This window comes from Arvicanthis niloticus, chromosome 26, assembly GCF_011762505.2.
Source record: "Arvicanthis niloticus isolate mArvNil1 chromosome 26, mArvNil1.pat.X, whole genome shotgun sequence".
Lineage (NCBI taxonomy): Eukaryota > Metazoa > Chordata > Mammalia > Rodentia > Muridae > Arvicanthis > Arvicanthis niloticus.
Window position 1 is genome coordinate 29,719,519 of NC_133434.1, and position 72,089 is coordinate 29,791,607.

The 72,089-nt window shown below is 47.9% G+C and overlaps 1 long non-coding RNA gene across 2 annotated transcripts; it reads right to left on the reverse strand.

The window, feature by feature from the left end:
* Positions 1-17,002: 17,002 nt before the first annotated feature.
* On the reverse strand, positions 17,003-29,781 carry LOC143438890 (uncharacterized). Of its 2 annotated transcripts, none has more exons than XR_013107442.1 (3): positions 29,238-29,781; positions 21,685-22,806; positions 17,003-18,611 (listed from the first exon to the last, which is right to left on the reverse strand). It is a non-coding gene; the product is annotated as an uncharacterized LOC143438890 (long non-coding RNA). The 2 variants fall into 2 exon arrangements; XR_013107441.1 differs by lacking the exon at positions 17,003-18,611 and adding an exon at positions 19,969-20,058.
* Between the last annotated feature and the right edge of the window lie 42,308 nt (positions 29,782-72,089).

A 72,089-nucleotide genomic window follows, 5' to 3' on the forward strand; every position in this document is an offset into this window, starting at 1 on the left:
TTCTATGGAAATTCCTTATAGAATATTTTTTTCCTACTATTTTGCCAAAAAGCTCTTCCATGGTGCTGACTTGCATTCTTGTCAGTAAGCCCTGCAGGCCACCCTGCGCTGTAACACAGGATGCCCTCAGGACCTGGGCTGGCTGTGCTCAGAACCAGGGGCAGCTCCTGGTGGCAGAGAGCAGATCCAACATAGCTCTGTCTTGGTGTGGCTCAGACTCTGTGAACCCTTGAGTAGGCAGCGTATTAAATCACTACGGCTTGTACCTCCCTGAGCCAGTAAAGATGCAGTTCTTTGATGGTTAGCAGGTATCTTTGGTTAGAGAAGCAGTGGGGTTGGCGGAAAGGCAGGCCTTGGCTTTGGGGGCTGCCTTTGCTGCCAATAGACTCAAACCATCCAGGTGGACTGAGGTTTAGACGTTGGAAGTGGCTGCAGGTGGCCTTGAAGTGAACTCTCCTTGTCATCACTGAGAACATTCTGGAATCAGGGGAGAAGATATAAGCATATGTAAGCAGCATAAGTATGGAAAAGTCTTACATCTGATCTGGGGTCATAAGCCTCTGCTTCCATATGATGAGTTTGCCCCAGCCTTGAGTGCAAGTCCCTCTGATCTGCAGAACGGCCTGTATCTCTGTGTCTATTTTTATCCATAAAATCGTCGTCTCAAGCCGAGCGTTTGGATGGAGATGTGGGGAACATGTGCATCAAATTTGCAGATGACTCAAAGCTGCAGGAGCCGACAGATTTAGAGTCCGGGATGATCTCGACAGCGGAGAATGCTGGGTCAAAAGCAAGCAGATGAAACTCGGCATCGATAAATCTAATGTCTCGAGCATGGTTTCCAAAACGAAATTGCACAAGGGCAGTGCGAGGGAGACCTGGCTCTCCTACAGCTCTCATAAAAAAAGATCAAGAGCTAAAGTCTGTCTCAAGTTCAACATGAGCCAGCTGAATGATAGGGCAGGCTCAGGAGGCAAAAGGAACCTAACCAAACACCCTAATAAGTGCTTATTATTTACTAACCCTTGGTGACATAGAGAGGGAGGGATTATATCATTTATCACCCTATTAGGTCCAGAATTGGGGGTGGGGCAATATGAGTGATGTTTACTGACAGCTTACCATGCAACAAGAAGCACATTAGTTCACGCCTTCATCACCCTATGAGGTCATGGGCCGAGGCGCAGGATACAGCGACAGCCCCCAAGGCTACTGGTTTAGTGGATGATGCTCTAGACCTCCTTGCTGTCTTGCTGTCTGTCCGTTAGACACCTTGTCTGCTTTCTCTTCCTCATTTTACAGATGTGGTGACCGGACCGGACGTGTGAAGACAAAGCGTCTGCAGTCACAGTGGGTGAACTGCAGACTCAGGCTCTCGTGGGAGCCTCTCGTCTGCGTCCCCCTTGTCCTGTCTGCTGGCCAAAAGCCAATGCCGCAGGGTGGCCAGGTGCTAACCCAGAAGACTAAGATGCAGGGTTCCAAGCCATTTCCTGTGGCTCTGCTCAGGGTGAGTTTCACCCTGTCTGCTTCCTCGTAAGAGAAGTAAGAGACATAAGAAAGTAAGGATTAGCGCTGCCCCTGTCAAAGAAAGTCTCACCTGGAGCACCTAACTGAACCTCAATGGGGTGCTCACATGAGGGAGCCCGGAGACCCCTGCCAGGGATCTCTTTGTGTTCTTCAATGTCTTTAAAATCATTACCCACACAAACTACTCAAGCCCACTTTTTAGCCCCCTACTCCTGCATCTCTCTAACTTGCTACAGTAAACTAGGTTTTCAATTTAGTAAACTATAAACTAAGAGGCTATATATAGAGACACGTGCACATATATGTGTGTATATGCATACATGCCAGCATCGTGGCAGGTTTTGAGCATCGTCTCAGAGAAACTTCACAGAAACGCCACCATTATTCTCATTTCATAATGAGGAAATTCTTTTTAAAGGATGACCAACTAGACCCATTTGCCCAGAACTGAGTGGTCTCTGGGGACATAGGTCTCACCACTGTGAAAAGCCAAAACCCAAACCCAAACCCAAAACACCGCCCCCCCCAAAAAAAAAAAACCTCCAAAACTTAACAAGATGATTTAGGGGCTGAGGAGCTGACTTAGTCTGTGTTTGCTATGCAAGCATGAGAACCTTAGTTCAATCTTCTGTGGGCCATAAACACACATCCATCTACGATCCTGGTACCGAGGAAGTGGAGACAAGCAGATCTCTTGAACCTGCTGGGCAGGCTGCCTAACCTACTTGGTTAATTCCAGGCCAGCGAAAGATCCTGACTCCAAAAATGAGGTAGATGATACCTGAGAAATGACACTCAAGAATGTCCCCTCGAGTCACACACACACACACACACACACACACACACACATACACACACACCACAGAGGGCTAAGTCTAAGCAAACTGGGACAGGGTAGTGAGCTTAGGCTTAGAGAAGTTAATTACACAGGAAATACCTTTAAAACCAGTTTCCCTGATACCAAGTCAATAAGGGGACAGAATATAAAATAAAAGTCACTAGGACTGGAGACCCTCTTGCTTTTGTTTCTTTATTTTCTGTCCTATGTTAGAAGACCAAGTTCCCAAATGAATGGAGAAGAACGTCCCCCTATTGGTTTCAGAGAGCCAGGACCAGGGTTCAGGCATCAGAGACAAGTTTGTTCCCACCCTCTCACGCTGCATGGAGGGCAAGCTGTGCCTCAGAGACCAGGAACAATTGGCACGGGGGGGGGGGGGGGCAGAGCATGACAAGTCACTCAGCTGTAGAATGGGGATACATTTGCAAGTCATAGTTTGAGATCGACACTGACCAGCTAGGCTGTGCAGGCCTATCAAGAGAAGATGGCTGTGGGGGCGGGAACCCAAGAATAAGCGGAGATAGTGGTTTTCCAAGGTTGCTGTGAGAAAGACCACATGCTACTGTGAGGCTGCAGAGACCCAAAACGAGGACAGAGAGACAGGGTGGCCGGTGAGCGTGTACAGGGGATCCTGTGAGGGCATTCGAGTGGCTAAGGGAGACCTCAGCTCCTTTCCGATTCTGGGACCCTCTAGCAGATGTTGGCGGCCTTCCCCACAACTGTAAATATTTGTACATTCCCAAGTTATAAAGTGAGCTCTTGGCTTACGAGGGTCACAATGATGGGCCTGTTCAGGAAACAGCTTGTTCAGTGTTTCTTCAGGCTGTTTTTCTGAGACTCCTCATCATCTATGTTTGGAATGGACACAAGTTTCTCTGTCTCTCTGTCTCTCTCTCTGTCTCTGTCTCTGTCTGTCTGTCTGTCTGTCTGTCTGTCTGTCTCTCTCTCTCTCTCTCTCTGTGTGTGTGTGTGTGTGTGTGTGTGTGTGTGTAAGAAAGACTGTTGAGGAGGAAGAGACACAAATAGTCATTATTTAAGAAAGCAGAAGCCAGGCAGGCAAGGACACTTCCCTTCCATGGCCACAGATGTCAGAGAAAAGTTCTGTCTTCCCCCATCCCCACCCCCAAGGAGGAGGTCCAGCTGTAGGGTCTTTGGTTTTCTATCCTGAGGCTTTCTGAGGTGAAGGGAAGGGGAATTAGAAGCAATCTCCTGCTCCCTGCAGGAAAGCAACAGCTCTTAGTTTGGCTAATTCTCTACCGAGGGGTGGGGAAGACTAGTAGGTCCTACTGGTGAGTCATATGGGTGACCCTAGGACCTGCTATAGGGTAAAGTGGGGAGATGACACAGTGTGGAGTGAAAAGTTGGGAGGGGACTCTATTTTCCCTGCGGGTTACAGTATGCTTTATTTTACTTAAAAAAATTATTTTCAATTTTTAATGCGTGCGTTGGGGATGTTACAAGCATACGAGTGCAGGAGGTCACAAGGCACCAGGTTCCCCTTGGAGGTGAAGTTATGGGAGAAGGGTGCTGGGAACTGAACTCAGATCCTCTGGAAGACTGAACCATCGCTCCAGGCTCGGCAGATGGTTTCTGGTTAAATGCCTCTTATTTCTTCCACTCTAGCTCCTCTCCCATCCCCTCCTTCCTCCTCCCCTCCCTCCTCTCTTCCCTAGTGAACGCCTTCTGTACTCAGTGGTATGTCTTTTTCCCACACTGTTTCCTTGGGCCAGAATGCTCTGTCTCTGCATTCTCCTAGCTCCATTATCTGAAGACAAATATTACCTCACAGGGCTATGGTAAGTTTTAGACACTGAATTGGTCTGGGGCCCTTGGTACAAGACCAGGGTTTCTATTGTCATTCTATGAGGCTGGCCAACTTCTATTTGTCTCTGGGGACCCTGAGTCACCTCTGTGAAGCCTGCCTTGTCCTCCTCAGAGCTTCCGATTATTTTCTTGTTTTCCTCTCTACCTTTAGGACCGAGCAACAATTGTTTCAGCATGTTTTGTGGAAGTTAGCAGCCTGCATGATGGTAACATCTGACTAGATTTCTGAGCTCCTCAGTTCTGTCCTTAGTGGCTACCCCAGTGTCTGGCACCTGGTAAAAACTGAGGGGAGAAAGAGGTTACTCAGTGTTGCTGTCTGGCAGTCTCAGGGGGTCAACCTGAGGCTCTGACTAGGGTGGGGTTTCCTCCACCTCCAGAGCTCCACTGCTGGCCTAGCAGAGGTGACTCAGTTGGTGAGTGCTGGCCATATGCACACGAGCACCTGAGTTCGGATCCTCAACATGTACATAACACGCAAACATGGTGGCACGCCAGTTATCTCAGCACTGGGGAAACTGAGACAAGAGCATCCTTGAGGCTTGCTGGCTAGCTGGTCCATCCAAGTCCATGAGCTTCCAGTTCAGAGAGACCCTGTCTCAAAAACTAAGGTGGAAGGCAGCTGTGATGGTGCTTGTGTTTGATCCTAGTACTCGGGAGGCAGAGACCAGTAGATCTCTGTGAGTCCAAAGCCAGTCTGGTCTACATAGTGTGTTCCAAGCAAAGCAAAAACTACCTAGCGAGATGTCTGAAACAAAACAAAACAAAACAAAACCCAAAAAGAACACCAAAATGATCTTATAATAAAATAATTTACAGTGTAGAGTGACTAAGACAAGTGATGTCGACTACATGTCTCCAATGCATGCACATGAGCTCTCTCTCTCTCTCTCCCTCACTCCCTCCTTCTCTCATCCTTTCCACCAGTCTTTCCTTCCCCACATGTTGGACAGACAGCTCATTTTCTTACCCCCTCCCAAAAAACGTTTTGGGTTTGGAAAACAGCAATCACTTAGGAAAATGTGTAATTACCCAGGGCTCCATCACGGGAAACACAGGACTAGCCCAGCCTTGCTGAAATGTCAAGGACTTGACTGGTGCGAGGCCAGTCTCCTCTCCGGAGGATCTGAAGGAAGAGGTTTGGCTGTCCTAGAAGGGGCAAGAGGATCAGCCCTGTTTACAGAGCAGCCTGCCTAATCCCTCCTGACAGCTCAGAGGGAAGTCTGCCTGCTGCCTAGCTCAAGCAGTTCTGGAGGGCTCCCTTAAGGAGGACTCTCTGCCTTCTGCTCAGTTCAGGCAAGGCTGAACTCATGGTGACCTCGTCCTTCCACAGCCAGAGCAGACTCTTTCCAGGCTCTTTCCAGTAGGGTGTCTGCCAGGGCTCCATGCCGGGCCCTTTTTTGTCAGGATGTCTCAAGTGTTTATAGGGGTGAGAAATAGGGGAGTGGAAACCATCCTGGTTCTTCTCAGCCCGACCCACCCTGAGATACTGGGAAAGAAAGGGCAGGGAGGAAAATGGAGAAGGTGTCCCCCTGGTTTTATATCCCAGGGAAGAACTAGTCGGCAGAGTCCTGTAGTCCCCATCCAAGGTCTTGGACCCCACCTGTCACTCAGAAGACCAAGTTCCCTGAGCTGCCCTATGTAGGTCAGGCCTTCAACTCAACCCTGCCTTGCCAAGCCTGCCTCTGCCTGTAGCAATGAGCTGTGTGTGGATCTGATGGAGCAGAACCAGGTTGTGCAGAAGGTATGACCTCACTGGGAAAGCTCTGGCTCCTTATCCCCTCCTCGGGCTCCAACCTGCGACTCCACAGGGAAGGGAGCTCAGGCCAGGCAGACAGCACCACTGCAAAGAGCAGGGCTTGAGCTCCAAAGCTCCTCGCTACAGAGAAGTGCCGTTTCTTCCTGCTCCTCTCAATTACAAAATAATAAGATTGTTAAAAATCCAATCATATGAACGTCAATATTGGCAGGGACAGCCGCAGGAAATTTAATTGCACAACGGGTGTCAGTTAAAGATGGTATGTGTTCTTCCTGGCTTTTCTTAGTTCTAATTAGGATGAAATCTACTGCATCTTCCAGGCTTGCAAACAGGGGTTTGTCACGAGGCCAGGAGTTGGGGATGACACAGGCCTCCCCTTCCCCAGCCCCATGCCTTCCCTTCCTCTCCATAACATCGTCCCGGATTGGAGCTTAGCACTGATTTTGAACATCAACAGTCCGGTTTCTTTGGCATGTCAGAGGGCCAGATGTTTTTTATTTGAGAGCAAATTGACACATTAAATTACACTGTGCAAACATTAAAGCCAGCCGCGGGTAAACAGGCCGAGATTCATTGAATTTTACGGGTCACAATGATGTTTATGTAATTTAACAAATTCCTGCCCTGCTGCCGAGACTCTCCAAGAAGTATTAATTGAAGAAAGATGAGAACTTCCCTGAAGGGCTGTCTGTCCAGACCCCTGCACCTCAGGCTTCAGAACTCTTGGGGGGAGTATGGGGGCGTTCGGTGGCTTTGCTTTGGAGTTTCACAATGGAGGAAGCGGGGCTCATGGCTTGTTCCTTTCCACGTGGCTGTGACTAACATCTACAAGAGCAGTGTAAGGAAGGGAAGGTTCGTTGTGGCGCACAGTTCATACAGTCCATGGCCCTGGGTGCTTGAGGCCATATAGCAACCACAGTCTGGAAACCAAGGGAGATGAATGCAGGTACTCGGCCCATTATCTCCTTTTAATTCAGTTCAGCGTCCAGGCCCACAGGAATGGTGCCACCCACATCCAGAGTGGGTCTTTCTAGAATCTAGAAACTCCCTGACAGCTATCCGCAGAGGTTTGTTTCCATGGTGACTCTAAATTCCATCACGGGTGAGACTAAGAGCACCCATTGCACCTATCTTGAAGAAGGCTTTTCTATTTCTATCCCAGTGAAGTCTTAGAAAAGGATGTCAACCAGTGTGAACCTGCTTCCTTATCTGCTAATGGGGGCCGCGTGCAGGTGCCTAAGCATCCAGGCCTTTTCTCTAGTAACCCGCATCCCTGGCTTGTGTCTGTTTCCATGGTTCCTTTCAGGGTAAGACCCATTTGCTACTTTTAAAGATGGGCGGATAGTCTAGGCTTGGCCAATTAGGAGTAGTTTGTGTAGACTCAGGCCTCAGTAATTGGTTCAGCGATGGACATGTGATCAAATCTGAGCCAATGAGCATCAACCTATCAGGTTGCAGGAGCCAGCAGTGCAGCGCTCTCCTCCCTTTGGACTTAACTGGCAAGTCTAAGGTAGGAGCTACTGGAGTATTCTCTGGCTCGAGAAGGGGTGAAATGAAGTGAGACCATAGCAAGGAGAACTCTCCAGGAGGTCACTGGGAGCTCCCGAATCCTGCTGTGGTTCAAGGCTACACCTCGGGCTTTTGAGTTGTGTGAGTGAATACAGCCCCCTGATTCAGTGAACTTGACCCTTTCCTTGCCCCCCCCCTCCCCCAGACTCACCAGGAAGAGAAGATTGAATAGAAGAAAAGAGAGCATTTCAAAGCCTCTGCCTACCACATCTCGGCCTCTCGGAACCCTGTGAGTGTAGAGAGAGCTGCCAGCAGCATGAGATTATCTGGCACCTTCTGTAGAGCAGGGCCTCTGTCATCCAATGGCCAGATCAGCCCTCAAGCTGACCTCTGCCTCCTCCATTGCTCACCTCGGGACTTCTCTCCAGCCAGGCCGCTCTGTCCCTAAACATGGCCCCACCTCTCTCGCCTTCTTCTTGTTGCCCTTCTCTTATTTGCAGCACAGTGGCATTCTCTCCCGCCTGCATCCTTTAAGACAGATTTAGGGTTGCCTTCCGGGAGGCCTCCCCTCTCCCATTGTGCCCAGCAGGCGGGCCTTCTGCAGATGCAGCACTTGGCCTGTAATTACATAAATTAAGGACTGGACTGAATATTTTTGTTGCTCCTCATATTGAATGGCTGTTTCTTTTATTTCTTTATAGCTTGAATTTTTTTTCTAGTACCATACTGGGTACATAAACACATGGGTTAGTAGCATTCATGGGTTAGTAGTGTCTTAGAGAGGCCTGGAGAGTCGGCTCAGTTGGTGAGAGGGTGAGATCCTCAGAACCCATGTAAAGTACCAGACTTGGCAGTATGTGTCTATAATCCAGCTGCTAGAGAAGCGCATTGGTCAGCGGCCTGGTTTAATGGATGAAATTCACGTTCATTGAGAAGCCTTTTTTTCAAAAGATAAAGGGGGAGAGATCAATGAAAGGCACCCTACACTAACATCTTGTACCTATGCACACGCACGCCAGCATGCGAAAGTGGCAGATAAGGAGACAAACTCAGAGAGGTTGGTTAATGTTCTTGAGGTCGCACAGCTTATCATATAACATTATATCTCAGTGTCTTTCTCCATTGCATCAAGCTCTATCCATATGATTGATTTGCTTTCCAGTTAAGTACAGCTCACCTTGGCATCTTGCTATGTACTAATGTGACCCAGTCAGCACATCTGGAGAAAAGGATGACAGACTCAGTGGTTATCAAACGCTCTGGCTCAGTTCCCAGCTGAGCTGAGTGACCTTAGGTGAATCTTTTTACCTCTCTAGACCTCCATTTTCAATGCAAAAATAAGGAAGGGTCTTGTTCCAGGCATTTGGGTAAGTGAATCTGGTTTGTGCCAGTCAGGTCCCTGCCGCAGAAGTTGCCCCGGGGCTATGTAAGAAGGAGTAGAGGGTGATCCAGACCACAGGAAAGGGATTCCTCAATGGTTAGCAAGACGGGAGTTGCAATGTCAAGCATACTAGTTCTTTGTTCCACTGGTAGTATGATTGCTTAAGTCCCTCACTCAGGATCATGTAGGTGTCAGTGAAGATGCAGGCCCTGAGCTCATAGCAACCTTCAGGGCCCCAGCATGCTCTACCATGGCATTCTGGATTCCAGAATGCAAAGGTTCACATTGGCCTGATCTTAGTACCACTGAACAGCTGAAATGTAAGGTGGAAAATTTAGGAACTGGGGTTCGGGGTGGCCAGGAACTATGAAGGCTGAGAAGTCTGGTTGTAGCTCTCTTTCTTCCAATAACTAGTACAGGCTTCCCCCAGAGGACCTGGCACTAGGAAGAAGGTCACCTTGGGGAGGAGATACATAGGTGTCCAACCTCTAAAGTGTCAGAGCCTGCAAGCTCATCCCATCAGTCTCCCTCTGCCTCATTTTGCCCTACATCCCAACCAAGGTAACTGTCCTGATACCACGATGTTGGGAAGGAAGATTTCACTGAATAAATTATATCTCGTGCACGACCTTTGGGCCTGGCAGATATTCAACAGTGCCAGCTCCTCACCTACCTCAACTCTGTCTCCCCCTCTTTACCGCTTCTAAGGAAGTTTAAACATCTGTTTAACAAGCCTGTTCTGTTGCAGGTGCTTGAAACACAAAGTTGAGTGAGACATACTCTTGGCTTATGGCTATTGGTTATAGATCCCAGGAATAAAGTTCAAAATAGTTATACCCCGGCTATTATAGCCGACAGGAGTAAGCTGCCTCAAGATTGCTGAATCGAGGAACTGAAGCTATAGCACCGGAGATCAAGCACAGCCTACCCTTTCAGATGGCTTCTACAACATAGAATAAAAGCCCTGTCACTTTAACCAACACAGAGCAAAAAGACGGGATACTTGTGATTGGCCTGGCCGTGGTCATGAGTCCATGATGGACCCAATCACCAAGGCTGGTTTAAATGTGGCACTGTGATTGGATAGGCTTCGATCAGGTGTCCTTTCTTTAATTGAATGCGTGAGTGGGTGGGTATAGTTGGCACACCTGTGTGCATGCACCTGGCTGCTGAAGGACACCCTCAGTCATCCTCTCTGGGATGACATCCACCTTCGATTGATGCTGCGTCTTTCATGGTCTGAAACTCACTAATTAGGCGAGGCCAAGCCAGTGAGCCCCCAGGGATCCTCTTGTCTCTCTGCCTCCCCAGGGCTGGGATTACAACTGTGTGCTGCCATGCCTTTCACCACTTGGCATGGGTTTTGGAGATCCATCTCAGGACCCTGTATTTATTAGGCAGGCACTACCAATAGCGGTATCAAAGCGGAAGAGTCCTTCCTGACAGGCAGGTAAGGGGACCAATGGAATTCATAGAGGCAGGGACGGTAGCCAATGGAGTTCAGTGGGAGGGGTCATTGAAGTGTGGTCCTGGAGGGGAAACATCTGCTGGAATTTTAGGAGGCCCCACCGCCAAGCCACGGCAGTACAGCCTCAGCTCTCGTTAGCACTTGGTCCTCCTGCACGGAGGCAGGATGCCAATGGTGTTGGAAGCGGCAGGTCTCTGGGCTCTGCTTTTCTCCAGAGAACTTAATGACACTCTGCTGACCGCACCGGCTATGGGCCAGGCCCATGGCCAGAGACCGCCGAGGCTGTGGTCTAATTTCTGCCAAGGTCAACTCCATTCTGTCTAACTTTAGGAGTGTATGGTTGGCTTCCCAAGCTTCAAAGAAGTCAAAGTATCCGACTCCAGAGTGTGTGTATTTTTAAAGCAACAAGAACAGCAACAGAATCAAAACAAAACCAGAGAGAAAGAAAACAATGCCAAGAAAATCCAAGGATGTTTCAGTGTCCAACAGACTCCGCTCCCAGCGCCCTGGACTTCATGCAAATGCCCAGCGACTGTGGTCAAACAGAATTAGATACATGGACGCCGTTTAAAAAGGGAAAAAAAAAAAAAAAGAAATCAAAATGACCTCTAATTAGTCCTTCCCATCAATGCCAAGTGTTTCCTGCAGTTCTACATTTCCTAAAAAGGTAGGGGTGGGAGGCCAGCTTCCTCACAAGTGAGCATTAGAATACTCCACAGACAGCAGCCCTTGGGGCTCTGGAGCTGTGCTGAATCGTGTCCCATGTAAACACTCAGCAAGGCTGGAAGCTGGGGACTCTGGCTGGACTCCTCTCTGTTCTTTGATGAGTTGAGTGAGCTTGAGCAAATGCCCTGACTCCCCAGTCTCTGCTTCCTCCTCTATTAGAGAGAATCTTGGTGTGGCTGGAGAGTAGACAGAGAGGGCAGAGCAATAGCGTATGAAGAAAGCCAGTTGGTGAGAAGTCTGGAGACCCTTCCCAGCCAGGGCTACATGTCAAGGACAGACTAGAACCAGAAAAGCCTGGGACAGCCAAGTGTAGGAGATGGCGGCTACTGTGGAAATGACCCATTAGGGACCCTCAAGGCCACTGAGGTCTAATCTTTGCCCCCACCCCACCCCCTGCCGCCATCTTCCTTGCACCAAAGTGTTCTTTTTCCTAATAAAGTGTCTGTTTCTGTCACTCTCTGTGCAAGAAGCCACGGGTCCCATCTGGTGTCCTCCTGACCCAGATCCATACCTACAGCCTTGACTCCCCAGTACCCGTGGTGTACAATGTGGGCAGTGTGAAAAAAAAAAAAAAAAAAAAAAAAAAAAAAAGCTTCAAACCCTCAGCAAAGGGATAGATACATTGTTAATGTATCAAACGTCTGGAGTCTGCCTTCTTTTCTCCTCTCCCTCCTCAGCATCCTTTTCCCGGATTCTGCTTTGTTCTGTCTCCTTAGTTCTCTTCCTCCTACTCTTTGACCAGTGGGTACCTCATCTGTCTGACTCCCAGTGGCTGGAAGCTTCCAGGGAGTCAGCACAAACGTGATGCTGGCACTGGGGAGCAGCATAGGTTTCCTGAAGGACTGACTGGGAACCTTATTTTTTTTTTCCAGGTTGTCTGGCCCTCCTCCCTCCTCTTGGCCGGGGAAGTGCAGGAAACATCCATCCTTTTAGATCCAACTGGTGGTGCAGACCTCTAGGACACCTTCCTCTGTCGGCTGCCCAAGTTGGCCAGACAGCTTACCCTCTGCCTGGGGTCACACGTCACCCAGGGGAATGCTTATTTTCTCTGATGGACTCAGCCATGGAAGGAGAAAGGCTTAAAATAAACGCAGAGACTTAGAGAAGACCAGAGTGCAATAGGGCTCACATAGACTTCAAGAGTAATTTATAGATGCTTCTTAAACTGAAGCTATTCGCTCAAGCAGTCGGCCAGTCCAGGCCCCCAGGCTCTGCAGACCTTCCTGTACTCTGCAGTTGCTTGGGCAAAGAAAGCTGTTCTGAGGACAGCTGCATGTGACAAAGCCCTTGCTCCATGCCTGAAATGACAGGCTCCTTGGAATTTCTTTTAACTTCATTAATGTTTCTCTTGTAAATTTTTATTTACTTATTCTCTGTGTGTGCATGTACACAGACCTATGTGTGCCATAGCATCATGTGAAGTTCGAAGGACAACGTGTAGCTTTTATCTGCTGAGCCATCTTGCCCAGTGCAAGCTTCTGGTTTTTTTCTTTTGTTGGTTTGCTTGCTTGCTTTCTTCCTTTTTGTTTGTTTTGTTTTGACAAGGTCTTATTATGTAGCTCTGGCGGGCATGGAAATCACCCACCTGTCTTTGCATCCCAGGTGCTGAGGGTAAAGGTGTTGCCCACCATGCCCAGCCTGTGTTTTGTTATTTTTAACTGAGACTAATTTGACGTACAACAAAAATGTACGTATCTTTCTTCTGATATGCACCACATCAGCCAACACACAAGCCTTTCCAATGCCCCAGAAACGGATCGTGTGTGTGTGTGTGTGTGTGTGTGTGTGTTGTGCACACACCACTTCTGGTCATTCCCAGACTATTCTTGGGATTTCTCTCACCAGAATTGTCCTAGAGTTCTGTATGCATGGAAGCATATCATGCTAGGTTTTGGCACAGCTCTTCATACCACATACCCGCGAGGTTCATCCATTTTGTGTATACGTACAGTACGTACGTTCAGTGTTCTCTACACTCCGTGGAGCGCTGCTCCAGAGGGTGACATTCCCATCCGGAGCCTCTCTGTTCACCAGCATGTTGGCTGTTCCCAGGTTACTGGCAGTTGTGACCACTGCCTCATGGACATTTATTTTCACTTCTGTTGGGTAAATAGCTGCTAATGGAGTTGCTAGATTGCCACTAGGAAACCGTTTTCGTTTACAAGAAGTCACGGGTGCTAGAGAGAGGGCTCAGTTTCTAGTTCTATCCTCGGCGCTCAAATTTAGAACAGCTGTCACCCTAAACGAAGACGCTTCTTTCTGCAGCAGACTGTGATCAGCACAGTGACCCACAACTCGTCAAGACACAGACTGAGAGACTGCAGGGTGATCTGCCCTCAGTGGGAGACCTCCTCCGAAGACCCAGGGATCGCTATGGAAGAGAAGACAGAATGAATTCAAGAGCTAGATGCCTAAAGGGGAAAGGCTTTCTGCACACAGTAGGGCAGGTGCCCATAGACATTCACAGCCGTGGAGACAGGATGCATAAGATCTGTACAAGATCAGGCCATGCAAAATTCCAGCGGTGGGTGTTTGGTCGCTACTGGCAAACGGAAAATCAGCTTTCTTCAAGGATGCAGTCCCCGGGTAGGTTAACCACAGTGCACCGAAGGTCACAGAGGGGCAGCGGAAACTCTAAGTGATGAGTTAGTTGGGTGGGTAGGGGAGGGGTGATGAGACTGGAGGGGATAGGGAGGAGAGAGGGGAGGGGTAAAAGGGATCAAAACACATTGTACAGAATTCTCAAATAATTAATAAAAAAAGGTGGGGGGGAGGGTGTAAGAGAGAGATAAAGCATCCCTGGAGCTCACTGGGCAGCATCCTAGCCTTCTCCGAAAATTTCAGGCCAGTAAGAGTTGCTCTCTCAATAAAAGCTGGCGTGACATTTAAGGAACAGCACCCAGTGTTTTCCCCAGGCCCCCACATGCACGATTATGGACACACATACATGTGAACACTCGACAGTGTGCACAGATAGGTAAATTTAAAAGAGAATTGTTGGTTCACACCTATAATCCCATGAGTGAGCTGGCAAGCAGTGTTCCTCTGTGGTTTTGGCTTCAACCTTCTGCCCTGGCTTCACTCGATGGACTTTAGCCTGTAAGAGGAGGTAAATCCACCCCTCTTCTAAGTCACCTTTGGTCGGGGCGTTTTACTACAGGGACAGAAGTAAAGAACAAGGGAAGGGCACTAGTTACATTTTCAGACACTGAATAAAGAGGAAAGGAAGAGAGCTGTGTATATGCATGCAGGATGTTTACTATCCTGTAATAAGATCTGTTTCTTAAAAATTGGGGGAAGAGTTCCCCCTCAAAACACCCTCTCCGAGACACTCATTCCAAAGGACAGGGAAAAAGCAAGAAGCAAGACTTTAGGCGAGATGCAGAAGCTCGGGCACCTTCCTCGCTTGCTTCCTGTTACAGGGAAGGGTGATTTTAATCGCAGCCGTCAGCTCGCAAGGTCACAGCTTGTTTGAAACAAGCCTGGCGGAAGCGGAGGCCCATGGAGAAATGCATAGTGTTATGACAAAGGGAATCATTAGCCCAGACATATTTATGTTCATTTTCCCTTTTCTCCTAAGAGAAATCTGTTGCTCCAGCCTATACGGGCTGATTAATATTCCAGAAGAATCCATCAAGAGAGAGCAGCAACCTGGGAAGCAGGGGGTGCTTGATATTTCCAGCCGACAATGGCTGTTTCCAGCAGCTGGGTTTGAGGGTGTCTGGTGGCAGGTGCCAAGACAGGCCACAGGAGGTAGGAAGCCAGTGCATCTGACTTTGTCTAAGTCCAAACACACTAGAAAAGACCAGACTCCCAGATGAGAGAGGACCCTCTTGACTTGCTACATAGTGTTGGTCACATGAACCACCACACTCTTCTCAGCCTGGGTCTTTGAGGCCTCAGCCCTCTCTCCAGTCACTTTTGGAAGCTGATGGGGAAGTGGTTTTTTTGTTTTTGTTAGCTCCCAAGGACTTTAAATCAGAGGTTAAGGTCCTGGTAGCTGTTGTCATTCCCTGCATTTCCTGAGCTTTGGTGAAGAGTCGTATTGTGCAGGAAGGCCTTTGAAGGCCTCCTCCTACCAGCAATGTGCCTCCTTCAGCCTACTCTAAGCCAGTGGCAAAATGTAGTTTTTATCAGAAAAGCTGGTGGGAGGTCAGACAAGGGCACCTGCAAGCCCTTAAGACACAAGCATGGACCCTGACCCCGCCAGAGCCTTAAACTCCTGCCCTGACCATACAGCCCAGTTTCCAAGTGGCACCATGCTCTGGCACAGCCTGGGACAGTCTTTTGCACTTCTCTCTTTGTCTCTGTCTCCATCTCCGTCTCCATCTCCATCTCCATCTCTCTCCCCCTTTCCTCCCTTCTTCTCACCTCAGTAACATCTATATTCCCACCTGACACTCCAGGCTGTCCCCTTAATTGATTTTGTTTGTTTCTTTCTTTCTTTCAAGTCTTTGAAAATGTGTCAAGATCTTTTGAACCACACCAGCAGGGTGTGTGCTGGCCAACTCTCCAGTTAATGAGCTGAGACAGAAACAGAGCCTGGCTCTCCACAGCTATAGCGGGTGGTGTGAGAGTGACCCCATCACAGTAATAAAAAATATATGTTGTCAGTGCTGTGTCTGCAAACCAGGCATGATTGAAAAGTAGCTGCAACAGCTCACCCAAAGTTGTGCATTCAGCACTGGTGGGTGTGGCTTCGGCCTGGACTGGGTCTTTCTCTCCTTACAACTCTAACCTTGGCCTCCTGCTGCTCAGGCCTCTGGCCAAGCCAGTCTCCAGCCAAGCTTGCCCATATTGGATGAGCCCTTAGGGCCTGTGCATTTGGATGTTCATTCATTCAGCAAGCATTTATTAAGTCTCTTCCCTGTGTTCTTTCATTGGGTGAACCAGACAGACACTGTCTTTATACTCATAGAGTGTGTTGTCTTGAAGGGACACAGCTAATTTGTAAAGGTGACTTTGTATCAGTGATGGGCTGGGGGGTTAAGGATATGCATGGGTGGCCTAGGAATGGCCACCACCTCTACAGAAAGTCTTACTTAAAAAAAAATAAATTGGTCACCGGGCAGTGGTGGCACATGCCTTTAATCCTAGCACTTGGGAGGCAGAGGCAGGAGGATTTCTGAGTTCGAGGCCAGCCTGGTCTACAGAGTGAGTTCCAGGACAGCCAGGGCTACACAGAGAAACCCTGTCTCAAAAAACATAAATAAATAAATAAATAAATAAATAAATAGGTAATACATCTTCCATGCCAGACAAAACAATATAATGACCTTGTATAAGGTCATCCCTCAGCTAAGACACCTGCTGCCTTCCGGGAAGTTTCTTGCCTGTTTCTTTCTACTTCTCGCTATATTGTGCTGCTATTTTGAAACACATCTGAGATTTATTTATAATGTCACAGCTTCTTGGTCTGGACTTTTCATCAGCCAGAGGTCAGCGCGAAGCTGATACGCGAGTTGCCGAGGTGTCTCAGAGACACCGAGTAGTCTGATATCTGGTAAATCAAAGTTCAAATCTTGTTCTTCTACATCACAAGCTGCAGAGCATCAGGCTGGTCACTCAACCCTGTCTCACATCCCTCACAGTCTAAATAAAGGAGGGACTTAGCTCTGGAGCTGTCCCCATGGCCACACGGAGAGCTTGTAAAGTCCCCAGCCACATACCTGGCACCAAGCGAGTGTTCTGTATGTTTTCTTTCCTGGTCCTGATGTGTCCATCAAAGCAGCTGCATGCTGAGTGCCACACTTTACCTCCAGCATGCTAAGATGTAACGAGACTGGAGAGGGCTGGAGAGGTAGCTCAGTCAGTAAAGGGCTACCTCGAAAGCATAAGGACCCGAGTTCAATCCCCAGCAGCCAAAAAAAAAAAAAAAAAAAAAAAAAAAGCCATGTCTGGAGAGTTAAGAACACTTGTTGCTCCTACAGAGGACCTCGTTCAGTTCCAAGCCTCCACAACGTGGCTCACAACCATCTGTGACTCCAGTTCCAGGGGATCCAGTGCCTTTTTCTGACCTCCATGGCCCCAAGCACATATGTGTACACATACATGAAGGCAAATATTCAGCACATAAACCAAAAATAAATCCTTTTTGAAAAGCCATGTGAGGTGAATATGCTTATAATTTCAGTACTTTAGAAGCTCAGACAGGTGGATCCCTGAGATTCAATGGACAGGTAGGCTAGCCTAATGGTGATCTCCAGGCCACTGAGATATCCTGCCTCAAAAACCAAAGTGGATGATCCATGAGAAACGGCCCCCAAAGATGTCCTCTGACCTCATGCCTACACATGCATGCATTTCTATACACACATATACACCCAGACACTGCCACAGAACACAGATACCCCTGCAACACCAACATTCAGCACACACCTGTCATAACATCAATCTCCCCTGCCTACTCTTTATGTATCACAGACCACCCACTGCCACATGATGTCACTAAAAAAAAAAAACAAAAAACAAAAAAACCCAGAGGCCACATAGGTTTCATCAAGTTCAAGTCCTAACGCTGGCTTTACTTTTGTAGCCCAGGGTTCATAGCCTGGGGAGGGGGTGTGGGGGACACTTGGCAACAGGAACTGTGTATACCCAAGCCAAGCACCCTCAGCTTGCTTTTAAAAGGCTTGACCTGCTTCTGGGAAAGCTATGAACAGCAGACTCCTCTTCACTGTGGGTGGCAGCTGGAGCTAAAGCCCCAATAACTCAGACAAATGTGGCCGACGCCAGAGAGGAGTCAAGGGCCTGGCTGCGACGTCTGAGGCCAGCTTGGTCTTGGACCTCACTGTGTGTTTACAAGTTTCCCTTTGACAATTCAGTTTTGAAGATGGGCTTCATTAAAGGGCAATTATAGGTTAAGTGACTTTCTGGCTCGATGCCTAATGTGGAAAGCTCGACTGTGACAATCAGATAATTCTGAGATTAAGCAACAACACAGAGATTGCTACTGAAAGCAGCGGTTTAAGAGAGTGGAAGACGCTCCCCAGCCATGACCTCATCCCAGGAGCACCGTCTGGGCAGGAAGTCTAACACTCATGGGGCCAGCAGACTCTAGGGACCTCCAGCACTGGGGTGACCTCTTCTGGGAAAGGGGACTGGGAAAGGCAAAGGGCTCTCTGCTTAGAATGCTGAGCTGTCCCTCCTCGTTGGACTCACCCCTTCTGGAGGCTCCTCCTGGGTACCAGGAACCAACCTTTCTCGTCTGTGCTGTGACCTCCGTCTTTCCCTATTTGTCAACCCATCTTTGCCAATCTCCTCACAGATGTCTGTCTCTAAAGCTCTCTGACCTGCAAGGTACCACCACCTCCCGTTTCCTGGAGCAGTGGGTATTGTAGGAAGCCTACTGTTGTATGTGAGAAAATCCCCCTCCAAACGGTCACTAAGGCAGAAAGAGGTTAAGTATTGGTACATAGAGCTTTCAAGCAAGGAAGGTGTTGGGCACCGGCATGGCTGCATCCAGGGGCATTGACCAGCGTTTTCTCTTCAGCTTCTATCAGAGGCTCTGTAAGCACTGAGGTGAGATGATGCAATCAGAACTCGTGAAGTCACGTGCTTCCAACTGATTCCTTTCAGGGTCCTAGGATTTAATATGATTGGACCGTGAGAGCCATGTGATTGGTTGGCTAGAGGCCTAAAAGCATTCCCGATTGAACAACACATTGCTTGATTTCCGGTTGTTTGAGCTAAAATGTCACTAGGGAAAACAACCTATAGAAGGAAGAGCTTGTTTTGTCTTACTGTTCCAGAGTAACAGAGTCTGTTGATGGCATGTGAGCAGGAGCCGTGATCTAAGGAGTCACATCTCAGCCTCACACAGGGAGCAGAGAGAGCAAGCAGGAAGTGAGGGAGACTAGAAGCCATCAAAGGCAGCTTCAATAATGTACTTCCTCCAGCAATGCTCTCCACTCTCCATCCTAAAGGTTCTAGAACATTCCCCAAACAGCACTGCCACCTTAGGACCCAGTGTTCATATATCTGAGCCCATGGGGACAATTCTTACTCAAACCACCATGCCACAGATGCCCTTAGGATACATGACCAGTTCACACCACAGCCCGATGGGAGCTGAGGCTGGGAGTGATGGAGGGGTAGTACCTCAAAAGAATACCAGGGTGGGAAAGGAGAGTAGACACCAAGAAGCCAAAAGTCTCACAAGCATGCTTCTGGCCTCTATTGTGCATGCTGATTGACGCTAGTGTTGTAAAAGTCCTGTCTCCTGGATGGATGTTTGGCTCCGGAATGGCAGAAGTGATTCTGTCCAACCATTATCATGAAAAATACTTGCTAGAAGATCAGACTGCCAGCCCCTCCCCTCCAACTGAAGCAGAGACTGGAGGATGGGGGTCTGGGAATTGGCATTTTAACACACCTTCCAAGCACGTCTGATGGTCTAACGTTTTAGGGCTAGTGCTGTAGGGCAAGAACTGTGATCCCCATGCTTATGAGCCACTCGGTGTCTCTGCTTAATCCTCATCACATGTCACAAGCAAAGGAAGGAAGTCCTGGAGGGTGGCCTGAGCTACTCGTGAGACGATGGGTCTCTGCTCCTGTGAGCACTGACGGTAGGCACACTCCTGCTGTGCCCAATAGCTTGCCTTCCTTTGTCCTGCTGGCAGACAGGTAGGCGCTCTGTAAAAATTAACAGTCATGCAGGGGCTGGGGAGATAACTCAGTTACTAAAGTGCTGGCTGTACACACACAGAGTGAGTTCAATCCCCAGCACTGACAAACGGAATCTAGATGTGATGGGCATCTGTGATTCTAGCAGTGGGGAAGTGGACACAGGGGGATCCCTGGGGCTCACTGCAGAATCAGCTTAACCAGTGTGAAAACGTGTATCCATACCTACACACACACACACACACACACACAGAGAGAGAGAGAGAGAGAGAGAGAGAGAGAGAGAGAGAGAGCTTTCATAACATACTTGGGTTTCCAGCTCTGCCTTCTTTGTCTTCCAAGGTCCATACAATGACATCTGAGCATCAGAGAGACCCTCATTCATACCTAGGGACCAGCCAGTTCTGTGCAAAACAGATGCCAGGTAAGACAACACCATGCCATCTTCTTCACTATGGGTATAGGCATGAGACACAAGCGACCTGAAAACAGCCGGCCACTCTAGGGACTGTCTTAAAGAAGGGAGTCTTAGCAGGTGGTGCCATGGCAGGGTTCCCTTGAAGGAGAAGCACAAGTGCTGAGCAGAGGTATGGGAGAGGATTAGCTACAGGTCTGAAGAGTCACTGGCTCAGTCCGCCCCAGCCTGAGCCTTGCCCCCCACAACCTTATAAAGTCTGTGACTTCTGCTCCAGATAGCCACAAGCATGTTTTATCAGTGTATGTTTGGTGTCACAAACAAGTCAGGCTCAGGGATAGATGGAAAAGGGTGGCCGTGGCACCCTGATTTGATCCACCTTTGCTGGATCAAGCCCCCCAGGGTTTGGTTGTGGCATTTAACAGGAAGTTGGAACCCGAGAGTATATTAGTAAGTAGGAGAGAAACAGTCTTGGGCCAGTGGAAGGGCTGAAGAGTGGCGTCTCTCATCTACATGTTCATTTGGTTCTTTAGCAGAGACACTGCCCAGCTACTGCTCTGTGTGGTTTTGTTTGGGGACCTGAGACTTCACAGGCTCTAAAGAGTCACTACCATCAAGCGCTGGGCATTTAGACTGTCTCTACCCCTCATCCCAGAAAGGAGAATGCAGGCCAGACTCAGAGCATGCAAAGGATCGGTGGCCCGATAAGATGTGCCAAGACCAGGCCTGTGTCCATAAGAAACTGGAGGGGGAGTGGATCCAGCCCCAGCTGGCAGGATTGAAGCAAAATCTTGGTTCTTACCAAGTGTAGCTCCGGGGAACAGAAAGGTTGAGCAGTCAGAGGTCAGAGTCCACATCCCAAGTGGAGAACCAGAAATATGCAAAATTCAGCTAATTGGGCATGGGTGAGCTGGGTGGGCAGCTACCATAGCTGGAGAGGCAGGTAGGGGTGAGGAGGGCACCTCACTGTCAAACCAGAAATTTGTGGTCAAGCACGGGGTCTCAATAAGGGGCAAGGAGATACTGGGGCTGGGCCCAGTCCTGACAAGGTGGGCTCTGTGGGATGGCAGAGTGAAAGGTTAGTAAGACTGTGATCCCTTCGGTTAGAGGGCAGAAGCTAAGAACCATCCCGGGACTGAGGATGACATAGAACAAGCCAACAGCAGATGCCTGTGGTCTCATAGCTCAGCAGAGGCGGAGCCTTAGTGCCCACACCAGTCATATTGACAGCAACACAAGGATGAGCCTGCTGGGGCACCTGGTGCTGCATTAAAACCCACACTCGAGAAATCTTAGTAATGAATACATCTTCATATCACAGGCGAGGAAATGGAAGCACAGAAATCTTAGGCCCCTGCCACAGAGCTAACAAGGGGTAGAGCTGGTTTGACCAGGGGTGGCTCCCGTCTAAGGCCCAGGCTCTGATGGGCTCTTGACCTGTCCTGTGAATATTTTCAAATACATGCAAGAGGAAATAGGTGCATGGGTCCTTAGCAAAGTCCCCAGCAGCTACTTTTGAGGTCTTTTCTCTTTTAGGTTTTGAAATATCAGGGGCTCTGTAGAAGAACAGAACTGATAGAATGAATATATTAAAAGGAGATTTATTATGTCTCACCTGATAGGGGATGGCCAATCAATCAATAATGGCTCTCTGTACAATGGAGAGGCGGAGGAGCCAGAAGCCACTAAGTCTAAAAGGCTGGAGGCTTCAACAGTATTAATCCAGCAAGGAAGTCCAGAGCTTCCTGGGAAGCCACGGGACCCCAGGCCACATTGCAAGGTGGAAAAGGCTGGGTCCCAATTTCAGCGGAACACAGCAGCAACAGTCTACAGCAGAGGTTCTCACCCTTCCTCCTGCTGGGACCCTTTAATAGAGTTCTTCATGTCATGGTGACCACCAACCATACCAATATTTTCGATGCTACTTTTGTAACAGTAGTTTTGCTACTGTTGTGAATTGTAATGTAAACAACTGATATGCAGGATATCTGATATGCAGCCCCCTCTGTGAAAGGGTCCTTTGGTCCCCAAAGGGGGTCACGGCCTTTCAAGTGGTTAAGAACCACTTGTAAACAAGATCCGAGAGCAAGTAGACAAACGATTTTCACTTCCGATCCCCTTATATCTGGGCTCCAGGCAGAAGGTGTTGTCTATGCTTAGCATAGGTTTTCCCACCTGGACTAACATCTCTCGTGGGTGCGCTGAAGCCTTGCCTCCTAGCTGAGTCCTCTCAGGTAACCATCACAATGGGGACTCCGTGCGTGCCAGGCAAGCGCACTTCCAATGAGCTATGTTCCCAGCCTTCTAATCCAGCGTCAAGGTGTCCATTCTTCCTAGCCTTTCACCTGCAGACCGTTTACTTTAGGACGAGGCTGGAAACCTTAAGGTGGATGGCAGCCACCAGCAGCAGCCGTGCATTCATTCTCCAGTGTTTATGTCAAGAGATAACACTTCCTTCCCCATAACCATTACGTCCCCATCACAGTACACAAAATCACACCGTCATTTGCCTCTCAACCCGGCATTAAAGTTCTCTGGCCATCCCAGTGAAGTCTCTTGACAATTGATTTCTTCTAATTGAGAATGAAATGAGGGGACAGGAGAGATGGTTCAGCGGTTAAGAGGGCTTGCTGCTCAACCGTGAGGATCTGAGATCAGATTCATACTGGGTGGTCCTCAATGCCTGGAAACTGTAGCTCCAGGGGATCCGATGCCCTCTTCTGGCCTCTGTCCGTACCTGTACACATGTGCGTGAATACATGCACATACACATGCATGCACATACACATATAAAAGTAAAATAAATCTTAAAAAAGAATAACCAAAGGAGATATAACCCTTAGAGTGAATGCTGAATTATTTGAATCTCTCAGATTCCCGATTCCCCACCCCCACTCCGTGCTGATAGATTCTCATACCGTACATAGATGGGGAACTGAGGCATGCTTCTAGGGTTCTCCATTAACAAGGGACAAAGTCAGGACCAGGCTTGGCTGGTTCATCGGAGCTCATCAGAGCCGGCTCTTATTTATTTGTGTCTATTTTTGCACCAGCAGAGAAGTTAGTAGGATGGGCATCCTCCAGCGTGTGAGTTCTCAGGATATAATTCACTTTAATCTTTTAAGCATTTGACAGTATTTGCTCGAAAGAAGGAGCAACAAGTACATAATTATTGCACTAATTAAGCTGCCAAAAACACAGGCGTGCAGGAAGAGCACCTTTGAAACGGGAGCCCACGATGCATTAGCATCTGCTGTAAGCTTATTAATCACCTAACAGGCAATTAGCAAGCTGTTACTGTTTGAGGCTGCTATGTAAATAAATTCTTGGGTTAATTTCTTCCTCTGATAATAAAGAAAACATTATGAAAATTAGCTAAGCGACAATGTAAATGATCTTCACTGTTAATTATACGACAGTGTTACATATGCAAGGACCCCAGAGCTGATAAAGGCCCTGGTTCCCTCCCTCCCCATTGCCCTCTCCCAGCCCCCACCTTGGCTGTATTGCTTTAAAAAAAATAAAAATGTTGACACAGGTACGGAGTAAAGGGGGGAGCTTTGGGGACTGAAGTCACAGCTGTTTGCTTGCGGCTTGCCCAAAGCAACTGTCAGCTCCACAAACTGGGACGCTCCTTTGGCCTCAGCCTTAAGTGTGGCCTGGGGCTTGGCCAGAGACTCCTTCCAGGAGGGGAGCAAGGGAAAGGGCAGAGGACCAGACATAGGGTCCCCACCTCATGGCTACCAGTTCCCAGGGGCTACTCTTCAATGCATTGTCACTGTCCACCACCTGGCAGTTCCAGAACTATGTGTGGCATCTGCGAGATGGGGACCACTGGCTCTTCCGTCTGGTGAGGAATAGGAGATGATGCTTTGACATCTGTGACACCAACGTTCAAGCCTCCGCCACTCAGTGGCTGCGAGGCCTCGAAGGATTGCTTCCCTTCATCTCAGTTCTGCAAAATAGAGGTGATGGGCTAGGGGGAGAGGCGTGCACCCTCTGAACAGAGGGCATGCTGGGAAAGCTCAGATCCTCAGCGCTTATGTGGATGCCTAATGGGCATGGGGGCTCCCTGTAATTCTAGCACTCAGGAAGCAGAAGCAGAAGATCTCTGGCACAAGGTGGCTGGTTAGCCTGGCTGAGTCTGTGAGCTCTCTGTTCAGGGAAAGACCCTGCTTTGAACATAAGTAAAAGAGCAACCAAGGAGGACACCTGGCATTAACCTCAGGCCTCCACATACATGTGCATACATGCATACATACCATGTAGACGTGTGAACACAAGTACACACGCACACACATCCACTACACACACACATATGCCAGCATACACGCACACACACATGCACACACACACATGCACACACACACATGCACATGCTGCTTCACTAGAAGTGATGGTAGCCACACCTCCACGGCCTAGTCTGTGATGGACAATGACACAGGGTGTTCTCCCTAGAGTCCTCTGCTCAGAGCTGCCCACGCTCAGAGTTCAAACCAAGTTTACCGTCATCATTGGCTTTGATCTGGCCATTCAAACTGACAGCAGTTTCATGCCTGGCTCTAAGCAGTGACGGGAGCCTAGAGAGGAAGTGTGTGTGTGTGTGTGTGTGTGTGTGTGTGTGTGTCTGTGGTGAGATACTCAGTCCCACCTATCATTACAGCTAACCACAACGGGCAAACTGGGAACAAAGTCAGCACCTAGCTATTCTGAGAAGCTGGGGCCTGGACATTTTAGGGGAGGGCCTAAACAAGTCCTGCGAGACATCATATAATAGCTGAGCAAGGCTCTGGATCACATGGTAGGTTGGTCCTTGCTTATGAAGGCTCTCCGAGTGCGCCCACACGTACACACAAAATGATATTCAAACAAGCAAAAATATCATACTCCACCTTCGCATTGGCAAACATCAGAAGGGTACTGATGCTGAGGAGAAGGAGGCAGGCAGTTCTGGCATCCTGTGAGGGGGAGTAGGGTACAGCAGCCCTTAAAGGCAGCGTGGCAACCCTGCTGAAAACACCAAGTGCACAGCCCCTTCTGCCCAGCTCTCGGTTTCATGTTATTTAGCCGAGCTGATCAACTCTGGGGGCTGCAGAATGACTTATGCATGAGAATATTCACTGCCACCATAATTGCAATACCAGGAGACTAGTGACATCCCAATGTCCATTAATAGGACACTTTAATAAATTACAGCCATCAACAGGATGGAGTGCCATGCAGCTATTCAAAGGCGCTCCAGCGGCCTGTGTGCTGAGACAGACTGTTATGTTAAACAGGGTCTGTGTCACCAAAGCCCCCCATATCTATGAAAATAATCCTCTGTGTATATATCATACACATCATATGTTGGTGGGTGTACAAGCTCACCCTGTACAGAAGGTTTTGCACAAAAATAAATTTGCCTCTGATTGGCCCTGGGAGGTGGACAGCAAAGGGAAGAGGCCATACTGGTCCTGATGTATACGTTCACAGGTTGTCTTCAAGAGCCAACAGGCTTTTGTGTGCGCCAGTCTGTTTCCCTTTGCCTCCTGCTTCCCCACTTTTCCCCCATTCCAGCATCTCAGAGGACACTATCAACACAGTGTGGTATGCCCATGTATAGCCCACTGGTGGAAGAGCCTGACCAATTTGTCCACTGTACTGGTGATCTTGAAAAAGACTATTTTGTTAGTAAGGCTCCTTGGGGACTGGTGTCCTGGCTATCAGCAGCACTTTCCTGTAGTCAGCTCAGTACCAGGCCCTTGCTCTTAATAAAGGGACTTGGACAAGGATAAGCTCTTTTGTGGTTTTGGATTTTTCCATGGAGTCCATCTATTGATATATATTATATTATATTATATTATATTATATTATATTTTACATTACACACACATACACACACATATATACACATATATACATATATACACATATATACATATATATACATATATACATATATACACATATATATACACATACACATACATATACATATGCATATACATATACATGAATGGCATGCACTAGGACAAAGCTCTAAATCTCCAGGATACATTAGGGTATCACATACACACACACACACACACACACACACACACACACATACACACACACACACACACACACAAAGTCTCCTATTCTTGTTAGACTCTGCCTCCCCCATTTTAAGAACCACCACCCCTCACTGTTGGGTCTCAGCCTTGCCCACCGCAGCTACTGAACAAGCCTCTGTCTCATGACAGCACCCTCAGAAACCCAAGATGCAGCTCACACCTCTTACACTTGCCCTCTTTCCCGCGCAGAAATCTTTACCACTCTAACAGGGTCTCTGGCAGGCCCCCCCAGGTCTTCCGCAAGCCAGCCAGTCTCCTTTCTACACTCTTCAAACCTTGATATGCTTTTAAATCGGTGACACCTAGAAATAAGTGAAAATTCTGGAAAGCAGCCAACAGCACAAGCCAAAAATGAGGCTGTCACTTGCTGATGCTGGAGGTGCCGGCTCTGGCTAGGTCACTGAGAGGCAGGCCACCTTGGTTTAGCAGCTGGATCACACTATGGCCTCTATTGATCTTGCTGTTAAAACACAGACACAGACACAGACACAGACACAGACACAGACACAGACACAGACACAGACACAGACACAGACACACACACAGACACACACACACACACAGACACACACACACACACACAGAGAGAGAGAGAGAGAGAGAGAGAGAGAGAGAGAGAGAGAGAGAGAGAGAGAGAGAGAGAGAGCGCTCTTAGACAGACTATTTGCGTACTGGTGTCTGTCCCCAATCTTCTACTTAGGACTTCAAGTCCACTCACCCTCACTGAACCCCACTCTAGTGCAGACCTGCCAGGGTTGTGGAGGTCTCCATCCCAGAAGGGTGATGGATAACTTTGCTCCTATGCTGGCTTCAGCACAAACCAACAAGACTAGACGCAGTCTATGTCATTGTTAGGTAAGAGGGAGGTGACATCTGGCCTGCCATCAGAACAGCTGTTGTTACCTCCTCTCAGCTGTGTCACACAAACCTGCTATGACCTTTGCACCCACTAGAAGGAACAGCTCCCCGCCCCCCATCACCACATGTGCTCATGGGCAAAGGCAACATGGCCAGCGAGCTTTAGGTTGAAATTGGCCAGCCCTTGTTTGGCCTGGTTGGGCCATTGAGCTATGAAGGTACCAAATGTTTGTGAGCCAGCCGCCATGGGTGTCTATCCACTGCTCAGACTTCTGTCTTTTGCTCCAAGTGGCTGAGACCAGGGAAAACAGCCAGCATGGTGTGCGGAAATGTAAGGGAAGTGTGGGCCTGTTGCTTTCAGCATGGCTGGGACTATGGGCCTCATTCTATAGTGCCTCATCTTCCTCCTGTCTCTCTGTCTGTCTGTCTGTCTGTCTGTCTCTCTCTCTCTCTCTCTGTGTGTTTGCATGTGTGTGTGCATGTATGTGTGTGCACATGTGGAGGCCAAAAATTAGCACCAGATGTCTGTCTCACTCACTCTCCACTTCTCGTGTCTGAGTCAAGGACTCACATGGCCTTGCTGGCTTCTAACTCCTTCTGTAAGGAGGTAGGTATTTGAGTTTGCTTTCTATTGCCAGGACAGACACCATGACCAAAAACAGCAAGAAGAGAAAAGGTTGTTTTGTTTTGTTTTGTTTTTTTTTTGTTGTTGTTGTTTTTTCATCTTATGGTTTACAGTTCATCATGAAGGGAAATCAACGTAGGAATCTCTAGGCACAAAATGAGTCCATGGAGGGATGCTACTTCATGGCTAGCTCAGCCTGCTTTTTTACACAGCCCAAGACCACCTTTTCAGGGATGGAAATAATCAATTTTTAAAAATCAATAATCAATTTTTAAAAATGGCCCATAGACTCACCTACAGGTCAGTCTGTTTAGACATTTTCTCAATTGAACATCCTTCTTCCTGGGAGACTCTAGCTTGTGTCAAGTTGACAAAAAGACCTAGCCAAGACACTTGGCCTTGAACTCTCCATGCTCCTGACCTGCTAGGATTAGGGGCTCAAACTCTATTGTAGGCTCTTCTGTTCTCTCAAACATCTGTGTACACATATATTAGGTAAGCCTTCCTTCCAAAAGTACACGTAACAGGGATCAAGGAACAGACACAAAAGAAATGCACGTGAAATTGAAAACAGTGACTTGCCTGTGCGTGCACACGTGCATGCACGTGTGTGCAGGGGCACATGTGCAAGCCAGAGGCCAACCTTGGCTGTCATTCTTCAGGTGTCATCCACTTTTGTTTTAAAGACAGTCTCGCTGGCCTGGAACTTACCAAGTAGCCAGAGAGCCCTGTGGCTCTGCCTGTGCCTCCTCCAGCACTGGAATGTGTGCCCAGATTATTATCATGGGTCTGGGGGCTCAAACTCAGCTTCCTGTGCTTTCCTCTCATTTAATGACTGAGTCGTCTCCTCAGCCACCCAAATTGATTATTTGAAGTTAGTTATTTATGTGTGTGTGTGTGTGTATGTATGTATGTGTGTAGGTGTGTGTATGTATGTATGTGTGTATGTATATATGTGTGTGTGTGTATGTGTGAATGTATGTATGTGTATATGTATGTATGTATGTGTATGTATGTATGTATGTGTATATGTATGTGTGTATGTGTATATGTGTGTATGTGTGTATGTATGTGTGTATGTATGTATGTGTGTATGTATGTGTGTATATGTGTGTATGTGTGTGTATGTGTATGTATGTATATATGTATGTGTGTGTTTGTATGTATGTATGTGTGTGTATGTGTGTATGTATGTATGTATATATGTATGTATGTGTGTGTTTGTATGTATGTATGTGTGTATGTATGTGTGTTTGTATGTGTGTATGTATGTATGTATATATGTATGTATGTGTGTGTGTGTGTTTGTATGTATGTATGTGTGATATGGTGACAGGCTAACCATGGCTCATGTGTGGAGGTCAGTGGACAATCTGATGGGGTTGGTTCTCTCTATCTGCATTTATGTGGGTTCCAAGTATCTAAGTTAGGTCACCAGCCTTGCTCAGTGAATGTCTTCCCCCACTGAACCATCTTGCCAGCTCCCAAATTAAACTGTTTACAAAATAGTAATTTATAACTCCAAAGTATTTATCCAATAAGTTAAAAAGTATAATAGACTAACCCAAAAGAAGTGATGGTCCTCACCTGTGCAGTGAACAATATCCTCCGGCTGGAGCGTGGGAAAGATTGACAGTAGCTGCCCTCGTGGTCCCTCTGGGCACACTGGGGGTTTGCCCTTTGCTTTCCTCTTCTGTTCTGGGGTCTTGGTTCTGGCCCTCTGGGTATTAGGCTGGAGGGATCATCAGGAACTACTGGCAAATCTTCGGTCTGCTGAGGAGGACTCCAGGCCCAGAATGGGGAGGCAGATCCCTGCAGAATCTTTCCTTAGCTCCACCCACCTGCCAGAAGATGATCTCAGAGTGGAACATGGCCAACACACAGTAAGTGCTTACTGTGTCCTGCCACTGTCTGACACAGTTGTCCTCACAATAGCCTTTCCAAGCAGCTATGCCCATTTCCCCAGTCTCACAGATAAGGAAAGAATCGCAGAGAGGTCCAGTGGTTTGCTGACCATCGCACAGTACATACAGTGGGGGCCTGTCAGGCAGCAGTAGCCGCAAATCACCACCCATACCTCATGTTCACAGCCTCACGGGCTGCAGACACCCCGGGAGCCAAGGCTGTGCCTCATTGTCCCCTCTTCATGGCTGTTGTGAGTCACTTTCCACAGAGCTTCGGGGACTGTTCTTGTCACCCATTGGTCATCCATCTACCACTACTTCTCTGCTCAGCCCACAAGGCTTCCCAACAGAAGGGGCACAAAGCCAGGCACACGCTTCCCTTCTCTTGTCACGGAGGCCCTGCCTGTCTGCTTTAGCAGACCTTGAAGCAGACCAGTGTTTTCTTACCAAGTGGCCGTGGGCTGTCTGCTTGCCCTACAATTCTGCTGGCCTCCTCTGCAGAACTGAAAGCTATGAGGCTGCAATGAGGCATCGGCTCAGACCACAGCCTAGTGAGCAGAGATGCCCCTGGCCCCGCCCTGACCTCGTCCACGCCCTGGCCCCACCTTGACTCTGCCCCGCCCCCTTGTCCCGCCCTGCCCCCACTCCCTTCTACCCGACTTTAGTGCCTCTGTACCCTTGCTCTTTCCTCCTTGGTCAGCTCTCTGAGGCCTCTAAGCTGGAACCTGTAACCACAAGGGTCAAGAAGGGCCCCCGTGCCCCAAGTCACAAGCATATCAGCCAGAGTCTTTCTGGCTTCACCCCTGAGCACATGAGCTACTAGAACTGAGGTATTCCCAGCTTTGAGAGCATTCAAGGTGTGAGCACTCAAGGTGTGGAGACATTAGTATTTGTGTGTTTAAGGCACCATTCACATCTTATAAAGACGAGTCATTTTTAAGCTCGGCATCCAGTGCCAGTTCAGGACATTGTGAAACTGTTTCTATTTAGTTCCAGAACATTCTCTTCACACCTAGCCCTCCCCATTCTGTCTCCTTAGCCCTGTTGCCAGCATTATATGTCTGGGTGAGCTTTCCCAACTCAGACCTTTCATTTAGATGGGGGGGGACTGTGTAACACGTGACCTTTCTGCCCAGTTCCTTTCATTCAACATGTTTTTGAGGTTCATGCATCTTGTAACATGGACTAGTGCTTCATTCCTTTTTAGAGCTGACTGATATTCCATTTAGCCCCTATTAATAAAAAAAAAAAAAAAAAAAAAAAAAAAAAAAAGGACTGGGCAGTGGTGGTGCATGCCTTTAATCCCAGTACTTGGGAAGCAGAGGCAGGCAGATCTCTGTGAGTTCAAGGCCCGCCTGGTCTACAGAGCAAGTTCCAGGACACATGGGGCTACTTAGAGAAACCCTGTCTTTAAGATAAAAGAAAACAAACAAACAAAAAAGACAGGGGAGAAATAGTAACATTCAGGTAAAACACACTAATTTATTATCCAATACCAAACATTCAGCCCTGAAAAAAAATATATGTATGTGTACATATGTATGTATGTATACATATATACATATGTACATAGATCATATATATATATATATATATATATATATACACATATATTTACAGATTGAGCAGTTATATTTAGGTGTGTGTGTGTGTGTGTGTAACAATAATTACTGAAAAACAGGCCATGAATTTGACAGAGAGCAAGAAGGGATAGATGAGGAAGTTTGAAGGGAGGGAAGGGAAGGGAAAAATGATATAACTGTATTATAATTGCATTTTTTGGTCAAGGGCTTCCCTGTGGCCAGGTATGTAGGTCCAGGCAAATACAAATAGAGTTCAGAGAGGAAAAAGGAGGAGAAAGGGAATGGGGGAGGGGGCATTGACTCTGATGGAGGTCGAGAGTGAGGCCCTGTGTTGTGAAAAGCACAACCCCACTCCCACCAGAACTGTGGGACAAATCAGGAAACACAGGCAGAAGGCCCCATCCCGCACTGTCAGGTGATTATGTTTGAGTAGAAGGGAAGGATGTCCAGTCCTCAAGGAGTAAGGATCTGAGTGTGGGCTGGGGTCAGGGATGACCAGGGAAAGAGGGATACTGTCTTAGTTAGGGGCTATTGCTGTGATGAAATTCCATGACCAGAAATAACTGGGGGAGGAAAGGGTTTATTTGCCTTACTCTTTCACCATTACTATTCTTCATTGAAGAAAGCCAGGGCAGGAACCCAGAGGCAGGAGCTGGTGCAGACGCCATGGAAGGATGCTGCTTACTGGCTTGCTCTTCATGGCTTCCTCAGCCTGCTTTCTTATAGAGCCTGGACCACCAGCCTGGGGCCCTCTCCCGTCTATCACTAATTAAGAAAATGTCCTACAGGCTTGACTACAGCCCGATTTTATAGAGGCATTCTCTTCAGTTGCAGTTCCTTCCTCTCAGTTGACTCTAGCTTGTGTCAAGTTGACATAAATTAGCTAGTACAGAGACCACACAAGAACAAGGTTGAATCCAAGTCCTGGGGCTGGAATAGATGTGGCTTCCAGACTAGACAAACTGTTGCCATGACACCAGAAATAGGAAGCAGCAGACACCTGGGTTAGACCCACAGGGGGACAGGAAGCCCCAGGGTTTCATCCCGATTTTTCTGTATTCACTCACTTTTCTCTTACCCTCTGCTGGGGGCTACCTTCAAGTCAATGTCACTACAGTGGCCCTCCAGAAAGTCACCGGGCTCAGTTTTCTGCAGAGCCAGAGACTCCAGGCCCATTCCTGTGAGATCTAGGGAGCAGACGGCCAGATTGCATCCTGCAACCATGCCAGGGCAGTTTGAGGACCCACAGCCTGCTGTTACTGAAGACAGGGCTCCATGGGGGTCCACTCAACACAGAGACCCCCCTGTTTCCCTGGACTGCGGAGCCAGCTCCCTACACCTGGCCTTGGCTATGTCAGCCCAGGAGCCTGACCAACTGAAATATTGACCTGCGTCAGCTCAAAGGCTTTTGATGGTTTGTTTTCCCTTAAAGGTTTTGGAAAGTTTAAACTCCCTTTTGACTCGCAGCAGCCTGCTGAGGGTCTTTGCCTGGCCCCACCTGCTTTATTGGTTGGTAAGTGAGGAACAAGAGACATTCACATAGGGCCTGGCTCAAGAATCAAAAAATACATAGTGAGCTCTGGCATGGAGGGTGCAGTTGAACAGGCAGTTTGAGGCGTAGGTTCAGGAGGGAGGAAAAGAGGGGGGGTAGTGCACAGAGCAGGCTGTTCATGAGGTGGCAAGAAAGGATTCAGTCACTCCTGTGCTTCCACCCCTCCCCCACCCTACCCTAGCCCTGCTAGCCTGGCCAAGCCCGGGCCACATTTAGACCAGGAAGCCAGGCCTGAAACCCCAGGGAGTCTCCAGAGGGCAGCAGGGTGTGATTGGTTTTGAAAGTGTGACAGCCAAACAGTTAATAAAAACCCGATAGATCTGTAGAGCAGCGTTTTCTACACTGCCTAAATGAATGCTATTCATCACAGCAGGGCACATGTGCCCCAGCCCTGTGCGCAGGGGTGTGTGTGTGTGTGTGTGCATGTGAGAGCGCGCGCGCGTGTACGTGCAGGCATGCATGTGTATGAGCCTGCAGGGACCACCTTCCTGTCTTCCTGAGATGTCTAGTGAAGAATCAAAGCCTGCTGACCTGTGTGTGTGTGTGTGTGTGTGTGTGTGTGTGTGTGTGTGTTGTACATATCTGAGAAGGCATATAAGTGTGTATGGAGGACACAGGACATCACTGAGTAGTATTCTTTAGGTGCCATCCACCTTTTGTTTTGTGACAAGGTCTCTCCTTGGTCTGAGGCTTATCAGTTAGGCAAGGCTTGGCTTTAGACATGGGCTCCGAGGAGCAGCTCCGTGCTTGCATGGAGCACTTTATGGACTGAGCCAACCTCTAGTCTGCCATCTTCACAGCGGCAGTGCTCAAGGTATGGTCCTCAACCAGGATCAGCACTGCTGGGGAGCAGGTACCAAGTGCCAATGCTCCACTACTGTGCTGCTTACTGATCTGAATCCTTGCAGAGGCCCAACTGTGTGTTCTGACAATCAGTTCAGATGGAGGTCAGGTATGAACTCCTGAGCTGCAAAGCCCACAGCAAACCTCAGGTTTCTGGTGTTCTCTTCCAGAGCCAGTGAACAAATTCAAACGTGGGCAGAAGGCTTTGCCTTATATTGACAAAGGTTCGTGTCTGAGAAGAAAAGAAGATGGCAAATGCCCATGGATAGAGATCCAAATAGCAGCTGTCAAGAAAGTAGCCCTCTGGGCTTGAGATGGGAGAAAGCTAAGCCCAGGCTAGACCTACTGGCTCAAGGAATCAGGATGCGAGAGGCCAAACAGTGCAAAGGTCAAGGGTATGTGCCAGATGCCTGCATTCAGATCTGGACCCGGTCCAGGACAGCTACACCACCATGGGGAAGTGATTTGACCTGCTTCCACTGTTCAGTCTCCTTGTTGACGATCTTATCACGTAGGGTCATTCTAAGGATACACGGAGTAAATACAACGTTCTTACCACAGCCCCCTTCCCATCCACAGAAGACCAGCAGGGTACCCTGGCTTTCATTTTCCTCTAGGGCCAGAGCCATGCATCCCTGTTGACTGTGTGCTAGCTAGTGAGCCTGGGCTTTTGGGAAAAACAGAGAGCCCATGGCGGGGGCTTGGGGATGCTACCATGGCTCCTTCAATGTCAGGCTTGCCACTGTGCTTCCCACAGGTAGTGGCCCCACCCAGCCATTCTCCGGCCTGTCAGCTCCCAACGAGGATGAGCAGAGGGTATCAGAAAAGGGAAAACGGACAAGAGGATGGAAGAGAGAAGAAAGCCCAGGACGAGGTTGAATGGACAAAGGGGGGCTGGCTTCTTAGTTTTTGTCAGCTTGACACATATACTACAGTCGTCTGAGAAGATGGAGCCTCAACTGAGGAATTGCCTCCATCAGACTGGCCTGTGGGCGGGTCTATAAGGCACAATTTCCCCCCTTTGATTAAAGATTGATATGGAAGGTCCCAGTCCACTCTGGGTGGTGCCACCCCTGAGCAGGTTATCTGATCTAAGCAATTTCTCTCTCTCTCTCTCTCTCTCTCTCTCTCTCTCTCTCTCTCTCTCTCTCTCTCTCTCTCTGGTTTTTCGAGACAGGGTTTCTCTGTATAGCCCTGGCTGTCCTGGAACTCACTCTGTAGACCAGGCTGGCCTCGAACTCAGAAATCCGCCTGCCTCTGCCTCCCAAGTGCTGGGATCAAAGGCGTGAGCCACCACCGCCCGGCACAATTTCTCAATCAAAGCATTTCTTTCTTGTGACTGTAGGTGGTGTCAAGTTGGCAGTTAAAGCCAATAGGACACGGGGTCTTTCCATGGGCCTGAAGCTCACCGATTGCCTAGGCCAGTTAGCCAGCAAGCTCTAGAGATCTTCTTGTCTCTGTCCCCCAAGTGCTGGAGTACAGGTGGACATCACTGCACTGGGCATTTTTATATGAACACTGGGAGTCTGAACTCAGATCTTCAGCACTTTGCTAATCGAGACATCTCCCTGACCCCAGGGGCTGTATATTTGTAACAATATTAAGTCCTTGGGAAAGATGGCTAGATTAGCAGGAATCCGATTGACCATGGCGGAGGTGGGGCGACCCAAGAGCACATTTGTCCAGTTATTTATATACAGCAGCCCCAACCAGGGAGGTCCTGGGAATTAAAACTGAACAAGTATTTGGGAGGAGGCTCTATCTCTCCCGGGGACCTTCCCTCCTTCCCAGCACAAGAACTGAGATGACCAGACTCACGACTCCAATGGGACACACAGTCACTTCAAGTGCTATAGTGAATCCCTGAGAGAGCCCAGGCCAAGCCCTCTAAGATCCCTGCCACCTTATAAAATTTCTGCATGCTCTATCTAGGCCAGAGCCACAGGGTGGCTGAATCTGACCCAGAGAAGTGGGATCTGTAGCCTGGTTAATTCTCTCCTTTTCATCCAGTTCATCTCTTCAGAAGGGACCTGCTCTTTTGTAGGTGCACCCTTGGCCCCCTCATTCTGTTTTACCCAGAGGTCCTGGAGCGTGATTAATATCCAGCAAGGACCAGATGGCTTCAGGCAGATCCCTACCTCTGGGGACCCTTATCCCTGGGCCTCCCCACCTCCTCCATGGTCTGGGATTTGTGACCCTCTGAGTTACTGCCTTCCAGCTCTCTGATCCGCTGACAATTTTCCTATGAAGATGAGGCATCTAAACTCCAAACATGAAGGAAAACCCTGTGCACTTGGCTCCCAGGATCTAACCTAAAGTGGAACGTGGGTGCGTTCTTTATGGGGCGGTAGTGGGTGGCTTTAGTTTAAGGAAAGCAAGCTGCAGCCCCAAGAGAAAAGGGAGGCTTGTGCAGATCTCCAGACCTCCCTGTCCCGGGATGAGCAGGCTCCTGTAGACCTTTGTGAGCCCACTCTGCCGATGTAGGCCAGACTAGCAGAGCGATGGTCATGATGAGAGGCTCTGCTCTGCCTCCGGCTGGAGACAAGCCTTTCTGGGTACAACCCCACCGCCACCTGGCGCTTGCTAGATGCTTCTTATTAGCTGGATGCAGATGTTCTACATCACTTAGATTTCTTTCTTTTTTTTTTTGTTTTTTTTGTTTTTTTGATTTTTTGTTTTCCTCTGAACATTAGGAAAAAAGCAGGCAAGCTTATAATCCTAGCCCTAGGCAGACTGAGGGGAGAGGATTAGGTACTGGAAGCCATAGTCGGGCTACATAATGAGAGAGATGGGACAGAAGAGAGGAATGTGGATGTGGTTCGGTTGGCAGAGGGTTTGAATCGAAGCACCATGCAAACCAAGTATGGAGTCACATGTCTGTAATCCCAGCATTCATTGCATGGAGGCGGGAGTTCAAGGTTATCCTTAGCTACACAGGGAATTTGAAGCTAGGCTGAGCTTCATGAGACCCTGTAGAGAAGAGAAGGGGAGGGGAGGGGAGGGGAGGGGAGGGGAGGGGAGGGGAGGGAGGGGAGGGGAGGGGAGGGGAAGAGAGGGGAGGGGAGGGGAAGAGAGGGGAGGGGAGGGGAAGAGAGGGGGAGGAAAGAGTTAGAGACAGATACATAGACACAGAAAGAACATATCAAATGATGGGTTCATGGATTTATTGCCACAAACGAAGCTAAATTAAAAGGCTGGCTTAGGAAAATAAAGCAAATCATTATTCAGGTGGCACGTCAGTAGGCTTAAAAGCATGGTGGGACATAAAAGGCTAGAGCTGGGTAAACTGTTATCCAGACAGTGGTGTGTATCAGGACGCTGCCCTGCCTAGCTCTGTAACCTAGGCTCAAGCCAGCAGACACCATCAAAGTGAGTCCACACTTACGGTGAGGTAGATGTGCACTTGTGGGTTTTCGGGGGTTGGGTGCTTTTCATGTCCCATTGACAGCCTTTTCTGTGCTTTCCCTCTTTAGAGGACATGTTTGAGGTGCTGGAATCCTACCCATCTAGAGTAACTGAGCACTGAGTCAGTAACCACAGTGTTACTCCCCAAATCACCACTGTCCCAGAAGGGCCAGTGTAAAGGCTTCTGAGATGGGCTCTGTGACCGGGTTGTTAGAAGGTGGGAGGTCCCAGGCAGAGCTGGAGGAGCCGGGCATCCATGCATCCCCCAGCCCTCTGAGAGGCCCTTTCCTCCTGCACAGACCCCAGCTTACAGAGTGGGATCAAGATGACCCAGGAAGTGCTTAAGGGCCTCCTTAGTCCCTGCTGCTGTCTTCAGGTCACCAGCAGCCACTCTGCTCCATACCCCAGGTTCCCTGCAGGGAAGTCCTCCCCTGGGGGAGGAGGGCCTGGTAGGTAAGGATCTCCCCACCCCCAGCACTCTGCAGCAAGCTCGGGGCTGCAAAGGTAGCCTACCCCCAATGCATTAGCTTGTCTTTGCCTGGGAAATTACTTCAGCCCGGCATCATTTTTTATGTGCCTGTTCAATAAAATAATTATTGATGGCCTCATCCATTTAAGTCACAATCAAAATAGCAGCCGGGATGGGGCAGTCCTGTATTATATCACCCAAGTGAGAACTATTTTCTATCAATTCACAAATACATTCACATTTAAGTGAAAAATTATACTATCTGGGATCAAATATATCAGAGGCTGGGAGCCAGGAGGGAGGGAGCTGGGGTCTGAGGGCATCTTCATTATTCAGTAGGAGAGCGAGTAGGAGAAGGGAGAGTCTGAGAGGCCCTCTGCCTGTCAGTGAGCTCCATGGAGGAAGAGCAGGCTCTTCCCCACTGGATTCCACTAGGAACCAGAGAGAAGGCTATCACTGGCTTTTCCGAGGAAGAAAAAAAAACGGAACCATAGTGAATTAGACAGATGTGTGTACAAATCCTCCTGGGTGTTGGCAACCACGTGCCTGTCATCCATCAAGTGTCTTGTGTATCCAAGATGGCTGGATAGTGGGAGTGGATCTGGGCAAAGGCAGAGAAGAGGAACAAAGAGAGAAAGGAAAGACAAGATATTGGGTTAGAACAATCTCCATTCATCCTTGCTGTGAGCAGGCACCACCCAGAGGACTTATCTCCTCTGTCAGAGTGAGGGTATGAGACTCAGAGAGGGAGATTCAGTTTCCCAAATGTGCACAGCTTGTCAAGGAGCAAAACCATGATTGCCCTCAGATCTGCGGGGTGTCTAAAGGTGTCCTAGAAGCCGCCTTGCTGTGTAGCAATTGGTAGACACTGGGGTTGGGTACGCTGAGAGGGAACACAACCAGAGTTGTTTGGTTGGTTATTGGATGGTTTTTTGTTGTTGTTGTTGTTGTTTTGTCTGTGTTTTGGAGAGGAACAGGCTTTCTTTGATTCGTTTAAAGGAAGAACCTAACCGAACTGGGAACAAATGAAGCTGCCGCTGGCTAGATTCAGCAGGTGACACGGAGCTGGCTAGGCATAGGCTTTTAGGGTAGATTGCTTTTCACCTACAGAGCTTTCTTCAGAGCCCCGCCTACTTGAGGGTGGCCCAAGACCTCCCGCAACACCCAGACCAAAGACCTGGTATGTGGGTCTCTCTCACTGGCGTGTGCATGGCAAGCCAGGTCTGGACTCTAATGAGAGGTTGCAGTATTGGAGACCGGAGTACAGAGGATCTGGAAGGTCCTGATATCCACACCACCTTGCTCTCACTTTGTCATTCCCTGTGGAGCCATCATCAGGTCTGCTCAGAGCCCGCTGAAGCCTGAGGTAAAAGGTTCCTATGGTGGGGAAACACTGAGACGAGGCAACTCTCACACCACGGCAGCCTGCCTGGTATTTGACCTTTTCTTGGCTCTTTTAATTAACAGGAGTCCTTTCATTGGCATGAAGTTACCTGTCAAGGCATTTCACTGGCAAGGTTAATCTTGGGAAATCCTGACCTCATGCACACACATCATGTCTCCCCTTGGCCCCTGAGGCCTGTCTTTTCCACAAAGAAGACTGTCAGTAACTTAGTCCAGACCATCCGGACACAGCCAGCAAGATGGCCTGCTGGGTAAAAGCACTTACAGAGGAAGCTGGGTTCAAAGCCCAGAGCCCATGTGAAAATCTGAAAGCAAGGTGGAGTGTCGTAGTTTATGTCTGTAATCCCAGCACTCAGAGGCATATCTTGGTCAGTTTGAGGCCAGCCTGGTCTACATAGTGAGTTCCAGGACAGCCAGAGCTACAAAGAGAATCTATTTCCAAAAAACAAAAGCAAAAAAAAAAAAATTTAAAAAGTAGAATGAGTGAATGAATGAATAAGCAAATAAATGAGGGTGTGAATGAATGAAGGTGTGAATGAATGAGGGAGTGAATGAATAAGTGAGTAAGTGAATGAGTGAGTGAATGAGTGAATGAATGAGCAAATGAATGAGGGTGTGAATGAATGAAGGTGTGAATGAATGAGGGTGTGAATGAATAAGTGAATGAATGAATGAATAAGTGAATGAGTGAATGAATGAATGAATGAATGAATGCTAAATGCAATGGCATGTTCTTTTAATCCCAGCAACTCTAGCCTGGAGTATGCAGAGAAGAAACTGTAAGAGTGACCAACTCAGATCTCCAAACACAGTCACATTCCCTTTTGGTGGGGATAGGACTTTAATATATGAGCTAGGGACAGGAAAGGGCAGCCATTACGCCCATCCACCCAAGAAACAACAGAATTATGGCTCATATTCTATGCCTCGGAGCCATATTCCAGACAAGGATATTGTGAAGTTCGTACAGCCAAGAATAGGTACAGGTAATGTAAGCACGCACAGAGGCTACCTGCCTAGCAGGCTGCTCTTGCCCCAGAACAGCAGCACTGCCACCCCTGACCCTGGTGGGGGGAGACAGTGCTGTTGAGATGAACAAAGGAGACTAGGCAAGCCAGACACATGGGGAGAAGAAGCTGGGGAAGGGTGAGGGACAGAAGCAGTCCCACTTAAGGGAAGGTAGGTAGCAAGATGAACACAGGAGCAAGAGGGTGGACCTGGGTGCAAGGACAGGTGTAAGGGCAGGTGTAAGGAGAGGTATAAGGGCCGGTACAAGGGCAGGTGTAAGGGCAGGTGTAAAGACAGGTGTAAGGGCAGGTGTAAGGGCAGGTGTAAAGACAGGCGTAAGGGCAGGTGTAAGGACAGGTGTAAGGGCAGGTACAAGGACAGGTGTAAGGGCAGGTGTAAGGGCAGGTGTAAAGACAGGTGTAAGGGCAGGTGTAAGGACAGGTATAAGGGCAGGTACAAGGGCAGGTGTAAGGGCAGGTGTAAAGACAGGTGTAAGGGCAGGTGTAAGGGCAGGTGTAAAGGCAGGTACAAAGGCTGCCTTTGTCAGAAGGAACAAGCCAGGTGTCAGAGGTCTTGTTATTAGTGGCCATAGTTCTGGGGTATCTTTTGTTTGTTTGTATCTTGCTTTTAAGACATGGCTCATACCTTTAATCCTAGCACTCAGGAGACAGAGGCAGGCCCATCTCTGTGAGTTATAGACCAGCCTGGTCTACATTGTGAGTTCCAGGACAGCCGGGGTATGTAGAGATACCCTGTTTCAAAAAAAAAAAAAAAAATGAATGGATATTGTCTTACTTTACAGTGCAGCTGGCCTGGAACTCCTGAGCATCTAGGATTACAGGTGTTCTGCCACATTCTGCTGACTGTTTTTATCAAGTACACACAATTTATATATTGTACAACCAACCTTTCAAAAGGGTCTAATTCAAGGAATATTCGAGCGATCCTGTGGCCATTACAAAGTTCATTTAAAAACATTTCAGGGTTGGGGGAGGGGCTCACTGCCTAAAAGTACTTGCTGTACAATCCTGAGGACCTGATTTCAAATCCCCAGAACCTACATAGAAGTAGCTAGATGTATTGTGTCCTGCATATGCCTAGTATCCCAGCATTCTTAGGGAGCTCAGGGCCCAGATACCCTGGTAAATAAGAGACCCTGTCTCAAGAAGAGTGTAATTCAAAATAAACAAGATATATATATATATATATATATATATATATATATATATATATATATGCTATTGAGGGAAATAGCCACTGTCAGCCTCTGGCCCTGAATACATACACATCACATGCATGCACACACACACACACACACACACACATACACACACACATACACACACACACACACATACACACACACATACACACACACACACACACACACACACACATACACACACACACACACACACACACACACAGAGAGAGAGCATTACACAGGCACTACCAGGGTACCATTGACAAAATAGGCCGCTTGGAATGCTGGGACATAGAGAAAGGAACCACAAACAGATGTCTGAGGAACGTGATGCTTCGCCCGGCGTGTGGTGTTGTGTGGCCCCTGTCCAAGCATCAACATGCCTGGATTACAGCATGCTTCTTTGGAATGCCACCATGGCTGCATGTACCCCAAGAGTCTTCTTTTCACCACAGGAAGAAGAGAAAAAAAAAAGGTGACTGAAGTCACCTAGGAGGGTGAGTACATCTTACTTTCCACCACTTCAACATAAATACATTATCTGAAAAAAAAAAAAATTCTCTGACGAGGAGTGCTGTTCTTTCCTTTCCTCTCCTCTCTTTCTTATTTTCGAGACAGGATCTCAAAACTGGCCTCACTGTCTTCTCAGGTGCTGGTGTTACAGGTAGGCAATGCCAGACCCAGCTAGCTCTCTCTCTCTCTCTCTCTCTCTCTCTCTCTCTCTCTCTCTCTCTGTGTGTGTGTGTGTGTGTGTGTGTGTGTGTGTGTGTGTGTGTGTGTGTGAGCGCGTGTGCGCGCGCGTTGCATTTGGGTGCACATTCAGGTGAGTTTAGCTGCTCACATCCACAACATGGGTGTGGAGGTCAAAAGTCAATGTCAAGGAGTGTGTGTGTGTGTGTGTGTGTGTGTGTGTGTGTGTGTGTATGCCCCACAGCATGCATGTTGAGGTCAGAGGACAAAATCCAAGTTAGCCATCCTCTTCCACCTCGTTGTATAAGACATGGTTTGTGTCTTACATACCTCAGGCTAGCTGGCCCACAGTGCTTCTGGGGATTCTCCTGTCTCTTCTCCCATGTCACTGTAGGAGCCAGGATTACAGACACTCGTGTGGTACTGTAGAGAAGCTACCCTCAGCAAACAAAAACATCACATCACTTAACGTCCACTGTTGAATATAGGAAGGCGGTCGTTAGAGACAGTTAGAGACAGATGTGGCAGAGAGAGATCACCTGGCCCAGAGACCTCCAAGGCAGACGACAGTCAAGCCACACTGGGACAGAGTGATACTTTCCTTTCTTCTTCCATAGGAGAACCTGAGAGCGTTCTCACAGGTGGTAGGAGAGGCCAGGGTCCCAGCCTACAGAAACATGGTGGAGCACAGCACAGTGGCTCAGGTTGGCAGTGAGAGTGGGAAAAAGCACTCTGGAAGGTTCTCGGGGGCTGGGATGGAATGAGCATGAGCAGTAGTAGTCACTCCTTGGGCAGGGTTCCAAGATCCTACTGGATGCCACCCCCAGAGCCGTCAAGTCCTGGCTTGCTATAGGCCGCATGTCTCCTTTGGATGGTCTCCACCCTGCTGCGCTCAATTCAGAGCCCACAGGGTTCTCCTCAGGGCTCTATCTGCATGCTCAGGGTATCAGCCTGACCCTTGCCCACAGGCAGCCATATCCTCGCCCCCGCTCCCCATGTAGGGAAACATTTGGGGACTTGGATCATCAGTGAACACTTGGCATCTTTATCAGGGCAGAAAGAATGGATCCGTACTCTGGACATAATTCCATCTGTGAAGGAGAGGCTGTTCATTGGGGCCAAAGGTTGCCTTCTCCAGGCAGGTAACTCCTGGAGGCTTAAGGTCTGAGAGGGAAGGAGATCTACCCGATGCCACACAGTTAACTCAGAGGATAAATGGGGGCTGCAGTTCAATCCTGAGCCACTAAGCAAAGCGAGCTCTCTACTGTCCTTGAGGTGGGAGACTCTGGAAGTCACCTGCCCACCAGGCCCATAAGAGATATCTCCAGGTCAGAGATTTTTGTTGAAATCCAGACCAGAGGGCTAGAGCTACTTGGGGGTGATCATGGTGATTGCCTGCCCCTCCACAGCAGGGTCCTAATGCTCTCCACAGAGCCCTAGAGATGACTCTTTACAAAGTCCTTTTCTCACCACAAGCAGATGTCCTCAGAAGATGGGCCAAATGCTAGGATAGTTTGAGGGACAGAAAGTGGCAGGGTGGTGGGGAAGTGGGAATGGCTAACATGCACAGAGGGTCCCAAGCAGGATGAATATAGCCGTTGGAATCTGGAGGAGGATGGTGCGCCGTAGATATCTCAAGCTATGGAAGATATCTGGGGGCGGGGAGGATGGCTTAGTTAGTAAAGTTTCTGCCATGCAGAGTTCATATCCCCAGCTCCCACATAAAGGCTAGGCATGGTGGAGCCCATTGATAACCCAAGTGCTATGGAATGGAGGCAACTGAATTCTAGGGCTTCCCTGACCAGACAAGCCTGTCTAGTCAGTGTACTCTGGGTCCACCGAAAGACTATGTCTTTAAAATAAATAAATAAATAAATAAATAAATAAATAGGAAAGCAATTGAGGAAAATACCTGATAGTTGCCTATACCTGCACTCATGTGAGCACACACACACATACACACACACACACACACACACACACACACACACACACACACACACAGAGCTACCAGGTCCCTTGGCCAGCTTCCCCTGGGTCATGGTGCTTGAGGCTCCAGTAGAGATTCCAACCCAGATTCTTAATACTTCTCAAATATCCACAGTGGGGCATAATCCAATGAATGCAGCAGAGCTGACCTGCAGCCCCAGAAATGCTTCCCAAAGCGGAGAGGTGCTGGGGGGCACCAGGGAAGCATGCACACAGAGAGATTAAATAAACAGCTTATACAGTACCGTTTGAGCTCTAAATCAGCCGGCCTCCTTGAGGCCTCTGACTCCAGAACACAGCCCTGCTGTGAAAAGGGTGCTCCATCAACTGGCAGTGAGGGAGGGGTACAGTCTTAGGAGGGAAAGGCCCCGAGGGGAGAGACAGACAGGGGTGCTTTGGAAATCACCCCATTCTACTCCCAGCTTCACAAGGCAGGTTGGAAAGGGGAGGAGTCTGGCCTTAAGAGAGCTGTGCAGGCAAGTGGCCCAAGATAGGAAAAGTGGGTGATATTGATGTCTTCTCCACCCACAGCTGGAGGGGAAGAAGGAAATCCAGCGTGAAGACATGGGGCACCTGTCTGTCCATCACCTGAGTGAGTGGCAGGTCTCACTTCTCAGGCAGGAACCAGGCTCCTGTAAGTAAGACAGATCCTGGGTAGAACCCCTACTCCTGGCAGCCACAGAGCCACTGGGACTGCCCTGTGCGACTAACACATGCTACAGTGACACGCTCTTCACAAAATGTAAATTCAGATCTATATTGATGGAAAGAAGAAAATCCCCATGCTTGCAGGACTCGTGTCTTGGCAGAGGGAGTTTCCATTAGAAAGCAAGCTGGCACATACGTGCAGTCCCAACACCCTGGAGATAGAAGAGAGTCAGAATTTAAAGTCAGCCTGGGCTTCACGAGACCTTGTCTCCAAACACAAAATTACTACTTCTTAAACATATAAGAAAGAAGGCTGGGTGGCCCCTCACCACCTTCTAGCTGAGTCCACTCACACAGTCTCTCTTCTACACCTTCTGCTAGATTTACTGGCAAACCCTAGCAGGGGTGCCCAAACTCTGAGCTCCAATCACGAAGTCCATGTTTCAGAACCAGGCTATCGAATTACAAAAGCAAATTGTAAACACAATGGGTTAAATACTATTATCATTTTATGTTGACCCAAATTCAGGCATTTCCCAGGATGCATACGGCTAACAGGCCACAGGTTGCATGTGCCTGCTGGAGCCTTGAAGGTTGACCAGTTGTCCCAGGCCCAGTATTCTTTCTCCCCATCCCCGACCATGACATCAGCTTCACCTTCCTTCTTTTCTCTCTGCTCTGTTCTCTGCCCCCTGGTCTCCCCAGGAACTGAGCTGACCCTGCCAGGTTCATGCTTGTCCCTTTGTCTGATGCTTGTCAGCCTGGGTGGGCTTGTTTTCCCAAAGCAAGGTTATCTTTTGAGTCAGCTCAGCACTCCCATCTTCCTAATCTTCAACTTGTAAAAACTTCCATTTTATTTATTTATTTATTTATTTATTTATTTATTTATGTATGTATTTATTTGGGTTTTTCAAGACAGGGTTTCTCTGTGTAGCCCTGCCTGTCCTGAAACTCACTCTGTAGACCAGGCTGGCCTCGAACTCAGAAATTTGCCTGCCTCTGCCTCCCAAGTGCTGGGATTAAAGGTGTGTGCCACGACTGCCCGGCTAACTTCCATCTTTTCAGTACTTCCTACCAGCCAGTCTTAGGACTGGGCTGAGCCTCCGGGAGCCTCAGCTTGTCAAGAGTCCCAGCAGCCCACTTGAGTAGGTGTTGTGTTTATAATTCCATGTCTCCCAAAGGGGACAGACCCCAGCTAAGATGCTTGGAATGTTCTATCTAGCCTCTAGACTCAGGATTTTGCCCCATCTCTACTTCCCTAACCTTCCCTCCTTGAGAACATCTGCCCTTCCACTGCTGCCTAGCAAATAAATCCCCTAAATGTGTCACCAGTGATAGTGAATGCACAATTGGTTCCTGGGAGTGTTTGTACTTCTAGGCCCAGGAGGTTTGTTCATAGAGGGAGAATTTCAGACAAGCATGGGACCGCAAAAGGGCTTTCCTGGGGGGGACAGAGACTTCCCAGAGTCCTCCTGGGGACCCCTACCTGGTGAAGCCTTGTTTTCTCTTCATCTTGGCTCCCAGGTAAACCTTCAGGTCCTATTCACTAGCACAGGATAAGCAGAGTTGGGGCATCTAAGTACTATAGGGCATCCTCTGCTCCTGCTTCCACATTCCCTTCCTGGTCCCCGGGGTATGTTTTGTTCCCCCATCAGTTCCTCTTGCTCCCAGTAAGAGCCTCCAGGTCAGTGCCCAACACCAGAAGCAGGCTGGGCCTTGCTGGGTGAGTAGAGGCTACCAACTGCTAGTCAGGCTGCAGTTCCCACAGGGCCTGTCTTGTAGTCGCCCTCACTCCCAAGACTACAGATGCTCACTTTCCACCTCCCCATCTAGCTGCAGAAAACACAGCAGGTACAGTCAACCCAACACACACATCCTCACAGCGTACCCTAGGGCTGAAGAAGCCTGCCCAGGGCCAAGGGCCTCAGCAGCCCCGTCTCTGTCCTCAGGTCCTAAGAGATGAATAAATTGAGAACTAGGCTAAGCAAGCAGCAGCAGTGGAGGCCTAGGGGGTCCACCCAGCTACAGACATCTGAAAAGAGACCTGGGAGCCTAGGGACTCTTGATGACTGGTGGGACTCTGTTGCCGGGATGGCAACAGGGTAGCATTGGCAGTCTAGAGAACAAAGGCCAAGCAAGGCTTCAGAATCTTCTAGAGTCACTGGAGATGGGGAGCTTAAGCAGTGGGTACAGGATGCAAGTGATGGGGAGAAGAGAGAAAGGGAGACAAGAAAGAAGGGTAGAGAGAAAGAAGAGAAAGGCAGGGATATGAAAAGGAAAGAGAGACATGAGAGGCAGGAAGGAGAGGGAAGAGGGAGGGGAGGACGGAGATGGGGTAAAGGGAGAAGGGAAAAGAGAAAGAAGAGGAAGGGAGAGAATGAAGAAAGAGGAAGATAGGGTAGAGGAGGGAAGAAGAGAAGGAGGAAGAGTGGGGAGGAAGGAGAGTGGGGAGGAAGGAGAGTGGGGAGGAAGAAGGCTCTCCAGCTTTGTTCAAGCCTCCTCATCTTCCCTCTTCCAAGCACAGTATTATGTCCCTTAAAGACATACACACACAGACTCTCATACATGCACACACACGCACGCACGCGCGCGCGCACACACACACACAGACACACACACACAGAGGCACACACACCCTCTGCCTTTCTCCTTTTCCTCTCTGAGCAAGAGCTTTGTAACACTAGATGGCTGATCCGAAAATAACTGTTTTGCCCTTAGACAGAGGCGTGTTTTTTCCACAGGAGAAGCTGAGATATTTTGAAAGCCGCCCCTGAGGCAGAAAGTTGTGCACAAGGCACTAATTGCCAGCGCTCCCAAGGGCAACTGCCTGGCAAGCAAGGCAAGAGGCAGGCAGGAGGAGGCAGGGCCTCCGAGGTCCTGGGGGAGTCTACCTCCAGCAAACATGTTCAGCTAGCCCGAGATAAAACCCAGAAGCAGGGGCAATCTTACATAACCAGAGCCGACTGAACATTTTCAACAAATTACCCCTGTGATGTGAGTTCTGCCATAAAATCGCCTCACAAGCAAATTTAGTTTTTCTTCCCTGCCTGCCCAATCAATTAGCACATGAGTAATACCAAGCCCATTAGGACAAACCAATGCCGGGGGAGTTATGTCATCTGCTCTAGAAATGATTTCTTAATATGCCAGTTGGGGGCTGGGCGTGGTGGTGCGGGCCTTTTATCTCAGCACTCGTGAGGCAGAGGCGGGCAGATCTTTGTGAGTTTGATGCCAACTACATATTAAATTCCAAGTCAGTCAGGGTGACATAGTAAGACCCTGTCTTTAAACAACAACAGAATAGTTGGCTCTGAGAAGCTCTCAACCACACACCATCTTGCCAGTCCATCTCCAACCAGAATGCTGCGGGGCAGAGCGAGCAGCCCAGCCAGTGAGACCCAAATACCAAGGCCCACCTCCACAGACCTCCTCACTTTTCCTGTTTGTTGTTCCTCAGTGACTGGCCTCCAAAGCCAATAGAAGCCTCAAGGTAAGAGGAAAATGTGCGGAGACAGGTAAGAGAGTCGGAAGTGTTCTCCCTGAGAATTGTGGGAATTCACGTCCAGAAAAGGAAGGGTGTGGGAGTTGCTTCCTTTCTCTAGTCCTGGTAGCTGCAGAGTCAGCCATCACGGGGAGCAACTAGAGACTTGTGCAAGACCGAAGAGCCTAGAAGTGAGCACACTTGTCTGTGTTCAACAGGAGTGTGTGTCTGAGAGAGAGCGAGCGAGCATGTTGGGGTGCTCTGGTACATGTGGGCACGAACATGACAAGAACTTGTATCCCTGAGTATGTGTTCACGCATAGTTGGATAGGGTCAGCAGGCAAGTGTGTGTGTGTGTGTGTGTGTGTGTGTGTGTGTGTAGACACAGAGACATAGATGCTGGTGTACTCTTAGGTCCTCATGAATACATGCCTGCACACATATGTGCGCCTAGACTCCTATTACTCTGGAACCCTCCAAGAGCTGACTGGCCATTTTTTTTCTGTCATATCCATTTTCTCTGTGATGCTTCTGAACCAAGGAATCCAATAATGAAAGCTAACAGAGTATCCACCGACCTAATGTGGAAAGGTTGAGTCATATGGTATGCCTCCTGAGCATGAAAGAGGCCTAGTTTGGGCGCTGGAGCTGACCCGTGTTTGATTCTGTCTCTGGCTGCCCACTAGAAAAGCAAACCCCTGGGCCATAGTTGCTTCATCTGGCAGATGGAGACATGCCCCAGAAGACTGGGCTGAGGGGTCATATGCAGCAGGCACTTGATACAACACTAAGAGGTGGCTTCTTCAGAGGAACTAAGAGTTATGCATACACCTGTGTGCAGGTATGTGCTTACAGGGTCTCCCAGGGCCTTACACAGGTGAAAGAGAACCTGGATATGACCAGCATGAATGGTCAAAGGTGACAAAGGTCAAGTTAGCTGTCATTGGTGGGCCAGGACCATGGCCCAAGTCCCCACCTAAGTTCCACTACCAACTAGCCAGGTTAACATGGAGCCTCCTGGCTCTCCCTACTCTCTGAACCAGCCTCCATCTCTATAACTACCTCATGTCTTGGGAAGAAAACAATTTCTACCCAGGACTCCCATCTAATTCGAGAGAACAAGAGAGACTTGGAGCTGATTTCTGCTGAGAACTTCTGCCCAGGGACTGATACACAGTCTTGCTACCTCTTGGTATTTCCCCGCCTCAGAGGAACTGTCACTTCCAAGGTCACGTGGGCAGGGAGTCCAAGCTGCTGCCTCCGGAGCCTGGAGGGTGAACCCTCTGCCATCCTTCCTCAAGCCACTGAAGGTGTGTGGGGCCAGGGAGCTGTAGGGACTGGGAGGAGCCACCCTGGAGCAAAAGTAGGGTTGAGGCACATCTAAACCCCGGAAATCTCATCCTGAGATTGGCAGGACTAGAATCACTGTCCTCTGTGCCCTGGGCCTGCATGTCTTCGAGCATTAAGTCCCGTGCCCGCCATCTTTGCCCCATTGGAGGAGGCCATGTAGCTGGTAGCCAGGTTAAACTTCCCTTCTCCTTATAAGGTCATGTCCAGCAGCACCGGGAATTCCTCCTCATGCAAATGAGGCATCGGCAGCATCCTGGCTCTGGCCAATGATGTAACACTGACTCTGGTAGCTCCTACTCACCCACCAAGGGATTAAATAGTCTTTGTTTCTCCCCAGTGAATGGAAGTAGTTCTCTGAAAGTGCTCCCTGGTGTGTGGTCTTTTCCTGCACACTCACTGCTGACCAAGATCCTGCCTGCACCCACCCGCTCTGGTTAAGCTACCCTCCCTCCAGTCCTGCCTGGTATGCAATGAGCCTGGCTTCTCCAAGGGAGGCTCGGATACAGGGTGGCAAAGATGGAGTCTGTATTTTGTGCCACACACTATTAAGTCAATGGAAACAAGGACACAGGACCTTCAAGGACAGGTGGGCAAGGAAGTCAGGCATGCTGGTGACACCCGAGAGCTGCAGCCGGGTACTAGTTGCCTCACGTTTGCCTCAGACAATGTGACTCAGACTCACCAAAGAATTCTCATATTTTGATCTCCAGTTGCCTAATTTCTTCCTGGTTCTGAATTTTAAACCACAGGAAAAGACAACATCATTGATTAGTGACCTGTGTCCATAATGACTTCAGGCCTTCAGCCAAATGAGAGACCCCATTGACAGCAACATCACTTGCCTTGTGAGGAGCCTTGGACGCACGTCTGGGCTTCAGGGTGGAAGACAGAGGGCTGAGTTCTAGGTTCTACTTTGCCCTGAGGTGTTTTATGAGCCACTAAATTCCCACCTTGATTCCCTCAACTCCATGGCAGACACATTGCCAGCCAACCTAACTATGACACAGAATTCTTCCAAAAGAAGAATCAACTCAACCAGAGTTGCGGCACAGCAGAGCCAGCATGAACTTCTAGAACTTCAAGGAGATGGAGAGATAGTTCCTGCTCTACCAGAAAACCCAAAGTCAGTCCCTAGCATCCGCATGGGACAGCTCACAACCACCAGCTCTGGAACGTCTAACTCCCTCTTCTCACCTCGAGGGCACTACACTCATGAACACACATCCCACACAGACACACACACACACATACAGGTAACTTAAAAATAAAATACATGTTTGAAAAGAACTTTAAGAGGAGACACGAATCTCTTCTGTTAAAGCATTATGTCGTCGTCATCATCACCATCATCACCATCATCACCATCATCACCATCATCATCATTATTTTGGAGTACTGAGGTTTTGAACATATGGCCTCAAGTACACTAGGCAAGCATTCTATTATTGAACTATTTCTCAGTCTCTTGAGTCTTAACCCTGATCAGCAACCTGCTTACTGCTAGGTCTTGAAGCAGCCATTTCCTGAGCCTGCCTCTCCAGCAGGAAGATAAAACCTGTCCTAGGATACTGGAATGAAATAAGGAACGGAGGCTACTCAGAGATTCTCTCTCCTTCCCTGGAGACCTATTGAAGGTGATGGGCTCCTGATGGTGGGAAGGATGCAGGGTTTTCAGACCTCGTAGGAGCCACCCTCCCGGATGGGCTCTGCACCCAGTGAAACTGATAATGCCCTACTTACGGTCCTCATCCACTGAGCACCCTGACTTTTTGCAAGTGAAAGAAGGTTGGGGTGACTTCCAAGGGTCATTCGCATGAGGCATGGCTGCTTTACTCCCGAGTCTCTGGATCAGTGGTTGTGGGAGAAGCCAGTCACCGTGTTGTGAAGGTACTCAAGCTGCCAGACAGCATGCTCTATGAACTGAGTCCTGCCAGAGCTAGCACCAACTTGCCAGATGTGTAAATCCCCCGTAGGTAAATCCTGAGGCTCAGTCAAGCCTCAGAGAATTGAAGCTTGCATGACACCTGGCCCCCAAACACTTGGAACAGTTTAGCTACTTTTGACGAACACCATGCTGAATAACTCACAAACTAGCTTTATGGACCAGTTTCAACACAGATCACTGAAAAAAAAATGCTGTATGTGCCACACAGGTGACACAGTGTCGCGCCCAGATGTGGCCGGGCACACAGCTGCCTCCAGCAATCACAATTTCGGAAAATCTATGGGTGACTTACTGTGCCTTTGTGCTGGTTTGTGCTGGTGGGAGTCGAACCCAGGGCTATGTGCATGGTAGACCAACGCCCTGACACTGGCATACATCTCCAGCCCTTAACTGTTGCTTTAAGCTGTGGTGCTTTGGGGATAAATTGTTATACAGAGATAGGTGACCTTAGCAGATGCAAACTCTGTCCTTTACAGAAGTGATTCTCAACCTGTGGGTCACAACCGCTTTGGGGGGTCCCATAAATCAGACATCCTACATGTCAGATATTTACATTATGATTCATAACGGTAGCAAAATTACAGTTATGAAGGAGCAACAAAATAACTTTGTGGCTTGGGGGGGTGGGGGTAGGGTGTCACCACAACATGAGGAACTGTATTAAAGGGTAGCAGCGTCAGGAAGGTTGAGAACCTCTGTTTCAGAAGAAAGGAAACGTGGGTAGATGGCCATGATAGGCAAGGTGTAGTCAGAAGAAGCCAGTGTCCCCTAGCTTTCTGCAGGAGGCAGGTCATCTCTGTTGTCACTGCTTGCAGAGGCCTGGGAGGTGAGACACTGTCCTAAAAAGCAGACTCCATGCAAAGGGGCATGCTTCTGCCAAAGGTGGTGTGATTCCCAGAGTCTGTGGTAAGGAAGAATGAGTTAGAGTGCTTGCCCGCCTCTGATGGGCACAGTATAACGCGGGGCCTGGGTGGGCTGGCACATGGATTTACGAAGACCCAGGGCTCCCGCTTTACTGGGTTTTTTAAGAGGAGAAAATGGGCTCTTTTGCTCTCCTAACGGCCGGGCTGCTCTCTGATTTTCACAGGTAATGGGGCAGGAAATTGCCCACAGTGAATGAGCGAGACCTGTTACCTGTGGGTGGAAACGGGTAATGAGAATTTAAACCCAGGCACATCACCGGATCACATTAGGGAGCCAGCTAGCAAAAATGATTAGGAGGGTTTTAACATGCACCGATTGGATGGATATCCATCCCTGCAGCGACCTCGGGCTCATTAGCCTAGCGTCCTGCACAGGCAATCAGTCATTTGTGCTTGCGGAGTGGCCTCCATCCCAGAACTCTCGAGGGCCACCCAGGACCTGGATATGGGAAACAATTCAAATACTATTTGGCATGGTGCATTCATGGTGTCCTTAAGTATGACCTGCCAGACCTGTCCTTCTGACCAGCTCTAACCTTCCTACCTCTCTGAGCGAATAAGCCTAGGGCTGAGCCACTGGTCACATAGCTGCCCATTTCTCTTTAACTATTAGGACTTGGTGCATCCTCAACGTACAAATCACCGGACCACAGTCAGAGCTCCAGGGCCCTGTAGCTGGCTCACCGCCTGAGACCCAGTTCTCTAAGTATATCTCTTCCAAGACCTATTGTGTAGAGGTCTTGTCTGGGCAAGTTCTCTTCTGGTTGTTAGTTGCTCACCACCTGTGAAATGTCCCCACATGTCCCAGAGTGAGCTCCTTTGTGTTGTCAACTTGACAAAATCTGGAATCAGCTGGGAGCCAGATCTTGAGCATGTCTATGGGGGATTTTCTTGATGGTGTTGAAGTGGGAAGATCACCCACTGCAGGTGGCACCATCCCCTGGCTAGGATCCTGAGCTGTGCAATAGGGCAGCAGTATATTCATCCCTCTCTGCTTCCTGTTTGGAAATGTGGTGTGACCAGCTGCTTCCGGTTTCTGCCAGATTGACTTCATCCTTGACCTATGAGCACAAACCCGTTCTTAATCTGCTTTGTCAGAATATTTTATCTCTGCCGTGGTAACTCACCCTCTTCTCTGTTTCTGTTCATTTGGGTACTTTCTTCCTTCCATCTCCCCAGCCAATGACAGCATCTTGTTTTTGAAAACACTTAATCTAAGATTTCTTTTTTAAAAAGCAAAGAAAAAGGAAAAGGTAAAAAGGAGTCTGGGATAGAGGTTGGAGAGAGGACTCTGTTGGTGTGTGCTCACTGTGCAAGCATGAAGACCTCAGTTCGATCCCCAGAACCTATGTTTTTAAAAAGTCTGGTGTTGTGGTGTGGGTTTGTAATTGCAGAGCTGGAGAAACAGAGGCAGGCAGATCCCTGGGACTCTATTCCTACTGTGAGCTAATGGGAGGTCCTGGCTCATAGAATAAGCGAATTCTTCCAAGGAATGGCCTAGGCTGTTCTGTAGTCTCCAATGCATATGTATGCAAATGCAGAGAGAGAGAAAGGAAGGATGAGGAGGAGGAAGAAGAGGAGGAAGAGGAAGAAGAGGAAGAGAAAGAGGAGGAGGAAGAGAGAAGGAGGAGGAGTAAGGTGAGGAGGATGAAGAGGAGAAGAAGGAAGGTGAGGAGGAGGAAGAGGAGGAAAATGAGGAAGAGGAGGAGGAGAAAGAGAGAAGGAGGAGGAGGAAGAGAAGGGGCTATGATCTATAGCCATCCCCTGGTCCGTCTTACATTTCCTACCCACTTCCTATTATTTTTTTTAGACCCTGCTTTCCACACCTCATCCTTCTGTTTCCGAATCACCAGGGGCTCTACTAAGCATCAAAGTTCTCCATAAAACCCCAGCCTGGCAGCCTGGCCTCTGAGCTAACCTCCAGCACATGGCCTCAGCTGTGGCTGCCACCAATCCTACTCAAACTACTGGCTCTGGCCCCTCCTACCTGCTTTGAACAATACCTGTGCCCCCTCCACCGCCACCCCAGCTTCCATCCCCTCTCTTAGCAACCCCTCCCCCCCCTCAAGTTCCTGCAGGCCCTTCCTCAGCTGTCCTCCTGGAACATTAACCCTGCTTCATGCCCATCCCTACTTATGTCAAGGGCTACTTCTTACCTCATTCTGTTTCCTGCAGCCTCATGGAGACTGGGAACATTGTAACCCTTGTAGTGCGGAGCATGCCTAGTTCTGTGTAATTAAACAGCTAAGGATTCTTTACATCTGATGACTCAAGGCAGGGTCTCTCTGCCCTTCAGCTCTTCCTTGAGGAGCATTCTAGTAACTTTGTATTCATAGAATTTAGAAATAAAAAGAGCCGGTGTGTGTGTGTGTGTGGGGGGGGGGGTGTCCTTGTTTAAATTCTCCAGATGAAGAGCCAGGCTGTGTCCTCCCAACATGTTCACAAGGCCTGACCAGAGGCGGCAAAGCAACACTTGCAGCTTTCTGGAGCGCAAATAGTCCGTACAAAACGAATCCCAAAATGTCGTTAGTTGAGCATAAGCACAGCTGGGGTTGGGTCACTTGCCATTGGCCTTTGGACAAATCATTTAACCTACATTCGAATGTTCGTGTAGTTTTCCTGCTCTTCCTCTTGACCCCGTCTGTCTTTGATTTAGTTTTGTCTACAGAGCCTCAGTAGCGCCATTGGCTCCAGGTTGAGACAAGAAGGGCAACCATAGTATCTTACACCTGATCCCAGAGCCCAACAAATCTATACCTCCCAGCAACGCCCACTTTTAAGAGAGGGCACAGTGAGATCATTGAACTCCACCATTCTTTGGGTAGAAGAAAATAGTTCAGTGGGGGTAACAAACTACCAGTCTGCCTTGAGAATAGAGAACTGCAGCTTGGAGAGAAGGCAAGCGGATTTTCCATGGGAGTCGGCAAAGTGGGTGGGGGCTTGGCTCACTCACTCAGGTTGTTTGGATTAACCTGGAACGCTTGCAGGATGCAATTGACCATTGGGGCAGATAAGGGAAGTAGTGCTTTTCCTGGTAAACACAAACCCTTCTTAAGAGATTCCCCAGCAGTGGTTGACTTTAGGCTTCTGTTTACCCAATAACAATTGTGTTTACCTGGTTAGAGTCCTGTTTAGGACACTGTCACCAGCATTATCATTTTGGGGCCCACTTTCACTTCTCATGGGCCTCCCCTCCCCAACTGCCCTTAAGTCCTCTGCTGCTCTTGGCCCCACAGCTCAGATCATCACCTGGCCTGTTTGCCTCGTCTCCCCCCCCCCGCCCCCCTCCCCCCCTGCCCCCCTCCCCCCCTGCTCCCCCCCCCACCCCCCGCAAGCTGGTTGAGGCTGGTATCCCTTCCAACAGGATATCCGTAGAGAGACACAGGGTTGAGATCCAGTAGGGTCTACAACCTTCTGGAAGGCCTCAAGATGATGGGGAAACCACGTAGGGCAGCATACGTGGGCACAACCTTCACCCCACACCCTGAGATAGCTTCCCTGCCCCGACTCCATCACAGTTACAAGGAGCCTTCAGACTTCCATACCAAGACCCTTCTTGTCCCCTCTCCTGCCCCCCACTAGTTCTGCTGTGTAGCTGCACCAACTTGAGAGGGTGCAGTGCCTCCTGCAGGGATAGAAGACGTGCTGTTTGTATATATATATATATACATAAAGGACAGAAATCTGTGAACACTGAACAAGAGGAAGTTCTAGGCATATCGAAGCCTAGAAGGGCTTTCCTGGGGGAGGGGTCCAGGCACATTCCTGAGCGGCTTCCAAGCCGGCCATTGGGGGCTTAGCACACCAGCTCTGAGGGTCTTTATTCCGATTAAAATGGCTGTCCATGATTAATGCATGGAGTGAGTGAAAGGCACTGGATACATTCTGCATGAAACAGCACCCAACTTCCAGAAACATGGAAAGCTATCAATTATTGATCCTCAGGCCTGAGAGGTTGCTCCATGAGAAGAAGCAGCCCCGAGATCATTTCCTATGCGGAGCTCCCAAGCCCGCCAGGGAACACTACTGTGTGGGATGAATCAGGGCAAGCTCGCAGTGCCCCCAAGGGTCTACTTCCTGTGTCCATCACAAGAGTCAGATCCCTAGCTAGAGACCTGTCTAAAGCCAAATTATCTTTTTTTTTTTAACAGAATTGTCATTTACTCAAAGGAACCCCCACCAAGCAATCGCCCTTCCTAATGGAAGCACCTCATTAAATTTCCATCGTAACTCCGCCCAGGCTTTGAGATCAAGAAAAACTGGGTGCTGAAAAGGGAGCAGACACCACCCTGTTCTTATTTATGACGCAGAGTGTTTTATGTATACGAGAAGCCGGCCATAATTTGCTTATAAATAATTGACTTCTCCTAGATTGAAATCTCTAGAGGGGCTCCGGGTGTATCCGCAAGCCGGCGCTTCTGCCCACGAAGTGCATTAGGCTCTCTCAAACCTGTCTTATCTCAGCCCCCAACGCACGGAGAGTGATTTCCCCCCCTTCATCCCCTGTAATAACCTTCAACTAACCTTTAAACTGGAGTGAATAATTTAAATCTTATTTTCATATCAATGGAGGAGTCAAGCCAAGCAATTATCTTTTATCTGTGTACTCTGTCGTCAGGGCGGCAGGCATAATCAAGTTTTCCCCAGCGAGCCAGATGAGAGAGAAGACTGAGGAAGTGAGAGATGTTATCTGAAGACATTAACGAAACAATGAATTATTCAGTAATGAGTACAAGATCTGTCATAACACACAGGCGCAACCACACACACACACACACACACACACACACACACACACACACACACGCTCTACATCTGCCGAGTGTTCCAGGCAGGCCTGGGGGAGGGGTGGCAGTTAGGGGGTCTGGGCTAAGCACGACAAATCGGCGGATGAGCTGCTCAATTAGGGCAGAGAGCAGGTGTGCCTGCCAGGAGGGTGTGGAGGGCAGGAGGCTGTGGAGAAGGCCAAACAACAGGGAGGGAAAGACTCGTCCGTGTAACAGTCATTTAGAGCCGCTCGCTCAGTCTATGAATTTTTTTTTTTCTAAAGGGGTGGGCCAATAAGGAAGGAGAAGGGAAGATTTTTTTAAAAAAATAATAATAATAAAAAGCAAGGGAAGGTTGAAGTTCCCCACGGTGCTCATTAAAATTCTACCGCATGCGATTCTTCCCTGGGTCCCCCTGGACTGCCCGTGATCATTTTTATTAATTCATAAAATATCGCACCAGAGATTGAGGCTGATGATTAGTGAAGCCGACAGAGGAGCTGCTGTGGCTTCTATCGGATCTCGCTGAGTGAAATCCACCCTCCTACAGTTTCTTGGGCAGCCAAACTGGGCTGGGAGGGGCAGGCCAAGGGACCCATGTATCTGTGGCTGCTTGTCACAAGGCTGTCTCCCTTGTCAAGATGCCCAGTGGCTTTGGCAGTTACTTCCTGGCCTTGTCTCTCAATTATGGGGAAAGTCCTCCCTGAGGCAGAGTGTCTCTTAACCTCCCTGGGGCGTGTGCTGTGTGGCAACCATGAGGAGAAAACGAAGGTGTCCGAATGAGCTCGCCTGCCTGGGCAGGTGCCATAGGTTTGAAACCAGGGCTCCAGGACACATCCAGGCTCTTCTGGAATCATCCGTGTTCCCATCTCTTCCTCTTCCCAGAAATCTCTTCAGTAGCTGTGGACCAATTCCATCTCAGGCTACCTGTGTCTCCACTACCAGGTCCATCTCAGGCTACCTGTGTCTCCACTACCAGGTACAGGTGAGGACAGCTGTCAAGGTCTCCAGGCCTGCCGGGTGGGCCGGTCCTAGTGAAGGAGTTTGCTGAGACAAAGTCTTAGTCCAGTTGCTGGCCTTGTCCTCATAGAGCCGCTGTGTTTCTTCTCTCTATCCTCCCTCCTCTCTCTCTCTCTCTCTCTCTCTCTCTCTCTCTCTCTCTCTCTCTCCCACCCTCCCTCCCTACTTCTCTCCCTCTTTCTGTCTCTGTCTCTCTGTCTCTGTCTCTCTGTCTCTGTCTCTGTCTCTCTCTCTCTGTATGTGCATGTCTGTCTGTCTGTCTGTCTGTCTGTCTGTCTGTCTGTCTCTGTGAAGGTGCACCTGTGAGCATGAGCAGGAATGCATTCTTGCCTAGGCAGAGGCCAGAGGATACCATTAGACATTTCCCATTTCCTACAGGATATATGTCCAACCTGATTGAGACAGGGTATCTTGGCCTTACCAATTAGGCAAAAAACAAACAAACAAACAAACAAACAAACAAAACTGTTTGGCCAGCAAACTCCAGGGCTGCTTCTGTCCCTGCTCCTACCCCAAGGGCTGGGGTTACAAGCATGTGCAGCCATACCCTTCTGTTAAGGCCCTACCCCAGAGATTCAGATCCCACTGGTCTGGGCTGAGACATGGACATACTATTAGTCAGAGATGTCCAGGTACATTGAATGCTGCAAAGTGATCAGGTCTGACTGTACGGAAACCATAGCACCCCCCCCCCCTTCATAATCCGGCCAGAAATGAAAGAAGGCTGTGCTGGGGTTGTGGCTCAGCTGGGAGAGCGCTTGCATGAAGCCCTAGGTTCTATCGGATTCAACACATCTGCATTCCCAGCTCTCTGGAAGTTAAGACCAGAGGATGTTCAAGGTCATCCTCAGCTACATAGCAAGTTTAAGGCTAGCCTGGGCTATATAAAACTTACCCTTTAAACAAAAGGTAGAATTAATTACTTTAAAACATTCATGATCCTGATTATTTACAGCTGGGCACAGAGTTCAGGGTAATTTCATAAGTCAATGAAATATTCGAGTTTTTTTTTTTTCTTAGAAAATAGCAACACTGCGTACAATCTGGAAAGAAATATATCCGTGTAAATATATCTAAACTCAGACTCTCTTCTCTTTTCAGCTCACATGGACACCAGGCCTGCTCCACATGCATTTTGCATCGAGTGTTTTTTGTATAGCTTCTACTAGGATCATTTGAGAACTCCAAGCTCCCAAACCTAGAGGCAGCAGGCAAAGGCGATTTTCATCCTGTAAGATGGTTTTGAAGAAAAGGCCTTGCTTCTCCCGAGAAAGTCGTTTAATTTTAGACTTATTGACAGTGTGGGTTATAAAACTGTCTGGGAAACTCAGAGCCAAACTGGCAGCTTCTCTCGGTAAGGCTGTACTGTATACGGTACAGATGGCTACCTTTACCTGCCCTTTTTTTTTGCCTTAGGATACAAATACATAAATATGTATGAAGAAAATTAAGATAGGAGATAAATAATAAAGACAAGAATAACCTGTTGTCTACCATCTCCCAACTCCTAGACCAGGAGATTATACTCTCCATACCTATGTACCAGGCAGGCAGCACAGGACTGGGACAGGCCTGGAGTAACCCAGAGAAGCACTATTGAAGACTGCTAACTAGAAGACTGCACATGGCCCAGGACTTAGCCACCTCTCTATTGCTGTGATAAAACACTATGATCAGGGCAACTTCTAGAAGGAAGAGTTCATTTGGCTCATGGTTCTGTTACACTGAGGGAGTTAGTGAGTAGCACGGTGTCAGGAACTGGTTGCTGACAGCTCGTACCAGAACCTGTAAGCACAAAGCAGTGAGAGCAAACTGGGAGTAAGACAAAGGTTTAAGCTCTTAAAGCCCTCCCCCAGTGGCATGCTTTCTCCAGCAATGGTACACCCCCTTAAGTCTAAAAAACTAGCCACCAACTTAGGGCCAAGTGTTCAAATGCACGAGTCTATGGGGGACATTCTCATTCAGACCACTAGACCCAGGTAAAGGTCTTAGTTAATAATCATTGCAGGGCCACTGAGGTGACTCAGCAGGTAAAGGGACTTGTTACCAAGCATGACACCTCAGTTCAACCTCTAGAACCCAGACGGTAGAAGGACAGAACTGAACTGACTCTCATAAGTTGACTTCTGATATCTCTCTCTCTCTCTCCCTCTCTCTCTCACACATACACACACACACACACACACACCACACTACTCGTACACCACATATAGAAAGAACAGCAAAAAAAAAAAAAAAGAACTAAATATTTGAACAAAGCCTGCACTGAAGAAAATATATGAAAAATTAATAAACACATGAACACCACATGCTCACATTCATCAGTCATGGGAGCACACAGATTAAAATCATAGTAGCCTCTCATTCCCCAGTGTGACTAAAACTAACAAACCCGACAATGCCAAGTGTTGACAAGTGGATGGAGCAAATTAAACTCTCCTATGCAATGATGCACAATGTAATGTGTGCCACACAGGCATGAGAGGAAAACATTCTGACAGCTTCTTATAAACCCAACAGTACACCTGTCACATGAGCCTGCCATTCTGTTGTTCAGCATTTGAGAAATGAAAATGTTCTTATGTACGCATGCACACGCACACACACACACACACACACACACACTCACACACACACACACACACACACACACAGACTTCTTACAAGTATGTTCCTAACAGTTCTGTTTGCAATAGGCCCCAACTGGAAACAAGCCCATTTCTTCTTCAAGTTGAGTCAATAGAAAATTGTGATAAATCTATTCAATAGAATGTTCAAGAATAAAAAAAAAGAATAAAATCCTCGTAAATGAAACCGCAGTGATGACTCTCAAAAGAGCACGATGAGCAAAATTTATTTATGAAAAAAGTACGTATGTTATTAGTCTTTATACATTGAAGCTTAGACAGACCAATTTCTGTCATACTAGTGACAGAAACCATTGTATTACTCACGTTTCTCTTTGTGCTGATAAAAATGTCCGACAGGAGCAGGAAGGATCACAGTTTGAGGGTACACACAGTTCACCGTGGAGGGAAGGCACGGTGGCAGGAGTGTGAGGCAGCTGGGCACACACAGAGAGATGAACGCTGGTACTCAGCTTGGTGTCCCCTTCTCCTTCAGGCTGGACCCTGGCCGGGGTCATGATGGCACAATGTGTTACCTTTGCTGTCTCAATTACTCCCTCAAAGACATGCCCAGAGTCTTGTTTCCAGAGTCACTCTAAGCCATGTCAAGCTGACAGTAAAGATCAGCTATTACAGTCTGAGTCGGTGGCTTCCTGAGTTTAGAAGTTGAGGGGGATGAACATCAAAGGGTCACAAGGAAATTTGGCAAGAAGAGAAATGCTCTGTGGGTGGTTATAGTAACAGTAGTTTATACACACACATTGTGTGTGACACACAATGAACACAATGTATGTATAAACGACCATTACTATATGTATATATGTATGTTCACCATATATATATTCACCATATATATATATTAACCATATATATATATTCACCATATATATTCACCATATATATATTCACCATATATATTCATATATATTCACCATATATATATTCACAATATATATTCACCATATATATATTCACCATATATATATTCACTATATATATTCACAATATATACATTCACCATATATATTCACCATATATATATATATTCACTATATATATTCACCATATATATTCACCTTATATATATTCACCATATATATTCATATATATATTCACCATATATATTCACCATATATATATTCACCATATATATTCATATATATTCACCATATATATATTCACCATATATATATATTCACCATATATATATTCACCATATATATTCATATATATTCACCATATATATATTCACAATATATATATTCACCATATATATATTCACAATATATATATTCACCATATATATATTCACCATATATATATTCACTATATTCACCATATATATATTCACCATATATATTCATATATATTCACCATATATATATTCACAATATATATATTCACCATATATATTCACCATATATATATATATATTCACTATATATATTCACCATATATAATCACCATATATATTCACCTTATATATATTCACCATATATATTCACCTTATATATATTCACCATATATATTCATATATTCACCATATATATATTCACCATATATATGTTCACCATATATATATTCACCATATATATATTTACCATATATATTCATCATATATATTCACCATATATATTCATATATATTCACCATATATATATTCACCATATATATATTCACCATATATATATTCACCATATATATTCATATATATGTTCACCATATATATTCACCATATATATATTCACCATATATATATTCACCATATATATTCACCATATATATTCACACACACAATGTGAACAGTCAGGAATCAACAGCTATATTTCAAATGTGTGAATTTTATGCATTGAAAGCACACTTTAATACAGGGATAATTTGGTTAACAATAAAGGGCTGGTGGCACAGGTAAAGGTACTTCCCACAGAGCCTGGGAACTGCACTTCATGTCTGGGACCCACAGGATAGAAGGATATTAGCAATTCTCAGAAGTTTTCTTCTGACTTCCACCCAGCAAGTGTGTGCATGTGTGTGTGTGAGTGTGTGTGTGTGTGAGTGTGTGTGCGTGTGTGTGAGTGTGAGTGTCTATGTGTGTGTGTCTGTGTGCATGTGTGCACATGTGTGTGAGAGAGAGAGAGACATAAAATAAATCTAAAAAAGTATAGTCAAAACAAAATGTACTAGTCAGGCACTCGATTTTCAGCTCTGAGGTTGGAAAGAGAATGTCACAGTTAGTGACCATTTAAAAAAGCACATTTTAATGTGTACGATGTGTATAGGTGTTTTGCCCAAATTTGTGCGTGTACATCATGTAGGCACCCAGTACCTGAGGCCAGAAAAGGACATCAGGTCCCTTAGAACTGAAACTACAGATGGGTGTGAGCTGCCATGTGGTTGCTGGGAATAGAATCTGAGTCCCTGGAAGAGCAGTCAGTGCTCTTAACTGAAGAGCCATCTCTCTAGCACTTGGTGGCCATTTTTTTTAAAAGTGTTCACAAAATAAAGCCCCAGCAGCAAGCAAGATTAACTTATATGCACCCATATGATATGAGAACCATTTATTAACAGGCTAATTTGTGTGTAGTATAATATTTTTTTTCTGTGAATAAGCACATATGTTTTTAAACGCAGTCAATAAATAAATCAAGAAAGCGCACTTTTGTACCCACTGAGGACTTCCGTAGGAAGGAACCGGTGTCCCAAAGAGGGGACACCACGAGAACTTTCATCTCATGCTTTCTTCAAGCTATCTTATCTTTTTTTATGAGTGTGATTTATTTTTGCAATTAAAAGTTTCAAAAACAACATCAGTTCGTCCCACTCCTTTGTTCCGAGCGTCTTTCTGAGTCATCTCTGCTCATGGGAGCATGCTTCTTACTTTGGCAGGTAGAGCGCGGCCCGCCCAGTCTCCACAGGGACACTGTTTCCACAGGAGTCTCCTGGTTCGGTCTCACAGCCTCCTATGAAGTGAGCCCAGACGACCTACTGCTTCAGCCCTAGCACCTGGCATAGTGTCTGGCACACGGTGGCTGCCCCACCACTAATAGCAGAGTTACCAGAACACCTCTCATCCATCACTTTCTATTACCAACCTCAAGTTCTGAGTAATTGCACCTTTCTGATCCACCGACCCTGTGAGGGCACACATGAGGAAGTGGGAAGAGAGAACGAGATGCAAGGATGATGGAGACATCAGCCACGCCCCTGTGACTGTGGAAGCTAAAGATCTTAAGGTTGGGCAATAGAGCTTCCGACCCAGGCCATGGCTCCGTGGGCATCTGCCGAGCACAACATGGCTAGAGATGCTCACACCAGGATGACCTGGGGCCAGTGTGGCCAGTGTGGCCAGTGTGGCCAGTGTGGCCAGTGTGGCCAGTGTGGCCAGTGTGGCCAGGCTTTCCTGTTTCCTCTGACATTCTCCCTTGTCCTGCATTTCTAAAGATGCCCTGTGAGGCCTGCAGCCATCAAGACCTCTGGATATTAACCACAGGCTTCTCTTCTCCTTAAATACAATTCCAGCATCTTCTTTGTCTCTGTTCCAAACTCCATTGCCAAATGTAGAATCTGGGAGAAGAGCACTTAACCCAAGGGCATCTTTGCTTAACGAAGTGATCTTCCCATGGCAGTGAGCAGAGATTTCTGCATGTCTGTCCATTCTTCTGTTTTCTCCATGGATACAAGGTGTGAAACTGACCACAGCAGCTCACTGTAACTAACCACTGAGCACCAGGATTTGATGAGCTGAGTTGTGTGGCTAACTTGCTACCACCAGTCCCCTGTGCCCCAAAGTCAAAGGAAAGGAAGAAGGTAAATGCTTCCCCATATACATCCTTCTTCAATTGAAAGGCTGAGAGCTCCCAGACCACAGTTGGAGTGATGGCCTTAGCCCAATGTAGACAGAAGATCCTCAGCTAGAGCCTATGTCTCAAGTTGTGCTGGCTGACTGCTGCTTCTAGGTGACTCTTCTCACTACTTCAGACAATACTCCTGGGAATTGTAAGGAAGAAGGATTATGGGAATGCCATGGAGATGTACAGATAGAGGTAGGAGTAAGGTCTTAAGACCTACTGGTTTATGGACATTGAAACCTAGATGCTTGGGAAGAAGACATTTAATAAATCCATCCCACTCAATACCACACAAGACCTGATTAGAAGCCATCCCTCCAGAAGTATGGGCAGGGACCTCTGGGGGGTTAGGTTGCTAGGGATCAAATGAAGAACAGAATCAGGCTGGAGGCACAACAGGGGTGGGTGGGGTGCCTGGGAAAATGACCAAGAACAGGACATCAGGACTAGAACATGCTATATTGACAGGAAGCAACTCAGTCTTTCAGATAACACTAGGTCAGACAGAAGGACACAGGGGAAGTTAACATGTGCCTTTTCAGTGAGGCCTCTCCCTCTGAAACCTCCCACCCCTTCAGAGGACAACTGTACGTAAGCCCATATAAGTGGATCTCTACAAGAGCCAGCCCCAGTGCCCAAGTAAACCAAGCACCAGGCTGAGCAGGCATGGACCCCTGCTTGTCATGTCTTTCTTACCAAGAGCAGTGAGGCAAGGGCTCTTGCCATTTTTCTACCTGTTGGGTGAGAAAGAGAACCCACAACATTGAACAACTTACCCAAGGTCACGTAACCAGCCAGAATGGAGGTGCTAACTCAGATGCAGCCAGGTACATTGGAGGGACATGTTCCCCACGTGATCATGTCTGCAAAGTGAAAGGACCAGGTTAGAAGAAAGAAGAGCACAGTACAAGCATGGAGATTGACAGCCTAGACAGGCTTGAGGGGCGTCTAACCAAGCAAGGTCATGAAGGTTAGCATCGTAAGGGCAAGGCAGAACATGGTTGCTTTTATTCTCATTTCAGTGAAAAGGGACTAAAAGGTTCAGAGAGGGATGGGTTGAGGTAGGGGATCCATTGCCAGTGATTCTTAGTCTTCATTCCACATCAAACTATATAGTAGTTGCTTTGGGGTTAGAGATGAAAGTGGCATGTAGTCAGAGGCTTCGGAAGATGCTGAGGACGCCAGAGGTTGGCATGGAGGCAGGTGAACTCTTTCCTGAGAGGAAGTCTCTCCATTTGCAGAGATGAGTTCTGCCTCTCATGCGTCTTGCAACATCGATGTATCCCCGCAAGTGTCCCAACCCAATCCAAGGTGTTCCTTCTGGCTCCCTGAAGTCACACCTGCTGTCCCCACACTGAAACATGCAGCTGACACAGACATCATCATGACCTCCCACCTCGGAGCACAGTTGGAAGCACTGGCAGAAGACTCGCCATAGACATGGGTTGACCTGTTCCTGAGATACAGGGTACAAAAGCAGCAAGTTCACAAATGTCTCCCAAGGGGTTTTGACTGGATTTAGGGCCTTTACATCTAACTGGTGGTCTAACATGACACACATTTACAGCATAGAGGGAGATGGCAGTGTGACACAGTGTGACAAGGCGGTGTCAGATTCCAGGCACTGCCTCAGTATTCACACAAAACCCAACTTGGACTTGGAGCAGACAAGAGCATCTCATCCTTGAGAACCGTCCCATTCTCCCAGGCCTCCCTCCCCAGTTTCGTAAAGACTGGTCTGCATGCCAACTTAAATATTGCATTTGGTTGGGAGAGAAGAAACCGCAAGCCCAGAATGGGAAGTCAAATTATTCCACAAATATTGCTTATTTAAATAACATTTTTAAAAATACATCATGTTCAGTGGTGAAGAACTACTAAATTATTGAATTCCCCGAAGCATCCTACAGGCTTTCAAGTGGCTCATGAAGCCCTATAAAAGAACGTGATAAACAGGCAAAAAGAAACGCTGGGCTCCACGTCAGGGTGCCTGGGTGAGCCAACGTAAAACATCTTCATGTAAGCTTTCCACTTAAACCAGCGATTAAACAGATTAAACAGATGATTAAACAAATAAAGATTAATGAAACAAGTAAAGTAATCAAATCTGTATGGATGTATAAACGAACGATTCCCAACAATATTAGAACAAATTGTCTAAAACTAACAGGGAAGCAAGTCAGCTCGGTCCCAACAGCTTTTGTTGGGCTCGCGCTCGGATGTAATCAAAACATTTGTTTAAACTAAGATGGATATGAGGCGCTAAGATGTCAGCTTCTTGAAAGAGAAAAATAAAACAAAAGCGACGTCTTTGGTGAGGAGGTTGGCACCAGCGACGGGCCTGTATTGCTGAGGGATCTGTGAATGTTGCAGGGAGGGACTCTGTCTGCTTTTGAAAATAGGCTGTGCGCAAATAATTAATACCAGCAGGCTGGAAGAAGCCAGAGGTAGCTTGATGCTTAAGAATTTGAGAGGAAGAGAAAAAACTGTTCAGATATCCAGTCCTTTGGAAAGCCCTGTTTAATCATCAGCCATTGATACGCTAATTAAAACGTGGGCTTAACTCCTCCTTTTCCCTGAGAGCGAGGCTATTCTTCCAGTACACGGGGGGGGGGTTTCTGAACAAGGATGGCCTATTCATATATTTTTCATTAATTAAAATGACTGAGTTGCTTTAGGTTTGTTTTTGTGAGTTTTTTTTTCTCTTTTTTCTTTTTCTTTTTCCTGCTTGGAATAGATGCTGCCTAACTGTGGGGGTTTCCACTGACAACTCGTTTCCCTAATTCCTTGCATGGGAAAACTAAATCTCTGCTGTTCTAAGTGTGGTCCTTTGAGCCAGCAGCATCTAGCAAGTCACAGAGGCCCATTAAAGATGCTGATCCTCTAGCTCCCGCCTCAGGATCATCTTTTTTCTCAAGGAATGTCTGAGGGACTGACTGAATTGCATGTCTGAGCCACCATGATTCCATGGGTAAAGAGACTGAAGTGGTTCTCTTTAAGGTGAAACTATGTAAAGAATACTTTGGGGGGGGAGCAGGGGTGGAGGCACTGGGAAGAAGGGCTGGTTGGGGGAGCTGCTACCAAGTATCCACTGAAGCCAATGGTGTCTCCTGGGCAAGTGGAGTTGCCACCTGCTCTGGTTGGGCAAGTGGGCCATGTGTGTGGATGGGGCAAGCAAAAGAAATAAGATTTTTCTCAGCAGAAGGTGTGAGTCATGAACTGGGAGGCAGGGTGAGGAGGCTCAGCCAGTAAAGTGGTGCTCTCAGGACCATGAGAATCTAAGTTTGATCCCCAGAGCCTTGCATAAGAATAAGAATAAGCCTCAGCTGCCAGGTTTAGTGGCATAGGCCTTTAATCTCAGCATAGAAGAGGCAGATGCATTTCAGTGACTTGGGGGGCCAGCCTTGGCTACATAATGAGTTCCAGGACAGCTAGGGCTACATAGTGACACCTTGTCAAAAACAACAACAATAACGAACAGCAAGAACCCTGGACATGTTTGTAATCCCATACTGGGGAGGCAGGAACTGTTGTTTCCCTGGGGCTCACTACCAGCCAGGCTAGCCTTATTAACAAAGTAGATCAAGGAGAAACCCTATGTCTAAAATAAAGGTGGATGCCTCTCGAGGAATGATACCAGAAGTTGTCCTCAGGCCTCTACACACATGCACAAGCACCTTTACATTCATGTGCGCAGACACACAAGAACATGCAAGCATCCACTCGCATGCACACATAATGTGAGTTACTTCCTCTTTGTTATTCAAAACTCTACTGGACACCTCTCAGAACCCAGAAGCTGCTGCTGCTTCAGAGACACTGGGTTGTGGCGGTCCACAGCCCTCAGGTTTCACCCTCTCCGTCGTTCTTTCTCTTGCTTCTCTCTCAGCCCCTATTTCATGGCATCTCTGCAATCCAGATGTTTCTCTGTGTACAAATCACAGAAGCCAGCTCACCCCCCTCCAAACACCCCCAGACCTCTATCTACTTAGAGACATAGTCTCTGAGACTGAATACCAAGTCTAAGTGGGAACACCAAGGATAGCTCTGTTGGAATAGTGGCCACCCAGTACAGTTACTGATAGAGACCATGGCGGGCAGCCATGTTTATATAGAACTTGTGCATGGTAGGAGTGGTGTGTGTGTGTGTGCTCTCACGCTCCTGTACACTGGCACATGTGTGATGCATGAGGAACATGAGAGAGGAGGAGGCAGAGAAACTAAAAGCACAGAAATATAGGAGCTGGAGAGACGGCTCTGTAGAAAAGAGCCTGAAGACCCAAGTTTGGTTCCTACCACTCACATCAGGCATCTCGAAACTGTCTATAACTAAGACTCCTAATGCTTCCTTCTGGACTCTTCAGTCACCTCACAACTGTGTACAACACCCCCTCCCCCCGCACACATATAATTAAGTATTTTTATATTATTTTAAATATTTGTATGTTATTTTTTAATACAGAGGTCGAGTGGTTAGGGAAATAGTTCCATTGTTGAAGTGTTTGCCATAAACATATGAGGACAGTTCAGATTCCCAGCACCCTATAACAAATATCACAGCACATGCCTGTCATCCTAGTGCTGGGGGGTAGAGCTGAGAGGACCCCTGGGACTTGTCCAGCTAGCATGGACAAATCATTGAAAGAACCTGTCTCAAAGAATTTAGATGGAGAGATAAAAGAATACACTAAACATCAACTTCCAAACCTCACACACAGGTTTACATATATGCACACATATATGTTTGTGCACACACATATTCGTACACACACACACACACACACACACACACACACACGCACACACGTATCTAATCCGAATGTCCTAGTTCAGAAGCTCTGGGTTAAGCCTGTAATCTATAATTCCTTAAGCTCCCAGCAACTTCTCATCAACAGATCAACATGGGCAGCCTAGAGAAGCACAGATTGGAGCTTCTGGACTGATTAGCTTGGGGCCAGAGGGCCAAAGGAGGTGCTTAGCTCCATACTCATGGGGGGGGGGAATAAAAAAAGAGGGAGGGGTGGAAGGAAGGAGAAAGAGGGAGAGAGAGACAGGGGGAGAGTAGAAACATCTTAGAAAATAAATTCCTCGAAGTGAAGGTTTTATTGTGTTCCGTTGCTGGCACCAGGCTAAGGATGCAGGATGCCCCATCCTGGCTCAGCGAGCCAGCTCCCACACAAGCCTTACTTGTATTTGTATTACTTGTATTGGTTGTGTTGTTGGACTTGTATTGTACCAATACAATATTGTATATTGATCAGAGAAAGATCATAGGTGTTGAGAGCCCTGCTGTTGAGACTTGCTTCCCCATGTGAGACACCACCCCTCACCACCATGACGTGGCAGAAGAGAACAGAGGGACCAGAGATAGGCCTTCTCGTCTGGATGAAGATGCAGAGTCTGGAAAAGGCCATCTGAGAATGGGTCAGAGATTTAGCCACAACTTCCTGTCCACCTTGACTTCGCTTTGAGTGGGACAATTACCCCACCTCTCAGGGCATGACTGAGCCAGTCAGATCTCTAGAAGCTGCCTCTAACTAATGGAGACCTACCAGGCAGAGCTCGGTAGATCCCCATCTTGTCCACCCCTGGTACCTGAGCAACCTAATTGACTCTTTTGTCTGTGAGCTCAAGTGAGCATGGGCATGCTGAGTGGTTTCCCTGACAACAAGCCAATTTTAAGATTCACAGAAGTGCCAAGGGGAGTAAATCACAGCTGGATCACAGAACCAGATTCTTGGGAAGCTGGAAGGAATCTGGGAAACAAGAAAATAAAGATGAAACCTTATTTTACCGTGAAGAAATAGAACCCGGAGATGGAGGAGCCCTTCCCGAGGTCACACAAGCAAACGGTGGAAGATTCAGGCCTGATGTTAGCTAGTGTCAGGCCTGCTAAGATGGCGCACCTGATAACATTCATGACAGAGATGTGAGGACCTGAATTTGGATATCCAGCACTCTTGTGAAAAACAGAGCCTGGTGTCACATCCCTGTACCTCCAGCACTGAGGGACAGAGACAGTTGGGTCCTAAGGATTCTATGGCCAGCCAGCCAAGCAGAATGTTGAGTGCTTGGTTCAGTATGAGTCTCAAAAGCAAGATGGAGATGTAATTGAGGAAGACAGCCTGCTGTCAACCTCTGGCCTCTACACGTGCTCACACGCTAGAACATCTATACATACACACACTCACATATATTTACACATACACATCTGCACACATACATCTACCCACACACATCCATACACACACACACACACACACACACACACACACACACACACACACACACGTTATAGTTGCCTCTGGGGCTGAGGAGATGACTCAGGGGCTAAGACTGTGTGCTGCCCTTATAGAGGACTTACATTCAGGACCCAGAACCTGTATCAGATGGCTCACAATAACCCACAACTCCAGTTCCAGAGCACCCAATGCCCTCTTCTGGCTCCCGTGGGCACTCAAACAATGTGGCCCCACCCCCGCATGCATGTATAATTAAAAATAAAATCTTTAAAATTGCTTGTCTCAAGTTGGGTGTTCCTTCCCAGCCCATCCTACTGGGGTGAAGTTAGAATGAAGTTCTCCTCAAGGCTCAGCTGTGGACTGGTCCCTGGGACACCCTCCAGCAAAACGTTGCCCTTCCTTCGTCCTGGAAAACGACGTCTTTCCACACTGCTCTGTAATCATCCATTTGCTGTCCTGAAATTACTGCGGCCTCGTTGGCTTATTTTAGCTACAATGGGTCTGCAATTTATACTCAGCTTCTGCGAGTTGCCCAAAGCCAGAATCAATCCCTGGGCCAGTTTGTCTTTGAGGGACCAGAAAGGGCAGACTGCCTATGCCCCTTCCCCCATAAAAAAAAATCAAAGAAGAAAGGATTTAGCGAGTTTCTGCCCCCTCCACATTTCCCGGGTCACTAAGGGAGTGACTTCCATTAAGAATTCTCACTCGTCTATAGCCCAAGACATACATCAGGTGCTCACTGACCTGCGTTTCCAGGGCGGCCTCCTCGTTAGGCATCCCAGAGTCAGGAGTGTGGGCATCGATATTTATGGATCTGGTCAAGCAATGGCATGGTAAACGTTCTGGGGACAGAGGTCTTTGCAGGCTCCACTGCAGCGGAGAAGAGGGAATGACTCAGAACAGGAGGGAGTCGAAGGACGTCGTAAGCATCCCTGGAAGACATGGAGAGCAGAGTGAGAGGAAGATAGAAAATAAATTTCATGGAGGGGTGAGGGAAGGTTTTCCTGTGTCTCAGTACCCAGAAGGCCTTCCAACATACGGTGGCTGAACTGTGGCTCTTGCTTTCTCATTTTAGCTCACTGTTCGTGTTCCTTCCCAACATAGTACCGAGTGTGTAGCAGGTAACCGGTAACTGCTGGTTAAATGAATGATGTTCTCTGACTTCCATAGCACAGCGCGTGCGCACACACACACGTACATGTACACACACACACACACACACACACACACTACAATAAATAAATGTAACTTATCAAATGAAATGAAAAAAAAAAACAAAACAAAAGAAATGATGGTAATCTGAGGCTAACGGCCTCTGTTGGGAGAGAGCTTCCCCAGCGTGCACAAGGCCCTGGGTTCGATCCCCAGCACTGCATAAACCAACACAGTGCAACATCCCTGTATCCCAGCACCATGAAGGTGAGGACTTCAGGGTTAATAGTGAATTTCAGACCAACCTGGACTCCATGAGACTCAAGAAGAAAACAAGGAAGAGAAGGAGAAGAAGGAAAAAAGAGGGCTGGGGATGGAGGGAGAGC